Genomic DNA, 58,432 nt, shown 5'->3' with positions numbered 1-58,432 from the left:
GGGGCATTGTCCACGTCTTCTTTCCTTTAGGTAGCGACAGGCAGTGCTTATGTTGTTGGGGTCTATTACTATATCTTTTTTTTTAGTTCTTATGCATTTATGTAATGTTTCTAAGTTTGAAGGATGCCGCTTACATCTTGTTTAGTCCTCATCAACTCTTGAGAAGTACATGTCCCTTAATCTGCAGTTACTAATGAGCTGGGTAAAGTTTTTAGCTCTGAGCCTCACTTCCCCTACCTGCAAGGTGCAAATGGAGGATTAGACTGTGGCCTTCAAATGTGAACAGTAGTACCCTCCCAGATGCAGTCTTTTGAGAAATCAGTTTGTATAACAGAATGAATGAATGGGTTCCATGGGCAGCTTAAATCTGTTAGTGACTGGAAGCACCTTGTTGTTTCTAGACTCCCCAAAGCATCTCCTTGAATCTAAGGGTCTTCAAAGCCCAGATTGAAAAACTGCCGAACCAAGTGATCTTTGAGGATCCTTCCAAAGGTCCAACAGTGGTGTTCAGCAGTGTTCTGGGAAAAGTGTATTTGTGGCTAATATACAAGTTTTAGCCTTTAAATATATTACAGTTGATTCTCGTTATTCATAGGAGCTGTATTCTATAAAGCTGCAAATGCTGAATTAGAGGATGTTGAACTGCTGCTCCTAAAGGAAAAGTAGAATTAGATTCCTGTGAGCCTCTGGCCATAACATTTCATCATCCAATCAATATATAAATTTTCTTTCTTTTTTTTAAAGACACCGTGTCTAATATATATTTTTGATCCTTTAACATTGAACTCATTAACATATAACTCATGCCTGAAGGTAGCTTATCTAACATACATCTATTCTCCATAAGGCATATTGCAGCCTTCTCATGCTAGCTTTAGCACTCTAGCACTATACTTGGGAGCCATTTTAAACAAGGAAATGCCAATAAAAGGCACAAAAATGTGAAGAATGTTGTCCTAAATAGACTACAGAAAGGATACTTGTTTACAACAGGAGAGCTGAAAACAAGGAGGCAGAGTGTCACCGTGTTCCACTGCAGTGGGGAACACGCCCTTTGGTGGCTCAGGTTTTTCACTGCTCTGTGCCTATCAGCAGGTGACCATGGAAGCACCATGAGTAATGATTTGGGAGGTTACACATAAATTTTAGTGAGTAGGCAAATTTGCAAATACAGAATCTGTAAATAATGAGGATTGACACTATATTCATTATTTGGTTATCCATAAAATACAAGTTCTTTGGAGTTTTTTTTCCCCATTTGTATGTACATTAGGAAGCAGTCTTTTGCATTATTTCTAGAAATTAAGTTCTTTAGTGGATTCATATCAGTCATTTGAAAGCAGAGTCCTGAAATAGAATACTTAGTTGCTAACATCTTGCTTGGAATAAAACAGAAATAAACAGTTGTTCTACAATGTTCTTATTAAGGCATGATTGGGATCAGTACCTGGTGCCATCTGATCATCCCAAAGGCAGCGCCATTCCTCAAGGATGGGTCCTTCCTCCGCTCCCCAGCAACGACATCTGGGCAACCGCTGTTAAGCTGCATTAGTAAAGATGCTCCAGGAGTGTCATCCAGCCAAGACTCTTTCCAGCTCGAAGTATCAGTGATGCTGGCGTCTTGTACAGTAGACCAGACTCCATGTGGCATTGCCCTACCCAGAAGTTATATTTTTCTTCTGTCCTCTGTCTCAGCCAGAGGTGCCTCTTGAATCAGGAGATTAATACGATTCTTCAAGAAAGGACCTAGGTGGACTGAGGTTATCGTGACAGGCAGTGGCCTTGGTTCACCGAATTTGCCTCTGTTTTGAGGGGCTTCATCCAGAGTGACTTGCAAGTTTACTCGTACCTTTCTTGCATGGTAATGGGTAAGTACACTACACACACATATCCACGACACAGGTGTGCTCTGGGTAGATTAGCAGTCCTTCCCCCAGAACCGCTTGTTAAGGCAAGCTTGATGCAAAATCTCCTTACCTTTCTTACCCAAAGACCCCCCTAACTTCCAGGAAGAAAAGTCAGGAAGGCTTTATCTTCATTTTTGTGAATTCTACTTTTGATGCAGCTGGAGAGGCTAGGCTGCCAGAAAAGCTGGTGGCCTCACTGCTAGTCATGTGGAGAACTTGGAAGGCCTGCAGAGTACTTGTATCCAAACTGGATTGTGTTTTAATGGATGCTGGCTGCATTTCCCCCATGTCAGAAGGATCCTAATGAAAGCACCTGCTTTTTAAGTTCCTAAAGGTCTGGTTGTTCACAATCCCCAACGATAAAAATTAATTTCCTTATAGGATTGGGACCCTGATTAACTTCACTCAGTCACCCTGTGGGAGCCAGTATAGTGGAAATTGTGGAATTTTCTTAAGAACTCAAGCTTCCAAGAATACACATGTAGTTGAAGTGAGGGACAGGGGGAAAGTGGATTGAAATGATAAAGTTTATTTTTTATATTCATTAATAAATGCTGCTGTGCCTGGAGATAATCAATCATATAACGTCAGGTTTTTTTGTTTGGTTTGGTTTTCCTTTTTTGTCATTTATTGTGTTATTTCCAAAAAGCTAAATAAATATTGTTTTTATTTTTTAGTTTGAGCCTTTGCCCTCAATTTGTTGCCTCCCAGATCACTGCACACTCTTTCTCACTGCTGAAACACACACACGTTATGAAGTTCACATTTAGTAACTAGGCATTTGCTCCAGGAAGGCAAACCTCAAACACCAGACTTTGTAGTGGAATCCAGGTCTGGATAAGCAGGAAAGGACACCTCAACTTTGGAGGTGATTTCATGTAATTGGAAGCATTTGGGTACAAGATACTAACTAACACATTTGTCCCTTTTTCTTTCATTTGCACTGTTAAGTTTCTATATTATGCATTACAGAGTTAACAGGGTGTGAGAGCAGTCACTCCTCCAAAGTGTGTCTAAACTCATAAGCCTCAGAATCTGACACGATCAGGCTCATATCACCCCACAGGCCTGTGTGCCCTTTTGTTATAAAGCTCCATTTTCTGGTGAGCTGCAGGACAAGTAGAAATACAAGATGAATTGTACAATATATATTTGGTTCCAGAGAGCCTTGCTTCGAAGATACCTGCATTGATGGGCTTAGGGAGTGTGAAGCCGGGACTCAGGAAAACTCAGGCAGCAGCAGGACCCAAGCAAAAGAAGACAGTTTCAGGTGGAAAAAATAATTCCCTCGTTCCTCTCATTCAGCTCCTGCAAAGTTTTAATAAAGTGAGCATTGTTTTTGTTACTTGTTTGGTTTTTTGTTAAGTTTTTCCTAGTTTATTGCCCTGTGTTGTGGTGGTGGCAGCAGCCACTGGTACGTCATGAATTCAGAAAGAAGACTTATAGTAGTGTCTTTCACGAACTGCACTTCTGATAATATGGACAGTATCTCTGTAATCTTATCCCAGGTCTTCTTTTCTTTCTTTTTTTTTTTAATTGTGGAAAATTTCAAACATTGAAAGGTAGAGAGAATGGTGTAATTTTTTTCATCATCTGGCTTCAAATAATGGTCAACTCCTGGCCAATCTTGTTTTATCTGTACCCCTACCAATCATACTGGACTATTTTGAAGCAAATCTCAGATGCCATATTACTTCATAAGTGTTTGGGTTCATAGCTCTAAGACATTAAAAAATTTTAACCACAGTGCTGCTATTGCACCTAAAGAAATGAATAACTCGTTGCTGCTGCTAAGTCACTTCAGTCGTGTCCGACTCTTGTGATCCCATAGATGGCAGCCCACCAGGCTCCCCTGTCCCTGGGATTCTCCAGGCAAGAACACTGGAGTGGGTTGCCGTTTCCTTCTCCAATGTGTGAAAGTGAAAAGTGAAAGTGAAGTCGCTCAGTCGTGTCCGACTCTTAGCGACCCCATGGACCGCAGCCTACCAGGCTCCTCCGTCCATGGGATTTTCCAGGCAAGAGGACTGGAGTGGGTGCCATTGCCTCCTCTGGAATAACTCGTTAGTATCATTAAATATCCAGTCAGTGTTCAAATGATCTCATAAATGTGTGTTTTTGCATTTTGTTCCAAATCAAGATCTGGATGTAGTCTATGCATCGTTGTTAGTTAGTGTGTCTCTTAAATTTCTCATAACCCGTAGGTCTTCCCGTGTAGTGTTGCACTTTCACTCTTTCGCTCCCTTGCAACTTATTACTTGAAATCAGATCATCTTTTTTCTAAAGAGTTCCCAGTCTATATTTCGCTACCTGCATCATTGTGATTACATTTTCCTCTGTTCCTGTATTTCTTATAACTTAATGATTAGACAGAATTGTACTGTAGCCATCTATGGCTGTTGGGCACTTGAAATTGAGTTTGAACTGAAGCTGAGTTTGACTTGAGATGTACAATTAGATGTGTGGCTCATACATTTCTATTGGACCATGCTAGAGGTTTGATCACATTAAGATCAGAATTTTCTGGCACAAGTATATCATAGACCTGGTACTACATTCAGGAGGACTAATCAGTTGTCTCCTTTTGTGATTTTAGCAGCCATTGTTATTCAAGACCTAGACTCACTTATTTGGATTTGCAAAAGACTGACAGTTTAATTGTGCCCTTCTTTCCTTTACTTCAGCTGGAATATTAAAAGGAGAAGCATCACCTCATCAACTATTTGATTACACAGGACCACAATTTGTATAGGAAAGGCAAAAAATAGACACATGGTTTTATTTACTAGTATTCAAAATAATGAGTTGCATCCTCTAAAAGTTACTAGTAAATTTTGTTTTTAAGTGTCATTATGAATTTGGATCTAAGTGGATTTTTCTTTCAATCCATTGCTATTATTTTTCATTGATTGCCTCATGTTTGGCCAGTGGGAGCCTCTTTAACTCCGATCCTGAGTTCGCACTCAATCCCAGTATTCTGTTCCAAGTTTACCTTATAGGTGTAGCCTATACTGGGCTTCCCAGGTGGTGATAGTGGTAAAGAAGCCACCTGCCAATGAAAGAGACATAAGAGATGTGGGTTTGATCCCTGGGTCGGAAGATCCCCTGGAGGAGGAGTGGTAGCCCACTCCGGTATTATGGCCTGGAGACTCCCATGGACGGAGGAGCCTGGTGGGCTACAGTCCAGTCCATACGGCTGCAAAGAGCCGGACACGACTGAAGCAACTTGCCACACAGCACAACTTAGCATGCAGCATATAGCCTATATTCTCTATGTATTGAGCATAAATAAATGAAAATAGAGAATTAAATCCTTCAAAGACTAATCAGAAATGTGTTGATTCATCATGTCCTATATAGAAGAAATTTATTTATCTTGACAAATTAACAGGAGACACTAGATTTGTGAGAAACTCTAACAAGAGCATTTAAGAAATTAGATGAAGTACAGGGAAGATTGGAAAATGAAAGAGATTAGTTGTATGTTAAATACTGAGAGTGTTCAGTGGGAGTGCCGAAGTTTATGACGTCAAAGAATTTGCTATAGCCAACCAATTTAATCACTCTAAAGCCATTCATGCTCCTATGTCCACGTGATTTTTGTGCAAGGATAATCGAGAAGCTTAGCTGGGATTATACCATCTGTTGTAGCAATTTACTTCTACAAATTTTGTCCTCAGAGAAGCTATCTTGGGAATTACAAGGTAAGTGCAAAGTATGTCTTATTCCATTCAAATAAGAATAATATATAGAAGGAGTGTGAATTCTGTGAAGTATTAGCTGTGACATAATTTAGGGAGCAGAGATTACATGAAGCATTTCCCACTAATTTTTTTAAAAAAATTACTTATAACCAGCTATTCCCACACAATTAACTGTTTACTTTTGGGTGTACCCATGAGTAGTTTCTGACTTGCTAACCTGACTATCCGTGAAGAATTTGTTTCCAATGAAGGTTCCATTTTCCTTTTGGAATAAGCTGGGTTTTTCATAGTCTCTGAAGCAAAGATTGAAGTCTTGGAGGCAATTGGGCTTAGAATGGGTAACTACAAAGAGCAGCAGACACTTTTCAACTTCATTAACTTATTCTTGCCAGAATCTGGTTACCAGGATTTAAATGGTGTTCTTGGGAAATTATTATTTACCATTTTCCAGGTACAATGTTAAATGCTGGAGACATAAAAAGGGGAGACACATAGGATCCCTACCCTCCTTCAGTTAGTCTAGAGTAGAGAAGTCTAGTGATTATACAAGATAATTGTAGTCAGTTGTAATTGTGATATGCACTACAAAATAACAGTATTAAGACACAAATTTATAGTTTTCATTGTTCAAAATTTTTTAAGTGCCTGTTGATGCTCAAATAATTTGCTAAGTACAGGAGCTATAATGGTGAGCAAAATACCAAATACTCCTGAATGAGTATAGCCTTTAAAGGAGATAGATATTCACCCAACAATAAAAAAATGGGCCAAGTGCTTTGAAGGAGAATATGGTTCCCCCTCTTTTTCCCCCCTAAACTGAGTGTTCTGTAATGCTTTCAGGTGAAATAATACAAAATATCTGTGTGTCACATAGTAAGTGTAACAACTATCATTTAATTTATGTATGTATTTACTAGGTTACAAAGTCAAATGTATTTCATTCCATGGGTCACAGTAGAAAAAAAATCTTGAAAGCCACTGTACTAGTGGGACCAATTCAAGTTTGGGGATTAGGGAAAGCTTTTTGGGGAACATGATGAGCTCTGAAGATTTAGCTAGTGGGAAGAGACGAAGAGGAACATTGCAAGTATCTGGAATAGTGTATGTAAAGACCCGTTGTGGGGCTGAGAGGGCAGTGCAGCTGAAGGCCCGCATGGTGAGAATAAGACAGCAAGTGAGGGAGTAGGGGCCAGACGCTGCAAGGCTTTGGAATTCCTTGTCAGGAGCTTGATTTTGTTCTGAGAGTAGGGGGGAACCATTGGAGGCGTTTAAACATTGGAATGGCTTGAAATGATCAATTTCATCCCAGTGTGTGTAATAGAATGATAAGGCATGAGAAGATACAGGGACACCTGTTGTCCAAGTGAGAGAGGAAGGGGCTCAGATTCCCATGGCAGCAGTGGGGGTAGCATGAAATGGCTCGATTCCAGAGATTTAGGAGAGAAAATCCAGTGGGAATTTGAGATGGGTGGCGGTGAAGGGGAAGAAAGTGTTGGGGATGAGTCCCAAGCTTTTGTGTGTATCTTAGACATTTCTTGAGACAAGGAATCCTGGAGGAAGAGGAGCATTTTGGGGGAGGGAGACATCCGAGTTTATCTTGGGTGTGTCAAGTTTGAGGCACCCTTGAGACATCATGAAGGAGATACCTTGTAGGCAGTTACATTTATAAGTTTGATCTTAGAAGGGCCTAACTGGAGAATTTCATGTGTGAGTACTGGCACATAGATTATTGAAGCTGTGGGCAAGGATGAAGTCATTTTGAGAGTATAGTGGAGACCTATAATACTAATATCATTGCTGGGGCTCCATGTAGATCAATTACTATGATCCCTATCACCCAGCCCCTAGCCCCAGGCTCAGAAACAGCCACATGGGCACAGACCCATGAACTGATGTTGGAAAGGGCCTGGGTTATGCAGTTTGTCAGAGCAGGCATAGACCAGCTTGCTTATTATCCCCCTTTCCCACCCACACCCCACCTCTTCACATCCCTTCAGGGCTTTCTCCACTGCTTACTGAAAGGTGTTAGCACTCAGCCCAAGTTCAGCACCCTCCCCAGCTCCACCTCAGCACACTCCTTCAGTCTTCCTGCAGACTACGTCTCAACACAAACCATACACTGGACTCAAGCAGCTTGCTTCCCTCTCTCTCTGCCCTGCCCCTGCTCGCTGGCTGAAGCTCTTCTCTCCCTGGAGTCGTGTGCTCTCTCTACCTCACCTTCCCGCTGCTCCATAGGCTTTCCTCCCACCCTCCAGGGTTCAGATCAAGTCCTATTGTTTCTGAAGTTTCCCCAACCCCCATAAGGACTGGAGTACTCCCCTTCCTCTGAAGAATATCATCACTTAATGATCTGTGCCTCTTATTTTGTATTTAGCGGAGTGACTGTCATTTTAGAATATGGTCTAACTAGATCATGTCTTATATTGTAGTCCTGGCTGCTAGTAAAATGTGCTTCCAGAATCCTCAAACTCTTAAAGAACTCCAGAAGCAGGTACAGTGCTGAGAACATCATTAGGATACAGATGTTGGAGTGGAGGGAAGGAAGCAGGGAGCTCTATGCTTGCTCATTGGATGCGCAGTTCACACTTGCGTCTCAACGAACTGTGGTCCTTCCCCATAGCTAAAAATTCTAACGATGGTCAAAAATGTAAACAATAAATCTGAGACTGCCAAAACTTCTTCACTTTCTTGTGTCCTCTGCTAATGCAGCTAAGTCACTTCAGTCATGTCTGACTCTGTGCCACCCCATAGATGGCAGCGCATCAGGGTCCCCCGTCCCTGGGATTCTCCAGGCAAGAACACTGGAGTGGGTTGCCATTTCCTTCTCCAATGCATGAAAGTGAAAATTGAAAGTGAAGTCGCTCAGTTGTGTCTGACTCTTAGCGACCCCATGGACTGCAGCTTACCAGGCTCCTCCGTCCATGGGATTTTCCAGGCAAGGGTACTGGAGTGGGGTGCCTTCTCCGTCATGTGTCTCCTACAACTCCTTGTATCTCAAAGGTCCCCTGTAGGAAGGGTTGGTGGGGTAGATTACTTAGTGATCACACTGGAAGCTGTCTGATCCTATAGTATGAAGACTCACTCCCAGTATGCTGGGAGACTGTCCCCCAACATGGGGTGCAGAAGCCTTTGAGCCTTCCGTACAGTAAAGACAATGACAAGAGAAGGCAGACAGCAGAAATGAGGGAATTAAAGGATTTGCCCATCTGGCCTCCTTTGACCTCTATGCCCTCAGATTATCCACTCTTCCTCTTCACAGGATGTTCTCCTGTATGTATGGGGATGACCCCAGTGACCCCGAACAGCAGGACTTTGAAACCATCCTGATAGGGATGATGTTGTATTGATCCAGAGATACTCCCTGGTAAACCCTGATTGTTTGCAAAATTCCTGTGGTCAGGGGTCTAGATTTAAGTGTATATTATAGGCAGTCATGAAATTGAATTCTGTATGAATGAATTTTGCTTTTTTTTTAAAATGCAACTGATTTAATGTGGTCCAAAATATGTAAAAAAGCAAATCCCTGGCTGTTGTATTATTAAACTGATACTGCACTTGATCTTAACCAAATGGTTCAGTGGCTATGTGTGAATTAAAAATTTTTAGGTTTCAGCTTAGCAGATATTGTTGACTAATATTAATTGACTTTCTCATCAACAGTGCATGAGAGTTCCAGATGTTCTACATCATCAACACTTGATATTGTCAGGTTTTTAAAAATTTTAACTCTTCCTCTGTGTGTGTGTGTAGTGATATCTCATTGTTTCATTTTGGAGTTCCCTGATGGCTAATGAGGTTAAATAACTTACATGTTTATTGGCTATTTTGATGTCCTCTTTTGTGAAGTACCTGTTAAAAATCTTGCCTACTTTGGAATCTTTTTCTTATTGATTTGTAGAAATTTTTTTATTTTGGATATGAGTCCTTTGTCAGATATGTGTAGTACAAATATCTTCTTCCTCTGTGATTTGCTTTTTCACTCTCTTAACGGAATGTTGTGATGAGTGGAAGTTCTTAACTTTAATGTAACCCAATTTATCAGTATTTCCTTTATGATTAGTCTTTTTTTGTAACATTTTACAAAATGTTTGCCTTTTCTAAGATCATAAATATATTCTCCTATTTTATCTTCAAGTTTTTTTCTTAACTGTTCACATTTAGGTTTACAGCCTACCTGAAATTGATTTTTGTTTATGTTACGAGTTTGAGGTCAATACTTTTTTGGAAAATATCCAATTGATCCAGAACCATTTCTTTAAAAAGACCTTCATTTTTCTACTGCTTTGAAGGGCCAATTTTGTCATAAATCAAGGATCTGTATATGTGTGGATCTGCTTCTAGACTATCTTTTCTATTCTATTGGTCTCTTTGCAAACTCTCAATGTCACACTGTATTAATTGCTTTACAACATAACATACTCTTCCTTTGGATTTTCTACATATAAATATGTCATCTAGAAATAATGGTAGTTTTCTTTCTTTCCAATCCTTATACTTTTTTTTTCCCCTCTCTTTTTGCACAGGCTAGTACCTCCAGGGCAGTGTTGAATAGAAGAGATGAAGGGGACATCTTTATTTCATTTCCAATATTGGGGAAATCTTGTAATATTTCACCACTAAGTGGGATGTTTGTTTTAGATGTTTTAGAGACATTCTTTGTTAGGTTAATGAAATTCCCTTCTATTCTTAAGTTGCCAAATAGAGTTTGTTTACTGTTTCTTAAAATCATGAATGTATACTGATTTTATCAAGTGCTTTTTCTGCATCATAATTATATATTTTTAAATTTTTATCCTATTGATATTTATCTTTATTCCCACTGATTATTTTTAGGATGTTAGACCTGTCTCTCATTCCTGAAATTAAACTCAACCTGGAAGTGTTGTATTTTTTCTATCCATAATTATTTTTTTTGTAAGATTTTTGCATTTATGTTCACAAAATGTCTGCCTCTGATTTTCTTTTCAGGTTTGGTTTTAAGGTGATGCTGAAATCAAAACAAGTTAGGACATATTCCTTTTTTTTCCTTCTTTTTCGGAAGAGTTGTAATTTGATAGCTCTTTTTCACCATTGGGGTGAATACTCTTGACGAAATCCTTTAGAACTAGTGTTGTAGACCATGTTTTGGGAAACAGTGGTCTAGAGAGCAAGACTTAAACATGAAAAAATCAATTGCTGTCAGTTTGAAGGCTCTTTTGTTTTATTCACTTTTCCTCCCTTATGCAGCACAAGTCACTTCACCTTTCCCCTGGCTGTGTGGGGCTCAGCCAAGTCACCACGCAGGAGAGCAGTGAGCCATCTGAGGCCTGAGCCTGGTCCTCAGGGACTTGCTCTTTCCAGCCCTGCTCAGCCATCCCCACACTCCTCTGACAGAATGAATGCCCTGGATGACGTCCCCTTCAAGGTGCCCAAGGGCTTTGTGATAGACACAGAGCCCCACCCTGGGCCAGATCTCAGTGTTCCAGACTGCAGGGAACTCCTGCTGGGTTCTATGGTAAGTGCCTCTCTCTGTCTATCTTCTCATCGCTGGGTCTGTGGGTCTGGTGCTGAGCCTTACGAGGCCCCTTGTTCCTTGATTTTATATGGCAGCCACTCCTGTTCTGATATATTCTAGGAAGTGTGAAAACAACCCAAGAGGAAAAGATATTCCATGAAGACGTCTGGAGACTTGGTCATGGGGCTATTTAGTGCATCTTAAGTTTAGAATAACCAGAAGGTTGCTTATATGGAGTTACTGAGAGTCCTAGCAAGGATATTCCAATTCCAATTCCTCTCTTTTCTATCAGCCTACTGCCAAGTCTAAAATTCCACTGTTAGAATCACTCCACTGGGCTAAGACGCTATCTTGAGATTAAAACGCAGACAGTTACACAGGACACGTTAGAATGGATTACTGTCCCACAGACCCACCTCTCCATGGGGCAGCTTTGAGGCACCCTTGTCCCATGGCTCACACCCTGGGGTGTGCCCTCAGTGTGTGTGGTGGTATCACATACCCTCAGGATAAACATGATTATTTCACTTCCACGTGAGTCAAATTTATTTGAAGACTTAGGAGGAAACCTATTGCATTTGTATTACAACACAGATATATAATGAGGTAGAAAGCAAAATTCACATGAATTTTAAAAAATGAAAGAGAAGGATTGCAAACAGCTGTGGAGCTGGTGGTGGATCTTTTAGGACTGAGTCCTCGGGATCTTGTGTGCTCATTCAGCACTGTCTGCGGGCTACTTGATAGGAAAATTTGAGGATCTAGTTCAGCTCACACTCACTTTGCACATGAGGAACCTGAGGCTCAGAGAAGGGAAATGATCTGTCCAAAGATAGTGGCAATGGTGGGTCTAATTCCCAGGTCCCGGGCTTCCCTGTGGTCTGGTGGTTAAGAATTTGCCGTGCAATGCAAGGGACACTGGTTGGATCTCTGGTCCAGGAAGAGCCCATATGCCAGGGAGCAACTAAGCCTGTGATCCACAATTACTGAGCCCATGTGCAGCAACTACTGAAGTGTGTGCACTTGAGAGCCTGTGCTCTGCACCAAGAGAAGCCATCTGCACACCACAGGTAGAGAGTAGCCCCAATTGCTGCAACTAGAGAAACCCTGCTCAGCAATGAAGACCCAGCAAGCCAAAAATAAATGAATATGTCAAGTTTAAAAAGTAAAACCCAGATCTTGATTCTAGATCACTTCATGATAGCTCAGAGAAGGACTGGCAAGTGAGAGACATCAGACACATAATGTTCGAGGGCAAAAAAATACAGGGTTATGGGAAGTTAGGTGCAGAGAAACCAGTCCAGGAAGGAGAGGCCTGGAGAGGGTCAGGTAGAGAGGCTTGAGTAGCTTGGAGGCACAGGAGCAGGAGACTTCATCTGCAGCCCCTGGAGTTGCACTTAAGTTCCTCAGGACCCAGACGTGAAATAAGCTTTGTAAAGCCCCGAGTACAGTGTTCAGGGGCCCCACTCTGTGCGGCAGGAGCGCGGGCTTTCCCCAGAGAACCTGTGCTGTGGGCCCTCACTCTGGCAGTAAGGCCTGTATTGCTGGGAAAAGCAAATTGCTTTACTAAGCTCCAGTGGAGGTAGACAGACTACCATAACTATTCCCTCTCTGCTAAGCCGGGAGGATGCTATTCTGAAAGTTACTTCTCCTAGAAGCAGAAATAGGTAACCTTCTGCCAAGTCTATGTCTTCTGTCCCAGCCCACGTCTTGGCTCTGGCCCTGCCTCCTGTTCTCAGGATGGGCACTCCACACCCACTCATCTCCCTTGAGCCTATTTCCCTTCCTGAGTCTCCATTTCTTTTACTGCTGTGGCCAGCTATCAAAGAGAGAAGCATGGGACTCCACGTATGATTTATGGCCTCTTCTGGTCAGTCTTCCAAGTTTACTGGGCTATATTCCCAGTGTTTGGAACTTGAAACACATTTTCCCATAGCAACAATGTTATAGATAGTGGTTAGATTACCAGATGAATCTGTAGCGGCCTAAAAAAGAAAAAAAATACCTTCCATTCGTCGAGCACCTGCCATGTACCAGGGCCAGGCTACATGCTCTTCATACATTCACCCTTCTCTCTCATTCTTATGACCCTTGTAGCAGGCGGGTGTTCCTTCCCCATGGCACAGGAAACCAAAGTTCCCACCCTTGTGACCAACAGGGCCATGTGGCTGTGAGTGGCACAGCCAGGATTCCAACATGAGCGTGTCAGTCCCCAAAGCCCACGTCCACCTCCTGCACCTACGGCTTTCCTGAGAAGCCTCGGCAAGTCTGTGTTTCGTTGTTTCATCATAGTCTTCCTTTAATTAGAGTTAATTTCCTTTTTGTCAGTTAAATTTTTTAGAAAGAATATATATATATATTTCTTTCATACATATATGTATGTATGTACATACATACATATTCATACATACATACATACATATATATATATATATATATATATATGTATGTATGTATGTATAGAGCAAGGGTCAACAAACATTTTCTGTAAGGGGCCAGATAGTAAAAACTAGCAATCATTCAACACTACAATTGTAGGGAGAAAGGGCCATGGACATTACAGAAAGGAGTAAGTGAGTACGGCTGTGTTCCAATAACACTTTATTTAAAAAACAAGGTGGGAGGTCCGTTTGACTCCCAGGCAGTTTGCCTGTTCTAAGAGAGTGAAAAGCCTTCCACTGACACTTCCTTATCTGTCCTGTCACTACCTGCCCTGGTAACTTCTGTTACTTGTATTTTAAACTGTATTCTTCTGGAGAGTCTTATGTGTGTACATACAAGCAAACACTGCTGTTTCCTCCTTTTTCACACCAAAGGTAGCATTTTCTATACATTATTCTTCTTGATTTTTTTTTCACTTAACATATTTGAAGACTTTCCATATCAATACAGAGAATGCTTCTTCGGTACTGCATGGTATTGTGTTATAAGGATATATTGTACTTTACTGAATGAATCCCCTCTTGATGGACACCTAGGTTCTTCCCAGTCTTTTGTCATTACAAGCAATGCCGCAGGGAAAGACTATATGCAGATGTCCTTTTGGATTAAATCATATTGCCAAATTGCCCTCCATAGGGGTTATACTGTTTTACATCCAACCAGCACCCTACAAGGGCTTCCCAGGTGGTGCTGCTAGTGGCTAAGAATCCACCTGCCAATGCAGGAGACATAAGAGACGCAGGTTCGATCCCTGGGTCGGGAAGATCCCTTGGAGCTCTTGCATGGCAACCTACTCCAGTATTCTTGCCTGGAGAATCCCATCGACAGAGGAGCCTGGTGGGCTGTGGCCCAGAGGGTCACAAAGAGTTAGACACAACTGAAGTGACTTTAGCATGCACAGCACTCTACAGTGGGCTTACACCTCAGCTGCAGTCCTCAACAAAGGAGTCAGCAGATGTTGCATCTTTGCTGAGGGATAGGCAAATGGTATCTCAGTATAGTTTTATTTTCCTTTCTCTTGTTACGAGTGAGATTGAGCAGCTTTTCACGTGTTTAAGAGCCATCTGTAGTTGCTTTTCTGTGGACTGTTCATGTCTTTTGTTCATTTCCCTGTTGGGCTGTTGGTCTTTTCTTATCTATTTCTAGGCACTCCTATGTCTGAGTTATCAGTGCTGTTTTCCCGCTAGTTTGTTATTTGCCTTTGACCTTGCTTATGGGGTGTATTTGCCAGGCAGATTTTCACATGTGCATGTGTGTACTCTCACAGCTTCTCAATTTCAATTCAGAGTGAGAAATGTTTTCCTTACTTGAGATTATAAAGGATTTCTCTCCTCTTTTCTGCTAGTACTTTTATAATTTCATTTCAAACAACTGAATCTTTGATCCTTTTGGAATTTCCCCTTGTGTATGATGTGAGAATGGATCCAACTCTATTTTCTTTCTGCTGACTAACACCATTTATTGACCAGTGCCTCTTTTTTTCCCATTACTTGAGATGCCACCTTATTATCTACTAAAGTCCCATAGATAATGTCCATTTCTGGACCTTCTGTTCTTTACCTTTAGGCTATCTGTGCAGTACCTTAGCTTTATTTTTTATTTATTTATTTTTTTTTTTGACGCTGCCAGACAGTTTTATTTAAGACTTTACATGTCTGAATAATCAGTTAAAAAGCAAATGTTCATCTTTAGAGTTGCACAAAAGGAAAATAATAGGGAAAGTAATGGCTGGCTTATGATGTGGGGCCAATTTCCATAAGTTAAATAAAAAAATCTAAGTTTTAGAACCTGGGGCTCTAAAAATAGCACTTGTAATTAATACTGTTCTTCAAATTCATAGTTTAAGGAAGTCACTACATTTTATTTCTTGATGTTATAGATTTAAGAACATATTGGTAGCAACATGTAACTTCTCACATGGATTAGACATCAAGAGACCAGTTTATATATATAAACTTAAACACTGAAAATGAATACATTTGCTATTATGGAACTTACAACAAATACAAACTTGTTAACAACTTTCCAGAAGGCACAAAAGACAGTATTAATAAAGAGTGGTCTTTTGCATCATTTTCAAAAATTCTTCCTTGTTTATTTCTCCATCCCCATCATAATCAGCCTCATCAAGCATTTCCTGAAGTTCATCATCTGTTAAATTTTCCCCTAGCTCCTTAGCAACCCTCTTGATATTGTTCAGTGATATACTTCCTGTATCATCATCATCAAATAATTTGAAAGCCTTCAGTATTTCTTCTTTTTCATCCTTTTCACTCTTTAAAAACAGAAACAACATTTTTACACTCATTATGGCAAAAAATTCTTCAAAACTAATGGTGCCAATTCCTTCTTTGTCAGTTTCGGCTATCATCTTTTTAATTTCTTCTTTCTTTGGCTCAAATCCTAAGGCCTGCATTGCAATCATGTCTCCAACCGGCGCCCCCGGCCGGGACCTCCCAGCTTTACCCGCCAGCCGAGATACCCAACAGTAGCTCACCGCCCGTGAGCCGTTGCTAAGGCCGCTCTCGCAGATCTCTCCTACAGCCCCGCCTATCCAGGCTTTTTTGCTCACTGACTGACCTACCTTAGCTTTAATTATCGAGGTTTTATAATATATATTAGCAACTGGCAGGGCCAGTCCCCTTTATTTCTCTTTTTGTCACAGAGGTTTTTAGGCTATGCTTTTTGTTGGGTGTGTCAGAGCAGGGGGCTGTGCTGGGTCTTTGCTGCTGTACAGGTTTTTCTCTAGTTTCGGTGGCAGGCTGCTCATTGCAGTGGCTTCTCTTGTTGCAGAGCACGGGCTCTAGAGTGTGCAAGCTTCAGTAGTTGTGACCTGTGGGCTCAATAGTTGTGGTACACAGGCTTAGTTGCTCCAGGGAGTGTGGGATCTTCCTGGACCAGGAATCGAACCCATGTCTCCTGCATTGGCAGGTGGATTCTTTACCACTGAATCACCATGGAAGCCCTTGGCTATTATTTGTTTATTTTTCATATGAACTTTAGAATCATCTTGCTTAGGTTCCACAGATCACAAGTGCTGGTGTTTTTATTGGGTCTTTGGATCATTTTATCCCCTAAGTTCCACTGTCTGTTTCATTACCTCTCAGTCTCTTTCCCTCCATGATGGTTTCCTCAGCTCTGAAGTGGTCTTTTCCCTTCCTCTGTCCCTCCCAACCCACTCATTTTCCTCCAGTCTCTTTTTATAACCATTTATTCTGTACACTCTTACAAATATCCCCTCGGAGCCAGAACTGCCCTGGGCCTCAAGAACGGAGAGAAATAAGATACACTCCCTGACCTCAGTCGGGGAACCACACTTAGAACAGCTACGTTCTGTTCCTCTCCCCAGCTTAGGGTCATGTCAGGAGTAGAGTGAGGGGAGAGGCAGTTCCTGTCTGCCTTTCTGCCTCCCACCCCCCCCCCCCCCCGCACCTCACCCCCGCAACCACTCCCCCAGGCTTACCTGGCCATCATAGAGCACTGAAGTTGCCTTTTAAGAATATTTATATTTTTTAATGAAGTTTTATATTTCCAGTTCTTAATTTTAATAGTAGTTAATGGGAATATTTTATTTTTGCTTCACATAAACTCTCAATTTAGATTATGTGGGCTCCACATTTATTTTTTAGGTGGCTTGATCAGTCAGATGGACAGGAAGCCCAGCTCATCTACTCACCACTGATCTGACCTCAAGCAAACTAAATTTCCTGGGCCCCCTGATAATCTGGAAATGGGAATCACATTAGGACAACTAAGTAGAGTTCAGGAAAAAAAAAAAAAAAAAAAACAACGAATGATTTTTACATTTTCTGGGCCCCTGGAAGGCAGCGAACGGGATGGGGGCAAGTACTGCTCCATGCAGAGGTTTGTGTGTCTGGGCTGGCCTCCAAGGCCAGCTGCTCAGTGGCAAATGGTGCTAGACTCAAGTGAGAGCTTCTTGGTGAAGGACAAGTTTTGTTGAAATTAAAAAAAATTGTTTTTGGCTGCACTGGGTCCCTATTGGGTTGTGTGTGGTCTCTATGCGCTGCATTCATGAGCTCTCTAGTGGGGCAGGCTCTGCAGCCTGCGGGCTCAGTAGTTGCGGGTGCCCTGGCTTCTCTAGTTGTGGTCAACAGGCTGAGTTGCCCCCACTGGTATGTGGGATCCTACTTCTCCCACCGGGGAGCCAATCCTCATCCCCTGCATTGGAAGGCAGATTCTCAACCACTGGACCACCGGAGAAGTCCCCTGGAGAAATTGTTTAGGCCACTGTTGTTCAATTATATGCTGAATGGCAAAGGGACTTAGACTTTCGTTCTATTAACCTACTCCTCACATTGTCCTGTCTACAGAGTTTGCTATTAAATTGTTATTGACAGTCATCCACTCCAATGCTAGCTAAAACCGAGGGTGAGGGTGGCCTGCAATGAATGCCTGGGGCTTAGAATCAGAAGCTGTCGAGGCCTGGACAGTCTGTGGCTGAACAGGTTCCCCGGGGGCCAGGAGGTAGGGGTGTGCCCCCAGGCCCTGGTTTGCCTGGCGGAGCCTCCCCGGCCTTGTTTCCGCAGCACGACTTCAGCCTGGAGAGGAGGACACTCTTCTGGGTGGAGGCTGTCGTCCGGGGACCCTGCCCAGTTCACTGCGACGCTCCGGCGGCAGCTTCCGCCCCTCCTGCCTGGCTCTTGCTGGCTAGCCCAGAGCAAGGGCTGGAACCCGTGCCTGCTGCAGTTGAAGATCCGGAGGCCGGATCCCAGGAGCAGCCTGAGGAGGAGGAGGAGGAGGAGGAGGACCAGGATGAGGAAGCAGCCTCTGCCGTGGAGGAAGAGCTGGAGCCCTGCAGCCCCCAGCCCAGCTCCGCGGCGAGCCCCCGTCTGGGCCAGCACCGGTGCTCGCTGGACGTGCTGCGCGGCGTGAGGTCGGAGCTGGCTGGGGCCAGGCGGCGGCTCTCCGAGGGCCGGCTCGCCTCCCACCCCCGCAGCCTCCTGCACCGCCTCCGCCACCGAGCTCTGAGCCTCTGCCCCGGCCCCGCGCCTCCCCACCCCGCAGTGCTCCCACGCAGTCCCCGCCGTCCCCTGTCCCCAAGGCCTCGCTCCCCAGCGCCCGCACGCCGCCCTTGGGCCCCAAGCCGTCGCTCCCCAGCACCCCCGAGCTGCCCCCGCGGCCCTCCACGGCCGGCGCCATGCCCCCGCTGCGGAGCCACAAGCCCACAGTTGCGGTAAGGAACCTGCCCCCTTGGCCAAGGCCACAACTCAGCAGCGGGGCCCCCACATCTGGGTCCCCCGCCTGCTTGGACACCCCTCCCTACCAGCGCTTACCTGGCCCTGTACCACGCTGTCCTTCCTGCAGCCCTATGCCTAGAATATTCCCTGCTTCGAGTTCCCCTTCCTTGCTTCTCGCTGTGTTTCCTTCTTTGCTTCTGTTAGGGCACCTGTTAGGATAATTGTAATTACTCAGTATCTGTCTCTTCCAATGGAGTTAGACTTCTCTTAGGGCAGTGATTGGATTGCATTTGTCTCCAGAGCACCCAGAGCACACTTGGCCCATAGGGGGAGCTCAGTGAATGTCGTTGAATCAATGAATGTGGCTCAGATCTAGGGCTTGCCACTGTTCAAGGATTGGGTGAGCTGGAGGCTCAATCAGGGAATATTCACAGCGCAGTTACTTCATGCAAGAAACTGGATTGGAAGAGACAAAGTCAAAAGCATGCGAGGAGATTGGCGAGGAAGGGTGAGACAGGGCAGCACTGCCCAGGGGGAGGGATCAGGCACCGAGGGGGAGGTGAGGGCCGCTGCAGGCTGGGGCGGCTTCGGGACAAAGGATGTGCACCAAGAACTGGGAGCAGATGAGAACATAGAGTGAAATCGGTAAAGCTGAAGCTTCAGGCTTAGCTCCTCCCAAGGCTTTGAGCGTGTGTGCTCATTGCTCAGTCTTCTCTTTGGGACCCCTCTGGACTGTAGCCCAAGGCCTCCCAGGTGGCGCTAGTGGTAAAGAACACGTCAGAGGTGTAAGAGACATGGGTTCTATCCCTGGTTCGGGAAGATCCGCTGGAGGAGGGCATAGCAACCTGCTCCAGTATTCTTGCCTGGAGAATCCCATGCACAGAGGAGCCTGGTGGGCTACAGTTCATAGAGTGCAAAGAGTTGGACACCACTTAGCATGTATGCGTTCACGGACTGTAGCCTGCCAGTCTCCTCTGTCCATGGGTTTAATCCCGACAGGAATATTGGAGTGGGTTGCCATTTCCTCCTCCAGGGGATCTTCCTGACCCAAGGATCAAATTTGAGTCTCCAGCGGCTCCTGAATTGGCAGGAGCATTCTTTACCACTGAGCCACCTGGAAGCCCTTCCAAGGATTTGTGCACAGTTTTATGCATATGTTTATGCTCCTGTGTCTTTTTCCTTTAAGTAGTCTACATTGTATAAGTGTCAGACTCCATAAAATCTAGGTCTGGAACAGATGTGTTAGGTTAGGTTAATAGCAAGAGGTGATATTTAGGCACAGCTTTCTGCCCGTGAGCAACTCCACAGTCAGGCCAGGAGATGCAACAGAAGAAGACCAAGGTGAAATTAAGTCCAAAAGACAGACTCAAAGTCTGGCTTTTCCCTCTCAATGCTGTGTGAGCTTAGGCAAGTCACTGAACGGCTCTGAGCCATCCCTTCTCTACCTGTAAAGCAACCTTGCACACAGTTATTTAGAACAAAAAGAGAAGAGGTTATTTATATACAATATATATACTCTATATAGCAGTATATATGTTTATACAGTACAGGCCACACCCACATCACGGGCTAGATGCTGATGCTAGGAGGGCTGTTCCCTGATCCCAGTTAAATTTAACTCGAGCAACAACCCTGTAGCGGGGTGGGGGAAAGATGGGGGCAGATGGGACAGGTATTCTGTAGAGGAGGAGACTGGGGCAGAGAGCACCTAAGAATAGTTTTCAAGGTCACAAGGGTAGACTCAAATCCTAAGACCTGCATGGTTTTCACTCTAGGAGTAAAGAGTAGATCCTAAGGTGAGGTCATGGCAGGGAAACCGCTGAGCAGATGAGGATGTGTAGGGAATTCACATGTCACATGTACTCTGTTCCTGGAGTCAGGGCAGCATCTAGGCTTTCCTGCCAGAGGAGGGGACAGGGTTAGCAAAATGCTTCTTCATGCGGAACAGGCTAGGGATGATGCCAGCCAAACCTATTGAAATGCCTTCAAGCCACCCTCCTTAGTCCAGGGTCTCTGTGGGTTTCCCCAGCACCACAGCTGTACCCAGTTCCTATCCTGCTCCTTGCCTAGCCAAGCCCCAGTCCAACCAGACTCAAGAAGGAAGTTCTGGCTAGGAAGCTCAGTTCTGTTACCCTGCTCCCTAAGGTATGGGGTCGAGAACCCTGCGTTGATTCTGAGTAGGGTACAGGTCCCAAAAGTGTGTTGTTTGCCAGGTCATTTGCCAACTTCTCTGAACCTTGGCTTCAGTAGCTATAAAATAGAATTAGCCTATCATATTTCTCTTGCAGGCTTGTTCTAAGCAATAAATATTATCATCTACTGGCAGTTTCTGTATGCCAAACCCTTTGCTAGCCACTTTTCTCACCTTGTCTTATTTAAGCCTTGTAACAACCCTGTGAGGTATCTGGTATGATCGCATCCATTTTACATATGAATAAACTGGCTTCCCTGGTGGCTTAGTAGTAAGGAATCCACCTGCAATGCAGGAGACTCAGGCTCGATCCCTGGGTTAGGAAGATCCCTTAGAGAAGTAAATGGCAACCCGCTCCGGTATTCTTGCCTGGGAAATCGCATGAACAGAGGAACCTGGTGGGCTGCAGTCTATGGGGTTGCAAAGAGTTGGATACGACTGAGCAACTAAACAAAAAACTGAGTAGACAGTAGAAAGCTAGGATTTGAACCCATGTCTGCAGGACTCCAAGATCCTCACAACATTAGCTCTGGTGCTCTGTAGCGAAGGCGCCTTTAAAAACATCTTGCCCAGCCAGGAGTCACCTCCGGTGGGAACTGATGCTTCCAGCTTGTCTGTGTTTCAGTCCCTCAGCCCGCACACCTGCCTGCCGCCTCCCGGACAGGTGGCCCAGCCTTGTGCAGCCCACAGACCGCACCCTGATTCTGCCGACTTGCTGTCTGCCCTGAGCCAGGAGGAGCAGGACCTCATCGGGCCGGTGGTCGCCCTGGGGTACCCCCTGCACAGGGCTATCGTGGCTCTGCAGAAGACGGGGCGGCAGAGCCTGAGCCAGGTGAGCGGGGGCCCGGGGCTGGGGGCTGTGGAGCTGCAGTTGGGTCAGGGGCCACCTTGTTTTTATCTTCAACTTGAAGCTATTTTGTGTTTGTCTTTGGAGGCAGGATTTCAGCTTCGAATTAATTATTGGGGGTTGTGATCAAGTTTCTAGATCCTAAGGCTACCATCTCCATGGGAGTTTAGCAACACTCCCCATGCCTACTTGGGGAGTCTCAATATTCTACTCCTGTCCAAGTCTCTGCCCCAAAAGTAGGATTGAAGCTTTGGGCAGTCACAAATCTTTCCAGAGCTGCCCAATAGCAGTTTCTGTGACAGGAGAGATGTTTTATTCCTGTGTTGTCCAATATAGGAACCACTAGCTATATGTGGTTACTTGAATGTGGCTAGTATGACTGAGAATTGTTATTAATTATAATTAAATGAAATTAAAAGATAAATAGCCACATACAGCTACCATATTGGATGGCATAGCTCTGACAACTTCCCTCAACAGTTAATCCATACCCATATTTATCTCTCTCTCTTTCCATATACCCATCCATCAATCTAGTCATAAGTATTTTCTGGACATTTCTGTGGTGTTTAGATGCAGCTAGGAGCTATGGGGAAACCAGTATTGTGGATTGGGTGCCCAGGAAGCAGACTCCAGTGGGATTTGGCATACAGAGATTTATTAAGGAGACCCTTGGCAACAACTTCTGGGGAAGGGAAAAGACAGAAGCAGGGATGGGTAGAGGGAGAGGTTGAGCTTTACAGACCCGGTGACAGCCAACCCCATAGCTCTGAAGCATATATGGCCCTTTGGAGTTGTCATAATTGGGGATGAGATGGTCAGGCCTTCATACCTCTGCCTTAATGAGTCACCAGATATAGAAAGAGGGTGACTTGAGAGATGTGATCTCTGCAGCTAAGGCAGCCCCTGAAGGGACAGATAGCTGATAGTTTCTACCACCTCTACCACCATCTGCAGTAAGACCTCCAAGGAAGGTGTATCTGGAAGGGGTATCTTAGAGTCTACCACACCAGGTTCCATTTTAAGGACTCCACTCTTATTGGGAGAAGAGTGGATATCAGTAATAACAAGGGTAGGTAGCACCCCAAGCTGCTCTAATATTTGGGAGCAAGTCTTGACCACCACCCCGCCCCCATACAAGCTAACAATACGAGAACACCTGCAGGAGAGTGAGAACCCCTGAATTGCCAAAAGAGAGGTGCTGGTGAGAAGATGCCTGGGAGCAAGAAGGAGCAAGAATGATTCGGGGGTGTTTCAGTTATCTATTGCCGTGTAACAGTCACCCCAACATTTAGTGGCTTAATACTACAACCATGTGTTCACTCATGAGTCTCTGGGTTGGCAGTGTGGGTGGAGTCAGCAAGGAAGTTCTTCTGCTGGTCTCACCTAGGGTCTCTCCTGTGGCTACAGTTTGGTGACCCAGCTAGAGCTGAATAGTCTAGGATGACCTTGATCCCAATCCAGTGGTTGGTGAAACTTGTCAACTAGGCCACATAGCTCCAGCAAGCTAGCCCATTTGTTCCCAAGAGTACAGGAGTGGAAGATGCAAAGTCTCTTGAGGTTGAACTTATAGTCACTTCTGCCTTATACTGTTGGCCAAAGCACGTCATAGACCAGATCAGATTAAAAGGGTAGAAAAATAGACTCTACCTCTTGATGGGAAAAGCTGCAAAGAGTGTATGACTGTTCTTAATCTACCATGGGGAGGTTTCCGTAATTGAGAAAGGCTTCATGAAGGTATAAAGCCTTGAGCTGGACTTTAAGGATGGATAAGACCTAAATTTGAAGAAATGAGAAGGATGATCTTCCAGGCAGGAGGAACAGTATCAGCTAAGAGGCAGAGGCAGGAAGGACTTGGGAGGACCTGATCCAAGTCTTCCTGAATATATGATGCGGGCTGGTGGGAGATAGGACAGGAAGGGGAATAGAGGGAAGGTTAAGGGTTCCTTGAAGGCTGGCCTGAGAGTTTTCTTAAAGACCCCACAGCAGAAGGGAGACATGAAAGCACTGTGAGCAGGGGCAGGAGGTGGGCATTGAATATCACCATCTGAATCCCTTCCCCCAACCTGAATGTTGCATCCCTTTTTGCATTGTTTTCTATGCACCAGGGTTACTGGTGGTTGGAAAGCTGAGCCACAGGTGTTGAATGGGACATATTTCCTTCTCCTGTTTGCCCCACCACCATCGGTGGACTTGGAGGCCCTCTCCCTAGGCCCTGATTGTGGCCGTATGTTGAGTCTCTGAGGTCTGGAGCTGCCTGCTCCTGGGTGAGGGAGTGGCTCAGACAGGCGCCAGATCAGGATGTGCTGCTGCAGGTTGAGGAGGTGGAAGGCACTGGGTCCTCTTCCCCACCCACTCCTGCTCCCGCTCCACTCGGTTCATCAGTCCTAGAGGAAAGGGTTCAGCGTGGTGCCCCCCACATATGGTGGCTAACATGGTGGAGGAGATGGCGGGGGTGCTGCTAATATTTACTGAGCACCTTTGTGCCAGCCCCTCAATCTGAGAGTATTCATTTAGGTCTTCTCATTTCTGGAAGGTTGCTTTTACTGTTTCCACTTTGCAGATGAGGAAACTGAGGTCAGAGAGGTTCACATAATTAGTCAGTAGTGGCACCAGGATGGATGCCGGGCTGGTGTGGTTCTGAATTTTGTTACACTGTGCTTTTCTCTCATTTTCTGTGTGAAAATCTTCCAGGGCAGCACCTTAGGTTGATCTGAGATTTAAGAGTAGATTTAAAGTTGCTTCCACCTTCAGCTGCTGCTGCAAAGCCAGGACCTTGGCCAAGAAGCAGTCCAGAAGCGCCGGGAGGGGCCAGGCCCATGTGGGGACTCTGACATGCCTCCCCAACCCCTCCAGACCCTGTGACAAGGCTGAGGTCTCAGGTCATCACTGTGGGGATCTGAAGATTAGCTGGGGGCAGCACAGGGCATTGGCCTCCCTTTGGGTGTGCTGGAAGGGTCTCACTGCATCAGCAGCACTGTGTTTCCAGACATAGACTGACCACGTGCCTGGTGGGCCTTCTCCCAATGAGCATTCAGGGTCTAGGCTCTGAGGGGTAGGCCTGAGGGCCGTCGGATGACTTTATCTTGATCTCCCTGACCACGTTCTCTCTGTTCTGTGACGTTCCACCTTTAACTGGACGTCTCTTTTGGGTTCACAGGCCCTTCTCCCCATGAAAGACAAATACTACAATAATTCGTCTTTGGTCAGAGATGAACAGCAAATGGTCCAGGAGGGTGGGCATCAGTTGATGGAGACAGGGCACTTGGAAAAACCAAGGAGAGAGGAAGAAATACAAAACCTAAGCTTTGTCCATCACTCCTTCCTTCCTGCCCCAGGATCAGTGTGCCCACTGACTGCCTGCAGGACAGGCATGGGTGGCACTTTTGAGGGTCCATAGGCCAGACCCAGGCTTACCCTTAGACTCTAGACACATCATGGCCCCTCTCTGAGCCTCATTTGCCCCATTCACAGAATGGAGGAGAATATGTTTATGATCAGTGACTGCTGGGGGTCCCATCCTGGGATCTGAAGGTGACATCCTCACCCACCCTGGGGCCTGAGCTAGGCCCAGTTACGGACCAAGCAGGAGAGTCCTTACAAGTGCAGATTCTCGGAACCTACTCTGCAGGATCAGTAGATCTGGAGTGGGCCCAGGGGCCTATTATTTTAAAAGATCTGCAGATGGTTCTGATACGCAGCCTGGCTTGGGTCTACTGGGTTGGACTGAGTCAGAGACCTTTAACCTTGTGGCTGCACACAAGAATTACCTGGAGAGCTGTAAAAATCGCAGTGCCAGTCTTCCCCCCTACCAGACCTATCAGGGCCTCTGGACGTGACCATCATCAGCAGGGTATGGGCAGTGATACTGAGACACCAGTGTTTTGTTGCTATTGTTTTGTTAACTTTTTATTTTGTATTGGAGTATAGCTGATTAACAATGTTATGATAGTTTCAGGTGGATAGCAAAGGGACTCAGTCATACATATACACGTGTCCATTCTCCCACCTAATCCCCTCCCATCCAGGCTGCCACCTAACATTGAGCAGAATTCTATGTGCTATTCAGTAGGTTTTTGTTGGTTATCCGTTTTAAATATATCAGTATGTACATGACCATCCCAAACTCCCTAACTATTTCTTCCTCTATGCTTCTGCCCCTCTAGTAATCATAAGTTCATACTCTAAGACTGTGAGTCTGTTTTGTGAGTAAGTTCATTTGTATCATCTTTTTTTTAGATTTCACGTATAAGGGATGTCATAGGATATTTCTTCTTCTCTCTCTAACTTACTTCACTGTACGACAATCTCTAGTTCCATCCATGGTGCTGCAAATGGCATTATTTCATTCTTTTTAATGGCTGAGTAATATTCTATTATATATGTGTACCACATCTTTTTTATCCATTGCTCTGTCAATGGACATTTAGGTTGCTTTCATGTCTTGGCTATTGTAAACAGTGCTGCAATGAACACTGGGGGATATGTATCCTCTTGGACCATGTTTTTCTTTGGATATATGCCCAAGAATGGGATTGCAGGGTCATATGGTAGCTCTATTTTTAGTTTTTTTAAGGAATCTCCATACTGTTCTCCATAGTGTCTCTACCAATTTACATTCTCCCCAGCAGTGAAGGAGGGTTACCTTCTCCACACCCTCTCCAGAATTTATTGTTGAGGCACCGTAGTTTTAAAGCTTCCAGGTAGCTACAGTCAGCACTGAGGCTGAGAACTTTTGCTGTAGATGAACAGACCTTCGGAAACTCTGTCTACTTGCAAGCCAGCTCAAAGCTCCTCTTCTAGCGACGGGACCCGTGGACAAGGCACTGGCCAAGAAGTCAGGTGATCTGGACCCTAGTCCTGGGACCCTGGTCTGCCCTGCCTGAACCTCAGTTCCCCCAGCTGTGCAAGGAGAGCTGAGTTGGTTGGTTTTCAAAATGTGCCCAGAGCAAGGTTCCTGGGGTGAGGGCCCTGGACTCTGGGCTCCCTCTACCTCTAGCCCCCAGTTCTCCCAGAGCAACTGCAACGTCCCCCTGTTACTGTTGAAGCCCCCTGGTGCTTGGACAGTTCAGAGGCTAGAACGGTTTGAAAGTCATTAGTCTATGTGGTCTGTTTTATGCTCCGTCCCGAAGGTCTGCAGAAATCCGACTTGCTTTTTCCCTCCACTCGTACCCATACTTTAATCATCTGGAGCCTTCATTTGGCACCAATTCCCTGTAAATCCTACTTTGATTTGCCTGGCGCTCGTGTTTTCTTGTATCTGGTTTATCTCCCCCAAGGAGCTATGAGCTCCCGGAAGGTAGTTCTTAATTTAGTTTATAAACACAGCTTACATTTATTGAGCTCCTTCTGCCTGCCTGCCGTGCTAGATGCTGGGACACAGTGGTGTCCTCCTGTGGGACAAAAGCTTGGTGGATGAGAAAGCTGAGGAAGATAGTAGGCAGTTACAGAGCTGTAGGTGTGGAGAAGCCTTGAGTGCTGTGGGAATACCTGATGGAGATGGAGGTGGGACTGGGGGTAGGGAGAGGCTACCCAGGGTCGAGGAGTGAGGCTGGCCTTGGCCTTGGAGCCGGATAGGCAGGAGTCTGGGGGTGCTGAGGGAAGCAGCCAAGGCTGCTGACAGAGCGAGCAGGTCTTTGAACGTGGGGTTGGAAGGCAGAACTTTATCCTGAGGGCGAAAGCAGCCCCTGGTGAATAAGCAGGGAGTGGCCGGAAGAGGTGCTCAGCCTGTGGGCCCTTGGCTGTCCCCTCCCCTTCCCGCCTTGGTGCAACAGTGCTGTGGGGTGGGGCCCGTGGAGTCTGGACCGCACAGATATTGCCTGTGTGGAGCGGGGGTGGGGGTGCACAGGGCTGGCTGGACAAGGAGGCACTCTCACCCCGGGGAGTGCTCACCGGGGAGGGTGTGCAGGCTGGGTGGATGGTGGGTAGACACCCGCCTCTGAGGCCTGGCCTGTTCCCCACCTAGGTTCTGGGAACACCTTGACCTTCCCCGACGGCTCTCTTCCTGGACTCCAGCCCCCAGCTTGGACAGTTGGGGAGGCTTTGCGGTCCACCTGTCCCCAGGGAGGCCTCTGACCCTCCTCTGTTGCCTCCTGGAGCTCTGGGGCCATGCTGTGTATGGCTGCTTGCCCGGTCAGCCTGGCCCTGAGCTCAGCCCTCCTGAGGCCCTGGGGTACCTCCTCCACCGCACCTGCTGTCCTGCTCATTCCTCTTACTGTCCTTCCCTCTGTGCCCCTTTCCTGCCCAGTTTCTCAGCTACCTTAGCGCCTGTGACCGGCTGCTGCGACAGGGCTACGAGGAGGGCCTGGTGGATGAGGCCATGGAGATGTTCCAGTTCTCCGAGAGCCAGGTCAGCAGAGCCTCCTGCCCGGGCCCCCGGTGAGGGGACAGCGAGGGGAGGGGTGGGGTACCCACGCAGGCCTGGGGTGCAGGGGCTGACCAGCAGCAGAGGCAGCCTGGGGGGCTCAGGAGACAGCCTACTTGCTGAACCCCAGGGAGAAGGAGACAGCCTAGGGAGATGAGACATGGAGAAGGCAAGAGGACCCAAGGGGAAGGGGTGGGGAGGAAACAGGAAGCAGAGCTCTGTGCCAAGTCGCTTCAGTTGTGTCCGACTCTGTGCGACCCCATGGACTGTAGCCCGCCAGGCTCCTCTGTCCATGGGATTCTCCAGGCAAGAATGCTGGAGTAGATTGCCATGCACTCCTCCAGGGGATCTTCCCAACCCAGGGATTGAACCTGCATCTCTTACATCTCTTGCATCGGCAGGCGGGTTCTTTACCACTAACACCACCTGGGCAGAGCTTTATAGCTGAATCAACCCAGCAAATATTGACTGGCTCCTCTTTGTCGGACACCCAGACAGGAGCCAGGCAGGGAGCATGATGATGCTTGAACTCTCTTCAGGGAGTTTGCCGCCTACCTGGAAACCCAGAAGGCTTGAGGTTGTGGCCCCAGTTAGGGGGACATTCTGAGAGCCCAGTGAGTTTGACCTGTCCACAGTCGGCAGTTGGCCAAGGCAGAGCAGACTTCCCGGAGACTGTGGGAGGGATGGTGGGGTGGGAGGGATGCCGAGGGGTGCGGGGAGAGGCAGGGGAGTTTTGAGCAGTGGGGTCAGAGGAGGCAGGCAGAGGCTGTGCTGTGTGAAGGTTTGGGCCCTGTGCAGAGGCCCTGTGCTGTGCATCCTCTGGGCACCAGTATGCAGCCTTCTCTTCCAGCCCCAGCGCAGGGCGCGAGCACAGGCGGTCAGGAGGGAGTGGGGGAGGGGAAGTGACGGTAAGACAGACAGAGCCAGCAGCCAGGCTGGGGCCTCCTTCCTTGGCACAGGAAGCGAGGTTTGAGCCCACGTGGCCTCATGTCATTGAGATACAGGAAAACCGTAGGTGCTGGCCAGGATCAGGCTCACCTGGCCTGTGGGGTCACGGCTTTCTAGGGGTATGTAGAGTGGGTACTTGGGAGGGGACTGCCCAGGCCAGAGGCCCAGCCTCCCAGAGCCCCCCATGCCCTCTCTGCCTCCTCTTCCTCAGGCGGGGGAGTTCCTGCGCCTCTCGGAGCAGTTCAGCGACATGGGCTTCCAGCAGGACCGCATCAAGGAAGTGCTACTGGTCCATGGCAACCGCCGCGAGCAAGCGCTGGAGGAGCTGGTGGCCTGTGCCCAGTGACCTCCAGGGCACCTGGCAGTGTCTGTGCATCCTGGTCCTGACCCGGACCTGGCGATCCACCCTGACTGTGTCGTGACGACTCCATGGGAGCAACAAAGCAGTGCATGCTTCTTGTAAAAACGCACACAACGCCAAGGGTGGGGGTAGATACTGTGGAGGAGGCAGAACTTCACCTCTGAGGAATTCACAGGGGCTCTGTGACAAAAAGACAGGTTAACCAGAGAAAAACCAAAATGTGTTAATGCAGGTGGCAAGCATCGTGCCCAAGAAACTTCCATGAAAAGTAACTCAAGATAGCAATTTAGAACTCTGGCTGGGAAAGATACCCTAGAGAAGAGAAAGGCTAACTACTCCAGTATTCTGGCCAGGAGAATTCCATGGACTGTATAGTCCATGGGGTTGCAAAGAGTTGGACATGACTAAGTGACATTCACTTTATATAGCATTTACAACAAACAACAATACATTTGTGGAGAAATGACAGGACAAAGGAAAACAGTTTCAGGCTTCCAAGGATGGCAAACTGTAGGGAGGTAAATATATGAAGGGAACTAATGAAGTAAGATTTATTTGCAAGTTCCCTGGTGCGCTGCTGGGCTGACAAGAATCTGTCTCCAGATTCTGCCTCAAGGCAGAAAAGAGGGGAAGGGAAGAGAGAACTTTTCTTGCATTTTCTGCTTAATTGCCTTTAGCTCAGTTATGTCAAGGGTTTCCCAGATGGCTCAGTGGTAAAGAATCCACCTGACAATGCAGGAGATGCAGGAGACACAGGTTCAGTCCCTGGGTTGGGAAGACCCCCTGGAAAAGGAAATGGCAACCTGCTCCAGTATTCTTATCTGGAGAATTCCTGTGGACAGAGGAGACTGGTGGGCTGTAGTCTGTGGGGCCACAAAGGGTTGGATGCGACTGAGCAGAATTATGTCAAAGAGGCATATTTTGGGATGACATTCCGATTTCCTTCAATATCAGAAGAAGCAGCTTAAAGAGGTGAAAGTGGCTCCTTGTGAGGAGGGCCAGATGAGGTGCATAGGCGACAAACTGCGTGTTTTCTTATAAGCCTTGTAAAATGATCTGTATTTGATTCTTTAAACTATGGGCATTAGTAACTTTAAGAAAATTAAAACAAATAAATATTGTGTAGTTCTTTGGGTCCTGGTTTCTGGTCTTGGTGTGGAAAGGATATCTAACTATGGGTGAGAGAAACGAATTCTGATTTTCGTTCTGCTGATGACTGGCTCAAGGCCTCTTTGGGCTTAAGTTTCCCCAGGGAAAGTGGAGTGACTGGACCTGACTGCTATCCATAAGAGTGCCCTGGGGAGTTTGTTAAAATGTCCAAAGCCCCACTCCTGGATAATCTGATTCAGAAAGTCCAGTTTGGCAGCCCACAGGAATCTGTTTTGTTTTTATAAGAAGCTCTCTGGAGATTCTTTCATTTTCCTTTTTATTTTTTAAATCACTGTTTTGGTTATATTGTTGACCCTCTTCATTCATTTTCCCCCTCTCCCATGCCCCACCTCTGTCAGCCACTATCTGTTCTTTGTATCTGTGAGCTTGTTTTTGTTTAGTAGTCCACATATAAGAAAAATACAGATTTGTCTTTCTGTGTCTGATTTATTTCACTTAGTGTAGTGCCCTCAAGGCCCATCCATGTTGTCACAAATGGCAAGATCTCATTCTTTCTTATGGCCAATAATATTCCATTGTATACACACCAGAGTTTCTTTATCCATGCATCCGTCAATAGACACTTATGTTGTTTCCATTATCTTGGTTGTTTCTAATAATATGGCAGCAAACCTTTGGGCTGCAGATACCTTTTCAATTTAGTGATTTCGTTTTCTTCAGATAATATCCAGAAGTGGAATTGTTGGCTCATATGGTAGCTCTATTTTTAATTTCTGGAGGAACCTCCACACTGTTTTCCAGTTTTCCATAATGGCTGCACCAATTTCCCTTCTTACAGTGTGCGTGAGGGTTCCCTTTTCTCCATATCCTCACAAACACTTGTGATTTCTTGTCATTTTGATAATAGTCATTCTGATAGGTGTGAGACGGCATCTCACTGTGGTTTTGATTTACATTTCCCTCATAATTAATGATGTTTTCATCTGTATGTTGGCCTTCTGTATGTCTTCTTTGGGAAAAACTCTATTTAGATCTTCCCATTTAAAAATCATATTGTGTGGGTGGTTTGTTTTTTTTTTTGCTGTTGACTTGTATGAGTTCTTTTTATAAAATTAATTTTTAATTTTTTATTATTTTTTGGCCATACCATGGGCCATGTGGGATCTTAACTCCCCGACCAGGGATCCAATCATACTCTCTGTGGTGAAAGCTCGGAGTCTTAACCACTGGACCACAAGGGAAGTACCTAAATGAGCTCTTATCTATTTTGGAGATTAGCCCCTTATCAGATATATGATTTGCAAGTATTTTCTCTCATTATGTAGGTTGCCTTTTCACTCTGTTGATGGTTTCCTTTGCTGTACGGAGCTTTTTATAATAGTTTGATGTAGTCCCACTTGCTTATTTTTGCTTTTGTTGCATTTGCTTTGGGTGTCAGATTAAAAAAGTTCCTCTCCCAGACCGACGTCAAGGAGCCTTACTGTCTGTGTTTTCTTCTGGGAGTTTCATGGTCTCACATCTAACATTCAAGTCTTTAATTGCCTTGAGCTAATTTTTGTGTGTGTTGTGAAGGAGTGGTGGGGTTTTATCTTTTGCAGACAGCTGCCCAGTTTTCACAGCACCATTCATTGAAGAGCTTTTGTTGTTCGGTCGCTGAGTCATGTTTGACTCCTTGTGACCCCATGGACTGAAGCATGCCAGGCTTCCCTGTGCTTCACCAACTCTCAGAGTTTGCTCAAACTCATGTCCATCGAATAGGTGATGCCATCCAACCATCTTGTCCTCTGTTGTTCCCTTCTCCTCCTACCCTCAATCTTTCCCAGCATCAGGGTATTTTCCAGTGAGTCAGTTCTTTGCATCAGGTGGCCAAAGTACTAGAGCTTCAGCTTCAGCATCAGTCCTTCCAATGAATATTCAGGACTGATTTCCTTAAGGATTGGATCTCCTTGCAGTCCAAGGAGAGTCTTCTCCAACACCACAGTTCAAAAGCATCAATTCTTCAGTGCTCAGCCTTCTTTATAGTCCAACTCTCACATCCTTACATGTCTACTGGAAAAACCATAGCTTTGACTAGGCGGACCTTTGCTGGCAAAGTAATGTCTCTGCTTTTTAATATGCTGTTTAGGTTTGTCATAGCTTTTCTTGCAAGGAGCAAGCATCTTTTAATTTCGTGACTGCAGTCATCATCTGTAGTGATTTTGAAGCCCAAGGAAGTAAAGTCTCTCACTGTTTCCATTGTTTCCCCATCTATTTGCCATGAAGGGATGGGGCCAGATGCCATGATCTTCGTGTTTTGAGTGTTCATTTTAACCCAGCTTTTCACTATTCTCTTTCACCTTCATCAAGAGGTTCTTTAGTTCCTCTTCGCTTTCTGCTATAAGAGTGGTGTCATAAGGGTGTCATTGAAGATACTGTCTTTTCTCCATTGTATATTCTTGGCTCCTAGATTGTAAATTAATTGACCGCATATATGTGTGGGTTTATTTCCTGGCTCTCTAGTCTGTTCCATTGATCTGTGTATCTGTTTTTATGACAATATCTTGGTGGATTTTTAGTCAATGTAATGGGCCAGTGGGTCTGACTTCCGCTTTCACAGTCTGTGATCCTATGTCAGTTTTCCCTCACTTGGGGATTGGGACCAGAGTTGCCTTCGGTCATCCCAAGCCTATCTTCTGGAGGTCCCCAGGGACTGAGGGGACAAATTGCTGGAGCTGCCCATGACAGGCAAGTAGGGGTCAGAGGACAGGACGCTGATGCCTCTGTCCTTCCCAGTTGCCCTGAGCACTGACCTGGAGCATTTAGTGCAGAACTGAAATCTCTCAGCCCCTTCCCCCCAATAAACAGGGCTGGACCTGGGGCAGAGGCCTGTGAAAAGACAAATAAAATCTTGTTTGAACATGCAGTGAGGACCTTAGCAGGCCTATACAGGCCTAAACAGAACCCGGGTCTTCTGAGGCCCATCCAGTCCCTGAGTATTTTCCACTAAGCCTCAAGGCCTGCCAACTTGAAATTACATTAAAAATATCCTTTGCCCTTAAAATTTTGCTTTAAATAACTTGCAGGCAATATAAAACTATTTGAGAAATCTGTTAGATGGCATAAAGTTAGTAAAAAAAAATATAATTGCACTTGGAAAAGACAGAAAAATTAAAATTCAATTCTAAGATGCAATGTTATATCCAAAGTTATTTCTGTTTTGATTAAGGTAATCTGGCCTTAGTCTGCTGCTTTATTAAGTCCTCTTGATTCAGTTCAGTTCAGTTCAGTTGCTCAGTCATGTCCGACTCTTTGTGACCCCATGAAACGCAGTACGCCAGGCCTCCCTGTCCATCAACAACTCCCAGAGTTTACTCAAACTCTATGTCCATCGAGTTGGTGATGACATCCAGCCATCTCGTCTTCTGTTGTCCCCTTCTCCTCCTGCCCCCAATCCCTCCCAGCATCAGGGTCTTTTCCAATGAGTTAACTCTTTGCATGAGTTGGCCAAAGTACTAGAGTTTCAGCTTCAGCATCAATTCTTCCAATGAACACCCAGGACTGATTTCCTTTAGGATGGACTGGTTGGATCTTCTTGCAGTCCAAGGGACTCTCAAGAGTCTTCTCCAACACCACAGTTCAAAAGCATCAATTTTTCGGTGCTCAGCTTTCTTCACAGTCCAACTCTCCCATCCATACATGACCACTGGAAAAACCATAGCCTAGGTTTGGACTAGACAGACCTTTGTTGGCAAAGTAATGTCTCTGCTTTTTAATATGCTATCTAGGTTGGTCATAACTTTCCTTCCAAGGAGTAAGTGTCTTTTAATTTCATGGCTGCAATCACCATCTGCAGTGACTTTGGAGCCCCCCCAAAATTTGACACTGTTTCCACTGTTTCCCCATCTATTTCCCATGAAGTTTGGGGCCAGATGCCATGATTTTAGTTTTCTGAATGTTGAGCTTTAAGCCAACGTTTTCACTCTCCTCTTTCACTTTCATCAGGAGGCTTTTTAGTTCCTCTTCACTTTCTGCCCTTGATTAAAGGTGACCAGTTGGCCGGCCCCTCCCCCACATTGCAGTGCCTTCTCCTGTGTTACTCCTCCATCCTTCTCCCATCTGCCCCCAACCTTCCCATCCCTAGAAACTATGGTTTGATTACAAATGAAATGTCAATGGGCACATTGTTAGTTTACGTTATTTTTTTAGGAAGTAGAATAGTATCACAGTTAAAGGCATGGGCTCTGAAGTCAAATTTGGGCTGAAACTACAGCCCTGTTACTAACTAGCTGTGTGACCTTTTGAAAGTCTTAACCTCTCTGTGCCTCAGTTCCTTACCCGTAATATATGGATCCTGAAACTTCCCAATTAGAATGATTAAACAGGAGAATGCACAGGAAGCTTATAACATGGTATCTAGTAGCTATTTACTTATTTGTTCATATTTATGCCCTACTTTGTTCTATAATCACTACTACCTTTATTCTGTCATCCTTCCCATTATTGTTATGGTTAGAGTTCACTTCCATCATTCTTCCAATGACACACCCAGACTGTTTCTTAGGACACTGTTGATCATCTTGCAGTCCAAGGAGACGATCTCAAGAGTCTACTCCACACCACAGTTCAAAAGCATCATTTTTGATAGCTCAGGCTCTTGAACATCCCAATCCCATCATACATGACCGATGGAAAAACATAGCCTAGTTTGGACTAGACAGACCATTTGTGCAATATGTACTCTTTTATGCCATCTATGGAAAGAATCTTTCATCAGAGTTTTTTAATTGTATGGTGAAACTGAGCCATTACAGTGACTGAGTAGCCCCAAAAATAAATGACCGTTTCATGTTATCCATCTATTCACATATTGCAATGATGATTTAGTATCTGAATGGTACTAAGCCAACGTTCACCCTTATCACTGTCAACAGAGGCTTTTTAGACCCTCAACTTTGCCCTTGATTAAAGGTGACCGTTGGCCGTGCCTCTCCACATGCAGTGCCTTCTCATGTAAAATCTCCAGCATTTTAATCAAACTCGGAAAACCTGGGAGAACTTCTCCCCCAGGGACTTAGCCTCTGGGTCAGCAGGATTTAAGAAGGTGGCCAGAGCAGAGGATTGTGGGAGAAAAACAGTCTCTACAGCTAATAGAAAGGGTCACTGGTGGCCCCTTGAAACAGCAGCAGATGGCACATTCAGCCATCTGAAGCCAGAGTCTAGACAATGACCGGGTGATGGTGGAGTCCCCGGAGGGACCATTCTGACCCAAAGATGCAGAATGAAGTAAGTTCTCTCTGAGGCTTTGCTTCTACTTCTGTCCCCACATACTGTGTCTCCTCTTCTGTGTCCCCACTTGTTCCCTCAGAGACCCAGTGCAGCAGTTTGAAGAACCTGCCTGATGGGGAGGGTGCGGTGCAGGCTGGGGAGGCCCTCAGAAACTATGTCAGCCTGAATCCCCAAGTTTTTGTGTCTTCACTTCCCAGGGAGACGTGTGCCCTCTAACTAGCTGACCCTTCTGCCTCCTTCTCATAGGACCTTTGTGATTACGTTGGGCCTACCTGGATAATCCAGGCTAATCTCCCACCTCAGAATCCACAATCAATCTGCAAAGTCTCTTGTGCCATGTAAGGTAGTTAACTCCAAGGATTAGAACACGGACACCTTTGGGGGACCATTATTCAGTCCCACACAGGGGGCAGTGATTAACCCCAAATAATACATGACTAACGGTGGCGTTTCAGGCAGTCACAAAAGCGGGTTTTGTTATGGTTTGCCTTACTCTTTACACAAAGAACAGTTCTATTTTGGAACACAACGACAGGGGGGCAGGCCTTACCCAGGGGTCGGGGTCTCAGGCGAGGCCAGGCCCTCAGCAGGCTCAGGCCCACCCAGCTGGCTCTGCTCTCCTCTCGCCTCCAACAGGAGCCTCTGGGCCTCCAGCTTCAACTTGAGTCCGCCTTCCACAGCTGACAGTATTCTCCTGGTGCCCGGAGCAGTGCCAGCTGAGAGGCTGCCAGAGGCTCCTCTTGGCCCTGACCCTTCCCTTCAGGGGCAGTGGGGGAGGACACGGCCTCTGGGCACAGGTGGCCTCCGGGGATCCCTGGAGGACTCAGCAGCTTCCTCTTCCCGGGCCCTGCTCCTGTCTGGGCCCCTTCCTTCCCGCTTCCTCCCTGCCTCTGCCCTCTCGCTGCCCTGTTCTCCTGTCTTATCTAGTGATTAGACAGGTGATTGTCGGCCCCTGCAGAGAAATACTCTGCCTTTTATAAGAGGATTTATGGCCAGAGCGATGCTTCCTTCGTGAATAGTGGCTCGTAAATGATAAGCTTTAGTCCAAGTAAGAGCCGGCTGAGGGATGGGGTGGCTCCCCCAGTTTTCACCTTATTTGACCGTCCGTTCTGTCTCTTTTAAGACTCACTTAGAGGAGGATTTGGGGCTTTTGGGGGTGCTGGAAAAAGTCTTTCCTAATGAGAACTGGGGGAGGCTTCCAGAGCCCCTTCCTCAGGACAGGGTCGCCTGGCATACACCTCCCCCACCTTCCCACACCAAGGGTGAGGGCTTTGTTCTCAGACATGCTGACTTCACACGAACACTAGACAATCGGGAATCTCCTAGAAAGGCCTCCCCACCCCCACCACTCTCTCTCTTCCTCTCTATCACTTGTTATATTTGGTTGCACTGGGTCTTAGTTGCGGCATATGGAATCTAGTTCCCTGATGAGGGATCGAACTCAGGTCCTCTGCGCTGAGAGCACAGAGTCTTAACCACTGGACCACCAGGGAAGTCTCTGTCTCTTATAACTGCCCCACCTCACTGTCCTGGAGTTGGGGCAGGGTGTTGGGAAATGAAGCCCCATCCTAGGCATACTCTGGAACAGTTGTGGAGCATGCGTGCCTTCCTGCTTGGGACAAGGTAACCCTGAGTGAGGTAGGAACTGATGGCTCAGCTCGATTCAATGGCGGGGGCCACCCAAGCACCGAGTTCTTTCTTAAGCACCCACTTAGCTGTGTGCTGGTCTCCCTAAGAGGGCCCTACCTGTGTTCCAGGGGCTACAGCCTAGCTGATGAGCCCAAACTACCATTAACAACCGTTCCCTTAATAATTCTACCCAACAAAGCTTTACTGCATGCCAGCTGGGAGCCAGGACCTGCTGGGCCACGAGTGTGGGGAGTTGGGAAGGCAAATGAGCCATGGCCCATCCTGGGGTGGGAGGGTTCTGGGTGCCAGGCTGGTGGTGTGGGTCAGTGTGGCAGCTGGCTGTGAGTGGTCCATGTCTGTGCTGCTGCTGGCGGCAGGGCAGGCGGAAGGACAGGCGGGCTTTGGCCCAAGCAGAGCCTCTGGGGATGGTACGTGTCCAGCTCTTCCTGTGGAGCTGGGTCCTCGCCAGCACCCCTGCTGGCCCCACTCCCGGCCCAGCGATGGGGCACCCACCCCCGCCCCCACCGCCCCGTCTCCTGGCGGGTCGCTCTGCCTCCTGCCCATTCTCCTCCTGAACCTGCCCTTATAAGGCCACCCACTCAGGAGACGTGTGTTCTGTGTCCTCTGGGAAGTTGCCCACACAACGTCATCTGCTGTTTTATTGCTTGAGACTGTTAACATATGATTTGATTTATTTATTTATTTTTTGTCTTTAAGAAAATGTTTCCAGGCTGAATGGAGACAGTAACTGGGTGAGGGTGGAAGGAGGGAAGCCAGGGGCCTGGGGAGCCAGGGGACCCAGGACAGGCCAACCCCAGGGCAAGGCTTAATCACCAACTCTGAAAGCCTCAGCAGCCGGGCAACTTCACGAATCTCTGCTGGCCCTGTGCTGGGCACAAGGAGGACGTGGGGGTGGCGGGGAGGGCATCAGGGGCTCCGCCAAGGGGACAGATGGCTCCTTAGCTACTGAGGCTGGTGCAGCGAGGGCAGCCTCCAGGCAGAGGTGAGCCCCACCTGCAGGAGCTCCCGCCAGGCTGCGGGAGGAGCCTCAGGCTGGCAAGAGGCGCCTTCCAGGAGGGGGCACACCTGAACTGCGTCTTGCAGGGTAGGTAGGAGTTCTTCACGTGGAGGACAGGAAAGGTGTTCCAGGCTGCTGTCACCCAGGCAGGAGACAACCTGGGGTGGGAAGGGAGAGGCAAGGGCCCCGGTGTGCCTGGAAGGTCGTGGCTGGGCCCTGAAGGGTTTGCACTTGACGCCGCAGCCAGGGAGCCGTGGAGTCGACACAGTGGTGCCCACGAGCCGGGACGGAAGGGAGACTGGAGTGATCACTGCTGCTTTCTGGCCACCCAGCTAGCGGCAATGAGAGAACACGCGTAAAGGCAGCCCCAAATGGGGCGGAGAGAGGCCTAAGCGTGTAAAGCAGGCTGAGGGAAACATGGGCCGAGGTGTGGGCTCTCTCCATCAGGGATGCCCTGTGGTCTTGGAACTGCAGACAGGTGCTCCCATTGTGCCTTGTGAAGCCCTGGAGGGGGGCGGGCGGGGGCTGAACCTGCTTTGTCTCTCTGCCCCTGTGCCTGACACAGCTTGTGATTAGAGGAGGTGCTCCGAGTATTTGCTGAATGAAGAAGGAGGAAGGAAGGGAAGGAGGGAAATGATGAAAATTAGCCCTCTGGGGAGGGTCTATGCCAAAGGTAACTGGCTTCCAAGGAAGTGTCACCGATTTGCCAGATGAATGACTCACCAGAAGGTGTTAGGGAAGCTCTGGGTACTTGGGATGACACTCTTAGCACAGTGATCTCAGGGGACAAAGGCAGCCAGCCCCCATTTCCTAGTGCCCAGCCCCTCAGAGCCTGCAGGGACCATGTGCCTGGCACTGGAGTGAGTAAATCATCCCGGTGGCTGCTAGGAGGGTCCCATGGAAGGGGCAGAGGCTCAAGTTGGCTCACGACCCCTGCGATGGGCTCCCATGGGGACTGCATGGCCCTTTTCGGATGGCAGCAGGGCTGGACTGAAACAAGAGAGGGTCACTGTCTCTGAGCAGGCCGGAAGAAGGGAGCACACTGTGGTGGATCACGCTGAGCTCTGAGGAGAGGGGTGGGCACTGCTGGTCAAGGAGGTGACCAGCCCTGACTCTGTGAGGAGGAGCTGTCTTCTCTCTACCCAGTGCCAGGCAATGTGGGGGCAGGTGGCCAAGGAGACGGCTGAGCAATAGTGGTCTCAGGGTTCAAGGTAGGTCACTGCTGCTGAAGCTAAGTGTTATGAGCTCCCCAGGGGAGCAGGGCTTTCAGTACAGGGGCTGGAGCCCTAGGATCTTAGGGATGACACCACCTCAGCATCTGCTGAGAGAACTCATACGCCTGCCCTTCCACCCCACCAGGTCTACGGCCCTAAGATGGTGCAGGGTCCAGGGGTTACACTCTGGAGATAATGGCCAGCTTGGGGGACTGGCGGGAGGGGCTTTCAGGGTTCCCTGTCATACCACGTGGTCATGGCCTTCTCCATCCGAAGCCACTCTGATTGCTGCTGACCCGACAGCACACTGCCCTCACCTGAGGGCGGAGCGTTTCCTGGGCCTTACTGACAGTTGCTGTGGGCCTGGTACTGACTTTGGCTCCTTCTGTACTATTTTGCTCACCTCTCAACAGTCTTCATTGACTCCCACCACCTGAGGCTCAGAGAGGCTAAGAGCTGCCCGGCGTCCACTGGTCAGAAAGTGCTAAAAATGAGTTAGATTTCAGAAAGTCTGAGTTAGAAGCTGGAGCACCAGGCTCCCCTCATCATGGGCCTGCACACACACCCCTCACCTGACCATACAGCAAATATGTGTACCAGACTGGGGCTCTGTCTTCAGTGACAGGTGCAAAGTGGGGCTCAGAGAGGTAGTGCGTTGGGCCCAAACGTCGCCCAGCACAGGGGTGGCAGGGCCGGGGCCTGGAATGAAGGTCTCTAGGGCTCCTCGGGACCCCTTGGTTGAACCTGGTAAAAGTCAGTTCTGACCAGGACAGTGGAGAGCTAGGCCCCACCTAGAGGCCAGGGTTGCAGACCTGCCTGGTCCCTCACTCGGGAAGGGGCAGCAAAAGCTGAGCTCCCTGGAGCTCATGCACTTGGTTCTGCTTTCATTCCCAGCCACTTCACTGAGAGCTTCTAAAGGTCACTTTTTTCCCCTCAAATTCAAGTGGCTTGGGAAGCAAGTCCCTAGCTTCCGGCCACTGAGGCACCACCCATTCTGGTAAGATGTTTCTCTGGTTCCCATCACTGTGTAATCAGACTAAGATAGTGAGATGGACATTTTCCAGTCCAGGCATATCTTGGAGATATTGCAGGTTCTGTTCCAGGGCACTACAATAAAGCAAATATTACAATAAAGAGAGTCACATGAATTTTTTGATTCCCAGTGTAAAAGTTATGTTTACATTTATTCTATACACTTATAAAGGGCTTCCTGGGGAGCGTTAATGGTAAAAAATCCCCTGCAATGCAGGAGCCACAGATTTAATCCCTAGGTCACGAAGATCCCCTGGAGGAAGGCATGGCAACCCCCTCTAGTATTTTTTTTAATTAGTTAATTTATTTTTTGATTGAAGGATAATTGCTTTACAGAATTTTGTTTTCCTTCAAACCTCAACATGCATCAGCCATATGTTCCCTCCCTCTTGAACCGCCCTCCCATCTCCCTCACCATCCTACTCCTCCAGGTTGATGCAGAGCCCCTGTTTGAGTTCCTTGAGACATACAGCAAATTCCTGTTGGCTGTCTATTTTACATATGGTGATGTAGGTTTCCATGTTACTCCCTCCATACATCTCACCCTCTCCTCCCCTCTCCCTGTGTGCCTAAGTCTGTTCTCCATGTCTGTTTCTCCACTGCTGCCCTGCAAATAAATTCTTCAGTACCATATTTCTAGATTCCATATATATGCTTTAGTATATGATATTTATCTTTCTCTTTCTGACTTACTTCACTCTGTATAATAGGATCTAGGTTCATCCACCTCATCAGAACTGACTCAAATGCATTCCTTTTTATGGCTGAGTTATATTCCATTGTGTATATATGTACCACAACTTCTTTATCCATTCATCTGTAAATGGACATCTAGGTTGCTTCCATGTTCTAGCTATTGTAAATAGTGCTGCAATGAATATTGGGATACATGTGTCTTTTTCAATTTTTGTTTCCTCAGGGTGTATGCCTAGGAGTGGGATTGCTGGGTCATATGGTGGTTTTATTCCTAGTTTTTTTTTTTTTTTTTTTTTAAGGAATCTCCATACTGTCTTCCATAGTGGCTGTATCAATTTACATTCCCACCAACAGTGCAAGAGGGTTCACACCCTCTCTAGCTCTTATTGTTTGTAGACTTTTTGATGATGGTCATTCTGACTGGTGTGAGGTGATACCTCATTTTGCATTTCTCTAATAATGAGTGATGTTGAGCATCTTTTCATGTGTTTGTTAGCCATCTGTATGTCTTCTTTGGAGAAATGTCTGTTTAGGTCTTTTTCCCACTTTTGATTGGGTTGTTTGTTTTTCTGGCATTGAATTGTATGAGCTGCTTGTATATTTTGGAAATTAATCCTTTGTCAGTTGTTTCATTTGCTATTATTTTTTCCCATTCTGAGGGTTGCCTTTTTTTACCTTGTTTATGGTTTCCTTTGCTGTGCAAAAGCTTTTAAGTTTAATTAGGTCCTACTTGTTTACTTTTGTTTTTATTTCCATTACTCTAGGAGGTGGGTCATAGAGGATCTTGCTTTGATTTGTGTCATCGAGTATTCTGCCTATGTTCTCCTCTTAGGAGTTTTATAGTTTCTGGCCTTACATTTAGGTCTTTAATCCATTTTGAGTTTATATTTGTATATGGTGTTAGGAAATGTTCTAGTTTCATTCTTTTACATGTAGCTGTCCAGTTTTCCCAGCACCACTTACTGAAGAAGCTGTCTTTGCCCCATTGTATATTCTTGCCTCCTTTGTCAAAAATAAGATATGCATAGGTGTGTGGGTTTATCTGTGGGCATTCTATCTTGTTCCATTGGTCTATGTTTATGTTTTTGTGCCAGTACCATACTGTCTGGATGACCGTAGCTTTGTACTATAACCTGAAGTCAGGAAGGCTGATTCCTCCAGCTCCATTCTTCTTTCTCAAGACTCCTTTAGCTGTTTGGGGTCTTTTGTTTTTCCATATTAATTGTGAAATTTTTTGTTCTACTTCTGTGAAAAATGCCATTGGTAATTTGATAGGGATCACATTGAATCTGTAGATTGCATTTGGTAGTATAATCATTTTCACAGTATTGATTCTTCCTACCCAGGAACATGTAATATCTCTCCATCTGTTTATGTCATCTTTGATTTCTCTCATCAGTGTCTTATAATTTTCTGTATATAGTTCTTTTGTCTCCTTAGGTAGGTTTATTCCTATATATTTTATTCTTTTTGTTGCAGTGGTGAATGGGATTGATTCCTTAGTTGCCTTTTCTGACTTTTCATTGTTAATATATAGGAATGCAAGTGATTTCTGTGTATTGATTTTGTATCCTGTGACTTTGCTAAATTCACTGATTAGCTCTAGTAATTTTCTGATAGTATCTTTAGGGTTTTCTATACATATTATCATGTCATCTGCAAACAGTGAGAGCTCTTCTTCTTCTTTTCTGATATGGATTCCTTTTCTTTCTTTTTCTTCTTGGATTGCTGTAGCTAGGACTTCCAAAACTATGTTGAATAATAGTGGTGAGCCCACTCCAGTATTCTTGTCTGGAAAATCCCATAGACAGAGGAGGCTGGTGGGCTACGATTGATAGATTTCCAGAGTTGGACACGATTGAGTGACTAAGTAAGCACACATACACTATAAAGTGTGTGTTAGTGTAATATCTTAAAAAAAAGTATCAGTTCAGTTCAGTCACTCAATCATGTCCAACTCTTTGCAACCCCATGGAGTGCAGCACACCAGGCTTCCCGATCCATCACCAACTCCCGGAGCTTACTCAAACTCCTGTTCATTGAGTCGGTGATGCCATCCAACCATCTCATCCTCTGTCATCCCCTTCCCCTCCCACCTTCAATCTTTCCCAGCATCAGGCTCTTTTCTAGTGAGTCAGTTCTTTGCGTCAGGTGGCCAAAGTGTTGAGTTTCAGCTTTAGCATCAGTTCCTTCCAATGAATATCCAGGACTGATTTCCTTTAGGATAGACTAGTTGGATCTCCTTGCAGTCCAAGGGACTCTCAAGAGTCTTCTCCAATACCACGGTTCAAAAGCATCAATTCTTCAGTGCTCGGCTTTCTTTATAGTCCAACTCTCACATTCATACATGACTACTGGAAAAACCATAGCTTTGACTAGATGGACCTTTGTTGGCAAAGTAATGTCTCTGCTTTTTAACATGCTGTCTAGGTGATCATAACTTTCCTTCCAAGGAGCAAGCGTCTTCTAATTTCATGCCTGCAGTACCATCTGCAGTGATTTTGGAGCCCCCCAAAATAAACTCCCTCACTGTTTCCATTGTTTCCCCATCTATTTGCCATGAAGTGATGAGATGAGATGCCATGATCTTTGTTTTTTGAATGTTGAGTTTTAAGCCAACTTTTTCACTCTCCTCTTTCATTCATCAAAAGGCTCTTTAGTTCTACTTTGGTTTCTGCCATAAGGGTGGTGTCATCTGCATATCTGAGGTTATTGATATTTCTCCCGGCAATCTTGATTCCAACTTGTGCTTCATCCAGCCCGGCATTTCTCATGTACTCTGCATATAAGTTAAATAAGCAGGGTGACAATATACAGCCTTGACATACTCCTTTCCCGATTTGGAACCAGTCTGTTGTTCCATGTCCAGTTCTAACTATTGCTTCTTGACCTCCATACAGATTTCTCAGGAGGAAGGTCAGGTGGTCTGGTATTCCCATCTCTTGAAGAATTTTCCACAGTTTGTTGTGATCTACACAGTCAAAGGCTTTGGCATAGTCAATAAAGCAGAAGTTTTAAATAAATAAAGCAGAATAAAGCTAAAGGCAAAGGAGAAAAGGAAAGATATACCCATTTGAATGCAGAGTTCCAAAGAATGGCAAGGAGAGATAAGAAAGCCTTCCTCAGTGATCAATGCAAAGAAATAGAGGAAAACAATAGAATTGGAAAGACTTGAGATCTCTTCAAGAAAATTAGAGATACCAAGGGAATATTTCATGCCAAGGTGGGCTCAATATAGGACAAAAATGGTGTGGACCTAACAGAAGCAGAAGATATTAAAAAGAGGTGGCAAGAATACACAGGAGATCTATACAAAAAAGATCTTCAAGACCCAGATAATCACAATGGCGTGATCACTCACCTAGAGCTAGACATCCTGAAATGCAAAGTCAAGTGGACCTTAGGAAGCATCACTATGAACAAAGCTAGCGGAGGTGATGGAATTCCATTTGAACTCTTTCAAACTCTAAAAGATGATGTTGTGAAAGTGCTGCACTCAATATGCCAGCAAATTTGGAAAGCTCAGCAGTGGCCACAGGACTGGAAAAGGTCAGTTTTCATTCCAATTCCAAAGAAAGATAATGCCAAAGAATGTTCAAACTATTGCACAATTGCACTCATCTTACACACTAGCAAAGTAATGCTCAAAATTCTGCAAGCCAGGCTTCAACAGTACATGAGCCATGAACTTCCAGATGTTCAAGCTGGATTTAGAAAAGGCAGAGGAACCAGAGACCAAATTGCCAACATCCATTGGATCACTGAAAAAAAAAAAAACCAGCATAGCAACCTTAATTTTAAAATATTTTACTGCTGAAAAATGCTAACCATCTTCTAAGCCTTCAGTGAGCCGTATCTTTTTTCTGGGGTGGTAGGGGTCTTGCTTCGTGTTGGCGGCTGCTGATTGATCAGGGTGGTGGTGGCTGAATGTCAGGTGGCCTGGCCAAATTTCTTAAAGTAATACAACAATGAAGTTTGCCACATCGATTGACTTCCTTTCATGAATGATTTGTCTGTTGTATGCAGAGCTCTTTGACAGCATTTCACCCACAACAGAACATCTTTCAAAACTGAAGTCAGTCCTCTCAAACCCTGCCTTTGCTTTACCAACTAAGTCTATGTAACAGTCTAAATATTTTCTTGTCATTTCAACAATTCATTAAGTTCACTGTCTTTTATGGGTGCAGCTCAAGGCACCCCCAAACAATTACAGGAGTAACATCTGATCACCATAGCAAATACAGTAACAATGAAAATGTTGGAAATACTGCAAAATTACCAAAATGGGACAAAGAGACAAAGTGAGCAAGTGCTTGTTGGAAAAATGGTGCCAGGGCTTCCCTGGTGGTCCAGTGGTTGAGAATCTGCCTTGCAGAGCAGGGGACACTGGTTCGATCCCCGGTCCGGGAAGATCCCACACACCACTAAGCCCATGGACCACAGCTACTGAGCCATTGCTCTGAACCTGCGAGCTGCAACTACTGAAGCCTGTGCACCTGGGGCCTGTGCTCTGCAACAAAGAAGCCCCTGCAACACGAAGCCCATGCACTGCAACTAGAGGAAGCCTGCGCACAGCAACAAAGACCCACCACAGCCAAAATATAAATCAACAAACTAAACTAAAAAAAAGAAATAAAAATGGCAGCAACACTTGCTCAGTGCAGAGTTGCCACAGACCTTCAATTTGTAAAAAAAAACACGCAGCATCAGCAAAGCATGATAAAGCAAAGCACAACAGCACAAGGTAAGCCTGTATCTTTCGCTGTTGCAAACCAAGGCACTTGATGGCCAATGCCCAGAGAGACAAGTGCCAGAGGGGACAGGGCATGTATCTTGGCAGGAAAGAGATGGCAAGTCAAATCAGGTCACTAGAGGAGACTTGAGTGAAGAGGCTGTTTACCAAGGACAGAGGTTACTGCTATGGGGCTGGTGCAGGGCTAGCGCCAGTGGGGCTCTCGCCATTCCCAGGCCTGCAGGGGGAGGGGAGCGGTGGCCACCACAACCAAGAGGCTGCCAGGGCTGCCAGGGAAGGGCCACCTGACAGGAGCTGTGACTCTGGTCCGTGGAGGAAAGAAGTAGGTGCGAGGCAGCTGGGCAGGGAGGGAGCGGGCAGTGAAGTCCCCAGACTCCTGCTCCCCCCTGCCCCTCACCTTCTGCTGCTGTCCCCACTGGAGTCAGAGTCCAGGGAGCCAATAGTACTACACAAAGGGCACCCTCCCAGGGCGAGAGACAGGAGAGGGGAGAGTGGCTCTGAGCGCAGGTGGGACAGCTGAGGGCTTGCTCTTGGAATTTGAGAAGCATGGCATCCGTTTTCCATATTCATCACCCCAAACACATGCTGTGGCTCCCTCTTCCTACAGAATGAGACCTATGATCTCAGCCTGGCGTTCAAGGCTCTTCGCACCCAGACTCCAGCCTCCCTCCCTCCTGGGAGAGATACAGGTGCTTCACAGGATCTACTTGCACAACAACTCTGGGTACAATGAGCCTCATTATCCTCGACATTTTATAAACAGATGGAGCTTGCACCGGATGACTCAGCTGGCAGGCAGTGGAGCTGGAATGTGAACCCAGATCCACTGATGCTGAAGCCGATGCTTACCCACACTGCCATGCAGCCTCCTCACCAAGGGATAAATGCCCAGACCACAGGGCTGTGTTCATCCCACCCCTGCCTGCCTCACAGAAAGGGTCTCAGTGGAGAAGGGGAGGGAGGAGAAAGGAACATGGATGGTGAGCATAACCTGTGCTGGCTTCTAGGTCCTCATTCCACTCTTATAACCACCCTCCAGGGAAGGAATTATCCTCCCTGTTTAGAGTTGAGACATCTTAATATCAGAAAGGTTAAGGAACTTTACCGTGGTCAGAAAGCAGAGCTGGGCCTTGACCTTGAAACCAGCTGCCTGCTCTGAGCAGAGCCTGCTCTCTGCAGAGCCTCAGCCCCTTGTCTCCACCCCAGCCCAATGCTCACTCCCTCTTTGAGCCCCTGAAATTTCCTCTGCTAATCAGGATTATGGAGCTAGGACTATCCACAGAAGGCCCCAGTTAGAATGAGAATATGTTACTAGAGAAAAATCGTAGTGGGCCAGTGTCATAAGGCCACCCTTAGAGTTGTCAAAATCGTGTGTGCGCGCGCATGTGATGTGAAGGGCCCAGGTGCTCAAATACCACCATTACAGACCAAGCCCTTTGTCTCTATCTGCTGAATAAGGCAGCGTGCTAAAATAATGTGACACAAGAGGGTTATATTTCCTGGAAAAGTGAGGATGGAGGTCCGGAATCAGGGAGGGCAGATCGGATGGGTCATTTTGGAGACCTCCTTCATGGGTGTCTTAGAAGGCAACACAAGAGATGCAGCATGGTGTGATGGGAAGAAGATTCTAGAGACGTGGGTTTTAGCTCAGAGTGGTCCACTGCGTTGCTGTGTGTCTCCACACAAGCTCTTTGCCCTGCTTTTGCCAACTTCCCTTTCCTCTCTGTTCCAAGACCCTGTGACCTGACAGAAAGACCTCTTTACCTTTTGCTAATTGCTAAGATGTCAGAGAGAGAATCCCCATTCCAGCCGGGGCAGAATCTTGAGGGTTGCAGGGATATTGCTGGGAAGAGACCCATGAGAACCCCTCCATTGGGGTCCTGCATCCCACGCCCACAATAGGCCTGCTGAGACGTAGCCTGTCTGCCTATAGCTGTGTCTCCCACCAGCACAGTTAACTTGCCACCATTCCTGGGAAGTGACAGCAACTTGAAGCAAAGCAATTAGGATGAAAAAGAGGCCCAGCTGCTTGGGGCCAAAGGAAAATAAACAGACCAGCCCTGTGTGTATTCCACTGCCAAGAGGAGCAATTCTTCATGGGATGATTAGCACTTCAGTTCCTGTTGCCTCCCCTCCACGAGCCTTGGTGCTGCTGCCGTTTTCAGATCCCACTCTTCCCACGGTATACTGTGCATCAGCTCATGAAGGTCTCCCCTGGTCACCTGCCCACGCTACCCACTGCCAGAAATGATACCCCTCTCCTCTGAAATCTGACAGCCTCTCTCTATGGGTTTTCCCTTTGATTGATTGATCATGTGATAGATTCATTTATTCTTTTGATATTCATTGAGTACCATTCATTCATTCAATATCAATATTTATTAAGCCCCTACTATGTTCTATTCACTGTCCTGGTGATACAGCAGTGAACAAACAGACACAAATCTCTGTCCTCATGGAGCTCAACTTCAGTAGATGAAATCGGGAGGAAATGGGACAGGGGATCTGGAACAAACTTGGCTCTCACTCAAGAGAGATGAGACACACCCAATGGTCTAAGCAGAGAAGCAACAGTTTATGGCTGGTGGGTCATCAGGACAGCTCTGCCCATGTGAGCACATTGGAGTGGCCTGCAGGGAAGCAGGCCCTGGATGGAGTGTGGGAAGGGCTGGTGTGTCCTCCTGCCTCTGTCAGGCAGGCTATGTAAGCAAACCAGAAAAATTCCCAGGGAGAGGAACGCCTGGGGTGCAGGTCATCCAGAGTCAGGGTCAAGGAGAAAGTTTACAGAAGACTGGAGAGAACTCCAGAGAATGGGGCTGCAGGGCTCTTGTGGAGGTTCAGGGAAATGCACCTTACTGCATTAAGCTGTGTGTGTGTGTGTGTGTGTGTGTGTGTGTGTGTGTGTGTAGATCTCTCTGGAAGGACTAACTTCTTAGAGTGTCCCTCTGACCAGGCACAGAGAGATTTCAGACTCAGCCTTCTGGGCTCAGTAACCCCTCATATCTCTGTAACTTGCCTTCCTGCACCTGGCCTGCTCCCCCAACACCTACACATAGTCTGGATGCCAGGGCATGAGAGGTTGAGAATCCCAAATCCTGGTCACAGGTCCTTGCTCTTCCACTTTATTGACTGTGTGACTTTGTGTGAAAGCCGAAGTTCTTTCAGGATCCCCATCTCCTCCCAGACTTCCGCTTTTTGTAAACCAGACAGGGTAACCATCTTTGCTAAGGGCGGCAGGCTGTAGGAAGAAATGATGGAGTCTATCTGTGAGGCCAGAAGAGGAGGTGGGCTGGGTTATTAAAACCCCCCCACACCGAGGGAGTATCTGTCAATGTGTCAATGCCGCCCCCACCCCGCCCCCGACACCCCGGGTCTTCATCAGTCATTGACACCCCGGGTCTTCATCAATCATTAACACCCTTTTGTTAATTAATTAATTAACACTCTTTCGAAGGGAGCCATTCACTTCCCAGCTAGATCCTAAGGCAAGAGAACCCAGGACAGTTAATTTTCTTATCTCAGGAGTTAGAGAGAAAGGGCTGAGTCCTGGAGGGCAGATGAACCCCCAGAGAAGAGGTGCAGCGAAAAGGGTAACAGGGAGGGGAGTGTAATTGAGACTGGCAGAACCACTCTGTCCATCCCAGTATGTTAGCAGAACAGGGAGGGGACGCAGCAACAGAAGACAGCACATGGCCCTGGGTTCAAAACCAGGATCTGCTACTTCCTACTCAGGCCTCTTCTGGTCACTGTGACCTTTAGGTGTTTTTTTTTTTTTTTTTTAACTTTAAGAAGGGAGTGTGGATGTTGCCCAGCTGCCTACCACTTAAAATTCTTGCAAAGCTTAAATAAGTCTACTGTGGGAAAACTCTCTGTGAATACTGTGTTATTATTACACACAAAAGGCATCTCAGTAAGGGCTGCTCTGGACCAACGGACAACTGAACCCTGGAGCCAGCAGGCCGGTCCGGGCTGGTTCATGTGGTCAGCTGCAGAAGCTGATGAAGGTCTGTGGGCTGAGAGAGCCGAGGAGCTGGTGGGCCTGGAGACCGGAAGTGTGTTCAGCACCGGTCAGGAGGAGTGAGCAAGGAGGAGAGTGTTCTGCGCTTTAAGAAAAATTATCCGTAACTTGGAAATAGGCAAAAGGAGGACTGTGTGTGCTTTCAGTGTCACTCTGGGGCAGGGTTGAAGCGCTCAGAGTTGTTTAATTCTCCCTGGGTTGGGAAGATCCTCTGGAGGAGGGCATGGTAATCCACTCCAGTATTCTTGCCCGGAGAATCCCAAGGACAGAGGAGCCTGGTAGGCGACGATGGTCCATAGGGTTGCAAAGAGTCGGACATGACTGAAGTGACTTGGCAAGGGACTGGACCTTTGTTCTACAATTTACTATTTTTAAAAACTATTTATTTGGCTGCATCAGGTCTTAGTTGTGTCACATGGGATTTTTCGTTGCAGTGCAGGTTTAGTTGCTCTGTGGCATGTGGGACCCAAGTTCCCTGACCAGGAATCAAACCTGTGTCCCTAGCATGACAAGGCAGATTCTTAACCACTGGGCCACTGGGAAAGTCCCAACAATTTACTATTGATCAGGGTCCTGACTTTGTAGAGTTATATGCTAACTTGTAGCTGCGTATACAAGTATGTATGTGCATGTATGTGAATATGAAAAGGAATTTAGCCCAGTAGAGAACCACAAAATTTATGGTATTATTCTCTATAAGATATTAACCAGCTTCATCTCTACCTTAGCAAACTTATTTTGGTGTATCTTTTCCAACAAAATATACAGACCTCTTGTCTCTCAAATGAACCACTGAACCAGTCTTACTATTTTTTGGTTCCCTTATTAATGAGTTAGATAAATCTTTGACATGTGAATAAAATTACACTTTGATAGAACAAAAAAGTGAGGGGCTCTGTGGCATGGGCCAGGCACTTGGTCACTGAACCTCGTATATCTCATCAGTTGGGAGAAGGTACCCAACTCTGAGGCTGAGGCAGGGCTAGAGTGGGAAGACAGATGAGAAAGTACTCTGCACATCATTCACAGGCTGTACAAATCAGGATTTATTATTGTGACTCATCAGATTAGGTTAATCCAGGCCTGAAAGGTCCCAGGCTTCTAGGTCCAGGGTTTGGGACATAGTTCAGGGGAAAGGCAGCAAGGGGCAGCCTAGACACTAGGCTCCTTGCCCAGGAGGTGCCCGGCTGATGCTGTACTCGCCATTTGTGATGAGGCCAGGATCTCCCACAGGCCTTGCATCTTGGAGGACGGAGACCATTTAGGACCACTCAAAGAAGTCTGCCCAGGGGCATGGAGCAGCCGGATGATGGAGCTGGGCATCTGACCAGAGATCAGGGTAGGGGTATGCTAAAGGAGAGATAAGAGTCCTAACACCAGAGGTCAGCACCAGGCCCCTAACTAGTGGTCGCTACAGCCTGGGGTCTTTTAGGACCTCATGTTTTTCTTTCTTTAAAAAAATTTTTTTTTATTGAAGTATTTACAATATTGTGTTAATTTCTGGTGTACAGCAAAGTGACTCATATATATATGTCTGTATATACATATATTTTTTCTTATTCTTTTCCATTATGGTTTATCACAGGATATTGAGTATTATTCTCTGTGCTATACATAAGTAGGACCTTGTTTCTTATCCATTTTGTATATAATAGTTTGTATCTACTAAACCCAGACTTTCAATCCTTCCCTCCCAAGCCCTCCTCGTCCGTGGCAACTCCAAGCCTGTTCTCTATGTCTGTGAGCCTGCTTCTGTTTCATAGATAGGTTCATTTGTAGGATCTCATCATTTTATTCTGCAGGTAGGAAAGTGCCCCAGCTCAGCTGACAGCACAATAAGATCTCTGTTCTTGCTATCTGCATATGTGCACAGCTGCACGGATGTGCACATAGACACATGGACAATGATGTCAGCCAGGGGTCCAATGAGCAATGCAGGTAGTCAAGGTTGGGAACAGCCAACCCTGCACGGAGGAGGTAGGTACAGAGGCAACAGAGCGAACGGCATTCCAGGTCCAGGGAATGGCAGCAATGGAGGCTGTTTGTTTAGTTACTAAGTCCTATCTGACTCTCTGCAACCCTATAGACTGTAGCTCACCAGGCCGCTCTGTCCATGGGATTTCCCAGGCAAGAATACTGGAGTGGGTTGCCATTTCCTTCTCCAGGGGATCTTTCCGACCCAGGGATCAAACCCATGTGTCCTGCCTTGGCAGGCAGATTCTTTACCAGCAGAGCCACCATCAGACCTGCTCTAAATTGGTCTCATACTTTGAGTAACCTGAAGTCATGAAAATTAACAGTCCACTGCCCCTGGGGTGATGACAAAAAAGGCAGTGGGTAAGAGACTTCTGACTGGGTTCTCTCCTGTGGGCCCACATCCCATTAAATGGTGCGGGGATCTCTTTCTCCCTCACAGGTCTCACTCCAGGGGCAGCTCAGTTTCCCTCTCCACAGGCCAGGCCAGCCTCGATGCCTCCCCAGAGGCCTCCATCTATAGCTGCTCTGCCTCAAAGGCAGGGCTCACAGACTCTTCCCATCTGCCCAACTTTCCCTGTCTCTCCTCTTCTGAATCTCCCCCTTTAGCAGCTAATTATCCTGTCTGTCTTAGTACAGTTTGTTTACCATTCTCCTGCCTGGAATAACATATGTTCCCTCTCCCTATTTTCCCTTTGTCCTGATTTCTTCAGTACTTTGTTTTATTATATTGCAGGGTTTGTTTCTTGTTTGTTTTTGTAAGTTGCCTTGAGCCCTCTGTGGATCAAGACAAGTGCATGTAAACCCTCTGTTGTCCTGGGCTAGACTCTAAGCTTTTGAACCCCTGTCTGGTAACTACAGTCACATTAGGCCCAGTGCCGTAGTGAGCACACAGTAGGTGCCTAATTCTTACTTGACTGGCAGTTTCATTAACATCACTTAACCCACTCCCAGCCGGTCCTTAATTACTGGCCCTTTAACACACAAGCCTGGATTATTGAAATCCTATCTCCCATCCCTTCCACTGATATTGTGACCCACCAGCTCTCAAGAGAGTCCAAGTAATTTGAGGGTTGAGATCCCCAGTCTACGCTTCCTGAGATTCTTGGATACCTTCACACAACCAGAAGTCACAAGACCCTGGACATCTCAACCAGGGCCTGAAGTTCCCGGCAGCTCCTAAGGTCAGTCTCATAGACTCAGCCATAACTCACAGAAGACTCTGGGCATCTAAGTTCAAAAGTCCAGCCCAAGGATCACAGTTCTGGGGTTGTCGAGGCCACAGGGCCCCGGGCACCCGGAGGCAGCCTCAGGAGAAAGGTCTGCAAGGAACCGGGCCGTGGGAAGCCAGCCTTCTCCCTAAGCAGCCGCCAGGAGCCGCCCTCGATGGCATAGAGCAGGGTGAACACGCGGTTGACCGTATAGACGGTGTCGCCGCGCACCACGGCAGTGAAGAGCGCGCCTTTGCTGTTCACGAACTGACCGGGCAGCGCTGTCCACTGGCCCGTGGCTAGGTTGAGGCAGTCGATGGCGCAGTGCAGGAAGTCATCCTTAGGTCCGTTACGCACCACGTAGAGGCTGTCGCGGTGGGCCACCATGCAGTGGCCATAGCTCTGTGGGCGCCGCAGCTCGGCCACGGGCAGCCACTCATCAGCCCGCACGGTGTACTCCACTACGGCCGTCGTGTCTGCCGGCTGCCACAGACACACGAAGAGGCGGCCGCGGGCGTGTGCGCAGGGTACCCCGGCAGCTGGCTGCGGCAAGTCGGCCATGAAGCTCCAGCAGCCCGAGGCCGGGTCGTAGCGCTCCACCGAGCTCATGGCTGTCCTCTGGAACTCACCCCCGATGGCATAGAGGTGGCCCTCGAAGCCGGCCAGTGCCGTGTCGTAGCGCGGCTGGTGGGGGCTGGGGAACTCGCGCCACGTTCCGCCGTCGGGGTCGTAGCAGAAGCCCAGGTCCACCACCTCCTTGTTGGGGCCCCGCACACCCCCCACAATGTACAGCTTGTTGCCCAGCGTGGCCACGCCAGCCAGGAGCGTGCTGGCCTCCAGGGGCAGCGCGGCCAGCGTGCGCCAGGTGTCCTCCTCCTCATCCAGGTAGCACATGGTGCGCGAAGGGTCCTCCAGGAAGCCGGGCGCCGGCGCATGTGTGCTCACGGCCACGTAGCTGCTGGGCCGCAGCGCCGCCACGTAGGTGCGGGCCTCGGGCAGCGCCAGCTCGGCCGCCAGCTCGTGGGCGCCGTCGCGGATGAAGAGCGCGGCGCTGTGGAAGACGTCGTGCAGGCCGAAGGCTGCGGCCGCGTCGCACAGCAGCGCGCAGTTCTCCGACGTGAGGCTGTGCTCTAGGAAGCGCGCCAGCGCCGGCGCCTGCAGGAAGGCGGCGCACTCCACGGCCTGCAGCAGCTCATCGGCAGCCGCCAGCGCTGGACGCTCACCGCGCAGCACCCGCAGCGTGGTGCGGAAGCCGTCCGGGCTCAGCGCGCCCAGGTGCACCTCGGCGGCGCGCGCCTCCCTCATGCCCGAGCGGAAGAGGCCGCTGAAGAAGCCGCAGTGCTCCACTAGCAGGGCCCGGTCTGCCTGGAAGAGTTGGCTGCCCACCCACACTTGCACCGGGGTCTCTGGGCCCTGCGGCATGGCGGGCTCGAGGGGCAGAGGCCACCTCCGGGGGCCTGGACGCAGCGGCCACCCACACTGGGGCTCCCCCGCAGTGACAGAAACTTCCCTCGGGGGATATAAATATCTCCCTGGCTAAAGATAGTAGGGCTCATGTGATGTGGTGGCCAGCAGGCTGGATGGCCGAGGGCCCGGAGGGCATCTGGACACCTGCCGGGTCACTCACTTCCGTGTGATAAATAATAATAATAATAATAATAGTGACCATATAGTGGGCACCTACGGGCCTTAGGGCACCGTGAGGACAGTTTACAAAGATATCCCATTTAACCTGCACTAAATCAGCTGTAACCCCTTGTGCAGATACCCTAACTCTGACCCTCTGCTTCCTCAAAATGGGGCCAATAATTAACACCTATTGCATGGTATTTGGACAATATCTAAAGTGTTCAGAATGAAGGTCAGAGAATTTATATGGCTTTTCAAGGTCATTCAGCTGGGAAAATGCAAGGACGAGGTTAATACCTGGCTTATGCTTTGGTTGGTGGGGCAGGGGTACTTGGGCACCAGAGGGACAGACAGAGGTAAAGTCTGTCCAGGACCAGTCTGGAGTCCAGGGCAGATTTTCCTTTGCCTTGGGCCTCTGCCTCTGAATCTGGCTAGTCAAGTTTCTCTTTGAACCTTGATTTCCTGCTTTGTAAAATGGGTGGGTAACGGGTGAACGTTCAGTAAGTCCCTTGAGTGTGGAAGTAGTCTCTGACTCGGGATGGAAATGGGAAGCTGATATCTATTCCCCAGTTGGTACTCCCTACTCATCCATTGCTGGATAGCTCAGATCTGGGGGAAAAGAAAAGTGGCACTGCTAAGGGGACTCTATGCCGGTGGATGGGAAGGAAACAGGCTTCTCCTGTTTAAGTGAAGCCTTAAACTGCACTGCAGGCCTTTTTGTGAGCACTTTAACTTCTATAATCCTTACAACAATCTGATGAGCAGATACTGTTATTTTCCCTCAGTTGATAGATGTTATCCATTTATTGCTTATAGCATGCATGAGTCAAATATTGTTAAACTCGTAGATGAGACAGAGTCATCAAGAGGTTTGCTCACCTGGCCGAGGTGACATGGCCAGAGAGCAGCACAGCTAGGACTGGAGGACAGCCAGTCTGATCCCAGAGCCTACATCCCTGACCGTTGTGCTCTCTTTCCTCTCTGTGCTACAAATGCTGGGCAGTCACTTTGTGCCAGGAGGTGATAGTTGGAAGGAATTTCGGTCTCCTATGATTCAACCCCTTCATTTACAGTGTGAAAGTGAAAGTGTTAGTTGCTGAGTGGTGTCCGGCCCTTTGCAACAGCCTGGACTATAGCCCACCAAGCTCCTCTGCTCTTGAAATTCTCCAGGCAAGAATACTGGAGTGGGTTGCCATTTCCTTCTGAAAGGGATCTTCCTGACCCAGGGATCCAACCCGGGTCTCCTACATTGCAGGCAGATTCTTTACCACCCGAACCACCAGGGAAACCTCAGAAAGGGAATTGCCCAGAGTTGTGTAGCTGGGCAGAGAGCCCCAGGCCTCCTGCTATCCATCTTGCCTGGAACTTTCCTGGGTTACCAGCTAAGACTCTGGGTTCTAAAATGTCAGCCGGAGGGACCTAGTGGTTAACTTCTCTGCTACTTTGTGCTACAAGTGGGTTAACTGAGGCCCAGCCCTGTGCAGGATGTATCTTCCCCTCAGGAGGTTTTCAGCTGCAGGTCTTCAGGAGGATGGAGTGGCTCAGTGGCTAATAGTGATAAAGCTGTACTTGGGAGGGGACCTGGGGAACTTCCCTCCCCCCAAGACACATGCATGCATAGATCCTCACGTATCAATCTGTAGATCCAGCTCGAGTGTGCCTTTCTTGCCAGGGAACTCTCAGTCCAGTTCACCCCATCAAAGCAGGGCCGGGGTGTGGGGACCACTTGTGTGAGCCTGGGAAGCCTGAAGCCTGGAGGCAGCAGCCAGAAATAGCCAAGACTCTCTGCCCCAGAGACCTGACAGGAAGAGGAGGAGGAGATAGAAGGGGTGGGCCAGAGTCCCCATGGATACTGTACCAGGCCCCCTGTCAGCTCTTCTCCTTCCCTGAGGCTAGATGTTGGCTATAGGCATGACAGTCCCCCTCTTGAAGGAAAGCGGGCTCTGCAGTGCCCAGGCCTGACTCTGACCTCGCTGGTGGCCTCAAGGACAGGAAGAATGTCTCTGTTCCCATTTCATGGATGAGGAAAGGGAGGCCTGGAGATGGAATGGGCCTTTCCTTGGTTATGATTGAAGATGTGGGATAGTTGGAACCCCGTCCGCTTGACTCCAGGCCCCCTCCAGACTGCCCCTCCTCACCTGCATTAGCCTTGTCTTTGGGAAGGGTAACGGCTGCCTCCTGCCAGGCTCAAACAAAGGGGCGGGTAGGGAAGGGGCTGAGCCCCAGGGGACCACAGTTCCCTCCCCAAAAGCTGATTCCTGGCACCTAGTAACTGGCAGACAGGCAGAACCCCTGCTTGCACCTCTCCTGAGAGCACAAGCCCCTCCAGGCTGAAGTTTGCCCCCAAGCCTCATTTGTCCACAAGTCCAGCCCTGGTTCAGTGAGTTGGGCACTAGCGCACACACCCAACTCCCACCCTTACAGCCAGGAGGGGAAGTGAGGAGGTCAGCCAAGGTGCGGGGTCTTGATTCTGAGACTAGATCCAGGCTCTGCACTCTGGCTGTGCGCCCAAGGCCCCAGTGGGGTGTTTTCTGCAGCTGGTGAGAGTTTCCTCCACCCGGACAAATGTCCCTCTGGGACTTGGAGAGGACAAGGAGCTGTCATGGCTGTGGACAGCCCACGGAATTCCCAGGCCCTGCGCGACCCCACACCAGCCTCCCTCTCTACTTTGTGAGGTTGGGGGTGGGAGCAAGGAATGGGGCTCTGTGTCAGCCTCTGAGCTTTTCCAGAGCGCACCCTGCCTCGTTCGTCTCTTTCTCTGCAGTGACCGGGCCCTAACCTGAAGAGGAGTCCCCAGGCTGGTGGAGGAGACACAACCCCTGACCCAGGAGACCCTGCAGGCTGGTGGAGGAGACACAACCCCAGACCCAGGAGACCCTGCAGGCTGGTGGAGGAGACACAACCCCAGACCCAGGAGACCCTGCAGGCTGGTGGAGGACTGGGCTCAGCTCCTCCTGTGCTGGGCAGTTCGCTTTCATCCTCTGCCATAAATGAAGGGGTTGAACCCTATGAGACTGAAGTCGTTTCCAGTTGTGGCCTCATGGCCTTCCTGCCTGATGAGTGACTCCTGGCCTTTGCCACCCATAGTGATGTTTCTGCACACAGGGTGGTGATGGGCTTGCCTGTACCTGAAGAAGCTCACTGTACTAGGAGTCAGAATTCCTGCTGGGTTTTGATGCGGGTATTATCTCTGACCTGCAAAAGCTACCCAAGTTGTCCAGGCCTCGGTTCTTTGTGAAGTGGTGCTTATATCTGACTTCTAAGGTTTTGTTCAGTTTTCACATCTGACTTTATAATTGAAAAATCACAGAAGAGGTTATCATATTGTGCCTCCAGGGAATGCAGTGACATCTCAAAGGGACCCAAAAATGTTAGCTTTATATGTGGAATGGCTTCTAGGGGTGGGGTGGGTGGCAAGACCTAGTCCTAC

The 58,432-nt window shown here is 47.5% G+C and overlaps 3 protein-coding genes across 3 annotated transcripts in view; 2 read left to right on the top strand and 1 right to left on the bottom strand.

The window, feature by feature from the left end:
* PDCD7 (programmed cell death 7) overlaps positions 1 to 2,583 on the top strand; it is a 10,864-nt gene extending 8,281 nt beyond the window's left edge. Inside the window, exon 5 of the mRNA XM_020893470.2 lies at positions 1,429 to 2,583. Coding sequence (XP_020749129.2) covers positions 1,429 to 1,552 — 124 coding nt within the window. The 3' untranslated portion in view covers positions 1,553 to 2,583. The remainder of the gene's footprint in view (positions 1 to 1,428) is intronic.
* An 8,269-nt stretch (positions 2,584 to 10,852) lies between these two features.
* Positions 10,853 to 30,586, top strand: UBAP1L (ubiquitin associated protein 1 like). Its single transcript, XM_070468629.1, has 6 exons — positions 10,853 to 11,102; positions 18,092 to 18,550; positions 18,607 to 18,738; positions 21,559 to 21,765; positions 28,028 to 28,129; positions 29,304 to 30,586. The coding sequence occupies exons 1-6, from the start codon at positions 10,983 to 10,985 to the stop codon at positions 29,436 to 29,438; spliced, it is 1,155 nt and encodes a 384-aa protein (XP_070324730.1). The 5' UTR covers positions 10,853 to 10,982; the 3' UTR covers positions 29,439 to 30,586.
* A 20,663-nt stretch (positions 30,587 to 51,249) lies between these two features.
* KBTBD13 (kelch repeat and BTB domain containing 13) lies at positions 51,250 to 54,795 on the bottom strand. The gene has a single exon (XM_020893472.2). It carries the CDS (start codon positions 54,793 to 54,795, stop codon positions 53,419 to 53,421), a length of 1,377 nt encoding a protein of 458 aa, XP_020749131.1. The 3' UTR covers positions 51,250 to 53,418.
* Positions 54,796 to 58,432: the final 3,637 nt, after the last annotated feature.

Source organism: Odocoileus virginianus, chromosome 6 (assembly GCF_023699985.2).
Source record: "Odocoileus virginianus isolate 20LAN1187 ecotype Illinois chromosome 6, Ovbor_1.2, whole genome shotgun sequence".
In the NCBI taxonomy this organism is placed as follows: Eukaryota; Metazoa; Chordata; class Mammalia; order Artiodactyla; family Cervidae; genus Odocoileus; species Odocoileus virginianus.
The sequence above is the reverse complement of the archived record's forward strand: the minus strand, read 5'-3'. Positions and strand labels throughout refer to the sequence as shown.

Bases quoted from the DNA above. Each gene is read 5' to 3' on its own strand.
- UBAP1L (XM_070468629.1), top strand. From the start codon at position 10,983: ATGAATGCCCTGGATGACGTCCCCTTCAAGGTGCCCAAGGGCTTTGTG. The intron at 18,551-18,606 runs GCGCCTCCCCAC...CCTGTCCCCAAG, and splicing joins TGAGCCTCTGCCCCGGCCCC to GCCTCGCTCCCCAGCGCCCG. The intron at 21,766-28,027 runs GTGAGCGGGGGC...TTTCCTGCCCAG, and splicing joins GGCGGCAGAGCCTGAGCCAG to TTTCTCAGCTACCTTAGCGC.
- KBTBD13 (XM_020893472.2), bottom strand. From the start codon at position 54,795: ATGCCGCAGGGCCCAGAGACCCCGGTGCAAGTGTGGGTGGGCAGCCAA.